This window comes from Zerene cesonia, unplaced genomic scaffold, assembly GCF_012273895.1.
Source record: "Zerene cesonia ecotype Mississippi unplaced genomic scaffold, Zerene_cesonia_1.1 Zces_u001, whole genome shotgun sequence".
Lineage (NCBI taxonomy): Eukaryota > Metazoa > Arthropoda > Insecta > Lepidoptera > Pieridae > Zerene > Zerene cesonia.
The window spans coordinates 3,034,824-3,106,912 of record NW_024045131.1 but is presented as its reverse complement, the minus strand read 5'-3'; the positions used below and the strand labels follow the sequence as shown (position 1 = coordinate 3,106,912).

The 72,089-nt window shown below is 34.4% G+C and overlaps 3 protein-coding genes across 4 annotated transcripts in view; 1 reads left to right on the top strand and 2 right to left on the bottom strand.

Moving 5' to 3' along the window:
- The window catches only part of LOC119838161 (transcription factor SUM-1), a 13,603-nt gene extending 3,601 nt beyond the window's left edge, over positions 1-10,002 (bottom strand). Inside the window, exons 1-2 of the mRNA XM_038364002.1 lie at positions 9,716-10,002; positions 2,419-2,550 (exon numbers count right to left, since the gene is read on the bottom strand). Coding sequence (XP_038219930.1) covers positions 2,419-2,550; positions 9,716-9,958 — 375 coding nt within the window. The 5' untranslated portion in view covers positions 9,959-10,002. The remainder of the gene's footprint in view (positions 1-2,418; positions 2,551-9,715) is intronic.
- Positions 10,003-13,632: 3,630 nt separating this feature from the next.
- Positions 13,633-25,765, top strand: LOC119838089 (43 kDa receptor-associated protein of the synapse homolog). The gene is made up of 13 exons (XM_038363900.1): positions 13,633-13,775; positions 16,335-16,441; positions 17,051-17,133; positions 17,607-17,758; positions 18,522-18,673; positions 19,536-19,658; positions 20,385-20,568; positions 20,928-21,128; positions 21,737-21,846; positions 23,116-23,296; positions 23,863-24,053; positions 24,940-25,078; positions 25,676-25,765. Exons 2-13 carry the CDS (start codon positions 16,404-16,406, stop codon positions 25,763-25,765), a joined length of 1,644 nt encoding a protein of 547 aa, XP_038219828.1. The 5' UTR covers positions 13,633-13,775; positions 16,335-16,403.
- Positions 25,766-35,874: 10,109 nt separating this feature from the next.
- On the bottom strand, positions 35,875-53,918 carry LOC119838215 (MAP kinase-activated protein kinase 2). Of its 2 annotated transcripts, XM_038364064.1 has the most exons (9): positions 53,673-53,918; positions 42,966-43,091; positions 42,401-42,538; positions 40,800-41,006; positions 39,736-39,867; positions 38,987-39,109; positions 38,112-38,264; positions 37,345-37,404; positions 35,875-36,653 (listed from the first exon to the last, which is right to left on the bottom strand). In XM_038364064.1, the coding sequence occupies exons 1-9, from the start codon at positions 53,763-53,765 to the stop codon at positions 36,609-36,611; spliced, it is 1,077 nt and encodes a 358-aa protein (XP_038219992.1). In that variant the 5' UTR covers positions 53,766-53,918; the 3' UTR covers positions 35,875-36,608. The 2 variants fall into 2 exon arrangements, with proteins under 2 accessions (XP_038219992.1, XP_038219993.1); XM_038364065.1 differs by lacking the exon at positions 35,875-36,653 and having other exon boundaries at positions 37,274-37,404.
- Between the last annotated feature and the right edge of the window lie 18,171 nt (positions 53,919-72,089).

The window sequence follows — 72,089 nt, the reverse complement described above, 5'->3', positions numbered from 1 at the left end:
AATATAACGCTCAGTTCGTCCGCCATTTTGACCGCACGTGTAGCCATAAATTCAGAATGGCGTGGATTAATTGCAATTTAACATCGCGACATCGCTTTCCGCAACTGCGCGCGCGTCTATTTCTGAACGTCTGCGATCGTCTATAATTACATATTTTGTTTTTTATATATGTTAAGTTTTTGGACGAAAAATGTGGGGTTATGAAAATTTTCTGTTTTAGGTTTAGTTTATGTTTTAAAATTGATTCAGATCCACGTGTATTTTATATATCCTACTAGTCTTACTAATATTATAAATGCGAAAGTTTGTAAGGATGTGTGTGAGTTTGTTACTCTTTCACGCAAAAACTATGGAACCGATTACAATGAAATTTGGTATGTAGACAGCTGGACAACTGGAATAACATATAGGCAACTTTTTATCCCGATATTCCTACGGGATACGGACTTACGCGGGTGAAACCGCGGGGCGCAGCTAGTCTTTTATAAAGGACATAAGTCTAGCTTACTGTAAAGTTTTGGTTTAATTATTGTTATCTAAGAGTGGCACAGATTATTTCTTACTATAACAATCGCAGTCGTCAGTCGTCTCTGGAAGGGAGGCGGCAAATTTTAGTATGGGGCCAAATGACAATAATTCTGTTTGGAATTTCAATAATGTCGGTTGAAAACCCATATTATTGTGAATATACGTGTGTCTGTCTATTCGAAACAATTTTAATATCCAAGTAGATATTATATTTGTGTAATGGTATGCGACCTTTTTAATAATTTGTCTATATTTAACTATATAAACAGTTTATGTATTTACAAGTTTAAAACCTCTATGGATATACTGCACTGATTTTAAAATTAAGGTTTTTTTAATAGCATGGCTAACAATGAAAAATGAAAGAAGAGGAATAAATGCCTATTTCTTACGAGTTTTCATCGTAAAGTAAGATCTGATATATGTATGTCAGGTTTTTGTTTCCCAGCTTGATCACCTATTTAAACTGAACATATAAATCTATACTAATATTATAAAGCTAAAGAGTTTGTTTGTTTGAACGCACTAATCTAAGGAAAGGCTGGTCCGATTTGAAAAATTCTTTCAGTGTTAGCAAGCCCATTTACTGAGAAGGGTTTAGGCTATATATGTACCACGGGTGAAGCCGGGGCGGACCGCTAGTGAAATATACGTATGATAAAATACAGGATCATTTCAAGGAACTACCAATCTTATGACATTGTATTATCAATTTTCGATTTTTTTTAACATTTAGTCCAAGCATTGGGTAGAAGGTATTAGCCACAGAATATTTTAATAATAACATCTATAATTTGTAATTACATTCTAGCAAATAAATATAATTTAAATTTTAAAGATACAAACAACATTAATACTTCATCATCATCATCATCAGCCCATATATCAGACAGACACAGGCCTCCTATGGCGAATTGCGCCATAATCCACCACACTGGCCAAGTGCGGGTTGGCAGATGTCACATGTCGTCGAACTTTTGATTCTCAGACATGCCGGTTTCCTTACGATATTTTCCTTCACCATTCTAAGCAGTGGTGATGTTATCCACATGTGCAGATAAATTGAAAAATCAATTTATTTCCATTAACATAACACTTAAATAGTAAATATTAAACAATAATAAAAAGTCGCATAAAACGCACGTATGGAATCAGCTTCTCAAACAAAACGACACTAACACACTCGCAAGTATATGTGACAGGTCTCGAGTTGATACCTAGAATCTAAATTCTAGAAATAATAAACCCTATTTTGCTCTATTTGTGCGTATGCATTTGTGGGTATGTTAACATCGCATTCCTTTATCGTTTTAACGGACTTCAAAAGGTTGTTGTTTTATTGTTGTGGAATGGATCTTAAACGAGGCTCGAAAACGGATAAACTGCTTTTGATGTAGTATTTTTGCAAGATATCTTAAAGATTGTTGTAATGATGAGAGAAAGATGTCAATCTGTTTACAGTAATAATTTTACATTTGTTTATTATTGTTAGTGAAAGGATGTAAATATTGATAACTATAGGTTTAGTCTACTCTAAATTTGATAAGGTCCAATGTCCCAATGGGGGTATGGGGCAGATGAATCTCACATGAGTTTCACTGATCGATATTGTTTAAAGACAATAACATAAGTTTTTTTTCCAGTCCTATTTTTTTTGCTCCCGACTTTTTAAACAGTTTTATTATTTATCTTATATAACCCAATTCGATACTTCGTTAAGAAATGATTAAATTATTCGCGATTTACTCACATAAAACCTTAGTCAAAATTAAATATTTAATTAAGAGATCATTTTAATTTAATGTATAAACTTACGTAAAATCAAACACACTAACAATTATTATACATCTACAACGGTAAGAGAAGAAAAGAGACAAAGAGAGAACTCACAGCGGCAGCAGCGCGCAGGGCTGCTTGTAACCTCTCTATGTGCTGTATAGCAGCTCGCAATATTTCTAACTTCGGAAGTCGCCCGCTGCCAGCCCTGGCGCGTATTCTTAATTCTTCAAATGCTGCATTTACCTGAAATAATAAAAAAAACACATTTGTTTTACTTACAACTAAAATAAATAAGTTACAGGTTAATTAAGTGAATAAAAACGCTTTAATGATATTAAAGAATTATAGTGTTTCACAAACAGAGTATAACGTAAGATAGGAAATTATTTAAACATACGGATCCTAATCAGGATAATAAGATAAGCTCATGAAATTATTGTATTGTCATCGATCCTTGATAAATCTGTCATTTTAGAATAGGTCAAATTCGAGTCTGAAGAACTCGATTACATACAAACAGATGCAATAATACGTATACTAAACCATACAAACATACAACCATAAAAAACCCATCCTGAAAAGTTATTTTATTTAATAGTTTTTGAGCTTTCGTGTACAAACATAAAAATACACATATACTGAAGTCAATATATATTTTCACCAAGCCATTAAAATACGGTGAGACTTAAAAATAATATAATTTGATACGCATCAGTGCAGCCTTACTACATGGCCCGTGTCTAATAGACCTGATCTAAATCTAAACCTATAAATAAGTTTCCATTCGTTAGACACATTTATATGAATAAAATTCAGTAGCTCTCAGGCAATGCCTACATCCTACTATCCTATCCTACTAATATTTGTAGTAGCTTTTACGTGAAATAGTAACAAACACACACACACATCCTTACAAACTTTCGCACTTATAATATTAAAATATTAGTAGGATAGGATAGGATAGTAGGATGTTCTTTTTTTTTTTTTTTTTTTTTTATGTCACAGTCGGCAATGGAGCTGGTGGGACGCCTGATGGTAAGCGCTACCACCGCCCATGAACATTTGTAGAGACGTAAAGTCGATTACAGACCTTACGCCTCTACAAATGGATTGCCGACTTTAAATTGGGAAGGAATTAAGAAAGGATTGGCGAGAGGAATAAAGGAAAGGACTGGGAAGGGGAAGGAAAAGGATATGGGCCTCCGGCTCCCCCACTCACCGAACGAAACACAGCAGAATGCTATTTCACGCCGGACTTCTGTGGGGGTGTGGTACTTCCCCGGTGCGAGCTGGCCCAATTCGTGCCGAAGCGTGCTCGACTACCACATACAAATGTTCTATGGTAATTGTAATTTTTCTACGTACGTTTTTCCTTACTCTTTAAATTAATTATCCCAATTTATGCGAAGGAGGTCGTCAGTTCGTCTGTATTTATTCATTACTCGATAGCCCTGTGGAGTTTCAACCGATTGGTGTGTTTGTTTTTGTGTTTAATAGGAAATTGTTGCCATACGCCATTTATGAAATTGTTGGTACCTCTCGGGTACGTCGGTGATATACTGTCTTAAATAATTATTCTACTTTATTTTAAACGTCGGTAAACGTCACGTATTACAAGCCTATTTCGTGATACTTAGCTGGACCGAGAATAGATCTCAAAGTGTCAATAAAGAAGCAAATATACGGCAAACATCTTATTCTCACATAAAAACAAATTTATTGCGCATTTCAAAGAGATTTTTTATTTTTTTATTTTTCTATCCGTGTACCGTTTTGTACATGTCGTAAAATATTATGATAGCTACACATAAATCTGTCAATTATTATATGAGACAAGATATTATAGTGTGAGTTATCTTAGATCTAAATAAAATAGACTGAAGTGTGTTTTGTTGGATGTTAATGATTAAAAAAATAGTAAAATAAACATAACCAGGTAATGGTTTGAAAACTTTGACCATTTGTCTGCTTAATATTCGAAACGGTTGGACCGATTTTGATTCTAGAAGATAGATCATGGTCATGATCAATTATTTTATAATTTAACCTAACCTATACTAACTGCACGTCTCGGCTGTGCTCTGTTAATTATTACCGTAATTAAAATAATATATACTAACTAACCTTTCTTGTGTTTGATTTTACGCGAGTATTATACATTTAGAATATAAAACTTTTTAACGGATTTTAAACGCGATTTATTCATTATATTATTAACCCGACGTTTCGAACACTTTACAGCGAGCGTGGTCACGGGGAGACTCCGACTCAGTCTTTTCCGTTAAAAAGTTATTGAAGTGAAAACTTCTTTAGGCGCGTTGAGCGTTTTGGTAGAGGGTAAAATCCTCGGTTCGCGTCACCGACATGCTAATGATAATAGTATATCTATAGCTATGGAGAGCCAGACAAGCGCACGCGCAGTAGCCTGTGTACACGTATACACTAATACATCGACTATTTCTGACTGTATTATGTGCGCGTACATAAAAAATTTCATATAATTTTTGCATATAGTTTTAATTACTCTCAACTTAATAGTTCCGTTTTCACTTCTATCGGCAGTCCCACGACTGCCACTGTTTTTTTTTAATTTCTAAATATACTAAACTTTCTTTTAAATAGTGACAAACGAGAAACACACTCGAATTGACTTCATCCCTCCTTTTGAGGATCTATTACATTGAAGTCACATGAAAGCTTATGTTCAATTCGTCCCAGTAGTCTCTGAGACTAGCGGATTCAAACAAAACTTCAGCTGTGTATATTACAAGCAGAACGCCCCGGCTCCGTCCGGGTAGTCAAATCAAATCAAATCAAATCAAATTTATTAAATCAAACACTTAACCTAACCTTATAGCTAAGTACATCGCTGTATCAATACAAATAGGTATCAAACAATTAAGGTTCAAGACTGATATCTTTGCTAGATTACAGAGTAACCTGTATTTAAGATATCAGTACCTTCCCCATACCATCAATAAAGCACAATGTAATTTAAATGTCTCAATGTGGTCGTCCCACTTTGTGTAGTCAGATATAAACTATCCTATCTTTAAAGTTGGATTAAACTACACATAGTGTGCAAATTTGATTAAAATCGGTTGAGTAGTTTAGGTGTAGTTAAGATATATAACCGCGGTTTCACCCGCGTAAGTCTGTATCCCGTAGGTATATCGGGGTAAAATGCCTATGTGTTAATCCAGTTGTCCAGCTATCAACGTACCAAATTTCATTGCAATCGGTTAAGCAGTGTTTGCGTGAAAGAGCAACAAACGCACACAAATCCTTACAAACTTTCGCATTTATAATATTAGTAGGATAGCATAGGATTGGATTAGTTTTCAATACAATCGTAACAATGTTAAAAGATTTATTTTTGACACCAACTTTTAACGTATCCCATCTATATGGGATGCCTTGTATGGCTTTTAAAGTGTCCCGGGGGACGGTTCAGGACTAATTGCTAACGTATGGGACTGTGACGTCACTTAGGCGCTTCGCTACTTTCGGGTGACACATTACTTGAATATATTATCTTCTAATGGGTTTCGGATAGATCTGTGATTTTTAATGTTTATTTTATTATATACTAGCTTTTTCCGCGGCTTCGCACGCGTTAAATTCGAAGTTGTTTAATAGATGTTATTATGCATGTGAACCTTTCTGTTGAATCACTCTATCTATTAAAAAAAACCACATCAAATGCGTTGCGCTTTGAAGATATATGCATACAGGACATAGGGACAGAGAAAGTGACTATGTTTTGTGTGTGTGACTAGACGCTTCTCCCGGATATCAAGATTCCTGTTTTATCCCAAGGGAGCATTTAATCGGGATAGTACCTGATATTATATAGTCTAACGCCTTCTTCAATAAATGGGCTATCTAACACTGAAACAATTTTTCAAATCGGTCTAGTAGTTCCTGAGATTAGAGCGTTCAACCAAACAAACTCCTCAGCTTTATAATATTAGTTTAGGTGACAAGCTGTTTTTAGGTGACAGAGTAACAAACATCTACACATTCTTACAAACTTTCACGTTAATAATGTTAGAAGGATTTTATTTGCCTTTTGATCGACTTAAATTTATCCTTTGTATAAAGATTGCTTGGAAGAGATCGCTCCATAGTTATAAGGCCGCCGCATTATACAAGTATTGCCAATATTATTTCCTTATTCTTTTATGTATAATAGAAGTGTGAAATAAATAGGATGTAGGCATTAAGTACAAGCTTTAAGCTTAAATAGCACATTTAGTTTCTAGGTTCACCTAGTCTATAGAACTCGGGAATCACGTAAATGTCCAAGGTTAAAATAATTTTTGACATCGGCCCAGTAGATCCCGAGTTTAGTGCGTTCAAACAAACACACTCTACAGTATATATTAACAATGTGTTTTTAATTTCATTTATTGCTGCATTTATTTATAATATTATAAAGAGGAAGAATTTTTATTTATGTTTGTTTGTTTGTAATAAAGGAAAATGATAAACTCAAAAATTACTGGACCGATTTCCAAATTCAATTTTAAAGCAATATCAATGTCGTTTCACATCTTCACTACACCATGTAAACTGAACCGTCTTCAAAATCTAATAGACTAAATATGCAACAGGTTTAAAAATAAAGAATCTTAAAAATCGGTTTAACCAGTAAAAATTTATAAGGTAGTAAACACAAAAAAATACCAAAATGCTAATCTCTTAAGAAGCTTTTTTCACAAGTTATATAAGACAATTTAACTGTCATACGTGCTGTCTGTAATGATAATAAAACCTAAAATTATTAAATAACGCAATACAAGAAGCGCATTGAAACATATCTACCTCGAGGGAGGACGAAGTAGCGTGTATTAACTAGTTATATATAAAAGTCTAAATTGAAACACGTCACATCAAATGAACTCAGTTTGTCCCATCCCATAATCCCACGTACGTGACTGGGATCTTATTTATATACACCTCCGGGTGGATCAAGTCATTTGTTAAAGATTTATGCTGATTGACACCTGTGTCGCTGTAGTACCTACTATTAAGTATTATGTGGTCGCGGGCAAATTCTCTGATACAAGGGGGGTAAATATTTTGTGGTCGCAGGCAAATACTGTGATACGGGGGGTAGAGGTTTTATGGTCACAGGCAAGTATTGTGATATAGGAAGGGAAATATTTTGTGGTCGCAGGCAAATACTGTGATACAGGAGGGTAAAACAGGCAGTCGTGGCCGAATGGTACCAGTTCCCGTGGCCTTGCAAGCGGCTCGACGGAACACAGTGGGGGTTGGTCGGAAGAAATCCAACATAACCCACGACTTTTTTCCCCGGGGCCCGTGGGTATCTATGCAAGATTTCCCCACAACGAAGGGTAAATCTAGCTGCTGTTTCCTCATGGCCCTCTTGGCCTCTTCACTAAATCGATCCGCCGGAACATAGTGGGTTTTAGTCGTTAATCAACTATTGCACTGGTAGACCATAGTCCAGGGCTCTTTCCCATGGACATTGGGTATGCGTAAAAGCATTTTATATTCAAAAAGGCGAATACTATATTTTCGCCATTTATCAAGTCTTGTTAGATGACTAACCCTCCCATTTACTTTTCCCAAACGTCCGTCTGGAGCAAATTGCGATAGGACGGAGCCTCGCTTTTAAAAACTTTTTCTGTATAGACAAATATAACTAAACTATTTGTTAATATAACTAGCTTTTGCCCGCGGCTTAAAACGCCTTAATGCTAATAGTTTAATAGATATTACTATACATGTAAGCCGTCCTCTCGAGTCCCTGTATTAAAATCAATCTCAATCCGTTGCGTAGTTTTAAAGATTTAAGCAAACATAGGGACCTATGGACAGAGAAAGCGACTTTGTTTTACACTATATAGTGACTAGCGCTCCGCCCTGAATTCCCCTGTATAGCCTATAGCACTCAGGGATTACATATCGGTACTATATCGTACGGTGAAATAATTTTTATAATCGGTTCACTAGTTCTTAAGATCAGTGCGTTTAAACAAAATTATATTTAAGTATACGTTAATTTGAAATAAATCTAAAGTCTTCCACACAGCAATATATCACGTTCCAAGATTTTAGGATTAACAGGAAATAGAAACTCAATAAATGTGTTTATGTTTAAAGCTTCAAGAATTTAATAGAAGTGAAAGCAAAGGGTTGGCACGTCCACATGTCTTATCTACTCTTTTATATACATAAAACCAGTGGTCCGCCCCGGATTCATCCGTGGTATATTTATAGCCTATCTATAGCACTCAGGGTTGGAATTTTTGAATTCTGTCCAGTAGTTCCTGAGATTAACGTGTTCAAACATACATGAGCCTAATATCATTACAATATAGAGCTTGGCGGTAAATATAAGTATGGATTAAGTTGGATTGTTGAAAAATATGCTATCTTTGTTTATAACAGATGTCATATATTTCGGAATGGTACGACCGATTTTTGACATATTTTTTTTTTTTATTAGCTTCACCTGAATGTTTGTATGTAACCAACTCCTTTAGACTCGATTTTCACGCACTTTAAACGGCCAGATTTAATTCGAACTTTGAAGGCTTATCAAGGATCGGTGAAAATACAATAATTTCATGAGTTTATCTTATTATCCTGATTAAGATCATCAGGATTATAAAATCTTGACGTATACTCAGCATAAGAACATGTGAGATATTATCACAGGGTTTTGTAGCTTATTTTCAAATTATATTTTATACTAGCATATACCCGAGAATGAAGTAGCCAATGCAGACTAAACTCTATCTCTGTACCAATTTTCCAGACAATAATATAGCGTAAAACGCGTCGTGGCCAAAGTAAAAGATCGAATATTAGATAACAGAGTTCCATTAATGTTGTATGTACCATAACACGACGGAGAGGTTTTTATTTTAATTAATCACCAAATTTTCAATAAACGAATAAATAAAAAAAAAAACCCTACAAAAAGTCGATGCTGGTGGGCCTAATTGTTAGTCTAACACACCCGTCTCTTCGCTTCCCTGTGAACTTTTAGGATTTCGCATCATAAAAGGAAAGGACCCCCTTTTTTGGGGTTTCGCACCTCGAAAGAAAAAAAAAGATCGAAATCCTTGGAGGATCACTTTGTTGTTCGTCCGTCTGTTTGTCTGTTAAGGAGGAAAGATTTGATTTTGCTTATTTTTTATTGTATTTACTCAAAAAATTCTTGAAAGAGGAATTTATATTTAAATTGGGATGTAGTATTTTTCTTATCTATGCATGAAACAAAAAAAGTTTTATTTAATAACTTTTCAAATGTAACTTCTTAAATATCTTTAATCTGTTCTTCATTTATCGTTTAATTTCTAAGTTAAACAAGTTAATTCATTAACAAATAACACATCTATTTCAATTAAAAAACTTCACACCTACTTACTTTCCGTAACCGGCGCCTTTCTCTCAGCGTAGCTGCCTTCCGCCGGTCCACAGCCGCTGTTTTCCGCTTGCAGGCCTTACAAGCCCACGCCAAACACCTCCTACTAGGACCCAACACATGCTGAACATGGTCACCGTCATTCTGCCGTTCACTCTTCACATCACAACAATTCGAATCCTTGTTTTGAATTTCGAATCTGTCAAAATTGTCGAACATGGCCGCCGCGTAACTCATTTTTGACATTGACAGGTTTCAGCTTTTCGCGCGCATCGCGCCGCGACACGCGCCACACTGAAGCGAGGGATGATACATTCGGGATTTACAAAATATGTCCCTCTATTAATAAACTTCGCCTGTGTGCGTCTAATGTCGTTGAGAGATGCCAATTTATTAGTGTTTGGATCAAAATTGATGCCGACAATATTTTTTCTTTCAATTTGTGGAGCTGAAAGCACCGCGTGTTTTATGCGTTCGCGTTCGAAATTCGAATTGATTTTTAATGGCTGATTGGCTGACATTTCCGATGTTATTTTTTTAAGTGATCAGTTTATTATTTATAATTTGCTGTATTCTTGGATTTCTTTCAAAATTACTATAAAAACTTTTTGTCAATTTAATTCATTAGTTTCGTTTCGAATGATATTTTTTTATAACGAACGTTTTGAATGTATTTGATATTAGTCTTTATTACTTCGTAGAAATGACGCATTTTTGTCAGAGACGGTAGTTGCAAAATAAAAATTTTTACGTATAAATTACACTGGAGACGCGGGAACGGAATGCGAGAGCGTTCTCCTGAATAAGCATTTAAGTTTTCATTATTATAATTTTTTTCCAATCTCCAGTCTGCTTCGTGCAGACATAGGTGTATTAAGTTTTTAAATAAATTAGTTAAATTTGTTTTTATTGGGGCCTCCGTCTGTCTGCAGACGTTCTACAGAGTTCTAACTCGTAATTTGTAATGTTGTGTCACTAAAATTATATAATTTTTGAAATATATGAATTAAGTCTGTCACACTTATAATATGCTTTAAATATTTCCTGACTCGCCTTCATACACTGGACATTGGCGCAGTCTCTCTATTGGGTGAAACCACAAAGAGAAGAGGATGTATTTACACACGTTACAAGTAAAATATTGAAATATAATTTATTATCTACAACACTAATATTATAAAGAGGAAAACTTTGTTTGTTTATTTGTTTGGTTGTAATGAATAGGCTCAAAAACTACTGGACCGATTTTAAAAATTCTTTCACCATTCGAAAGCTACATTATCCACGAGTAACATAAGCTATATTTTATTTTGGAAAAAAAATAGGGTTCCGTAAGATATTTTCGATTAACTGAAAAAAATCAACCAATGAAGTTACTTATTTTGCGTACGCTGCCTAAACTACAAAAGATAGAACCATAAAATGTTAGAATTAATTGTAGATCTTATAAATATCTACAAAAAAGTCCGCGACACACGATACCTATCTATGTCGAGTGAGACACAGCAACCAAATTTTTATTTAAAAATCTTGAATTTTTTTTTGGACTACATTTAAACGCGTTTATTTTACTCACGCTATTTAATATATTTCTTATCAAAATAAATTATTACATCAATAAGTACAGTTTATGTTGATACTATTTGGTCTTTGAATGATTAAAATTGGACGTTTAGTTTTGAAGTTGTGGTGAAATTAAAATATTACGATTTCTGCTGCACGGCCCGTTGCGAAGTGGGCGTCGATAAACTGCTTTCACGTGAAAGAGCACCTTACAAACATCTATATATTCATCCATACCTAAAAACTTTCATGTTTATAATCTTAGCAGGATCTGGCTGTAGATGTACTACGGGCGAAGCCGGGGCGGACCGCTAGTTTAAACTAAATTGACGGCATTTGTTATTTTTTATACGAAATGGCACACAAGGAAAGCCACGGGTACGAGTCTTGTATACACTAAAATCATTAAAAACAAAGTTTTTTTGCATGTTTGTGTAATCCTTAAAATAATATAAAGGGTTAACATTTGTGTTTCTGTATGTATGTTTATCATTTCACACAAGAACTATTGGATTTCGAAAATTCTATCACCATTGAAAAGCCAGTATTTTTATACATTTCAAAACTACTCAACCGGATTTTACAGTTTGTTTTTGTATTAATTAACAAAAATAAATTTAATTATTAAATTATAATAAGTATAAAAAAAGGTGTGTGTGCGATTCACACACGATAGAAGTGAAACTTCAGTAAATCGACAAAAGAATTAATAAAATAGTATGTATATTTCTGTCTCATTCTTTGCCGGCTTCAATCTACACATTTTTGTATTTGTGTCTCTTACCTGTCGTTTTTCCGTTGCATCAGGTTTGAAATCACAACGATTCTAAAGAAGTTTCACTTCAAAAATAATTACACATATCGACTACATAATATTTAAAAGCACAGATACTTACGTAATCGACCTGTGTCTTAGGCAATATACAGAATCTGGCAGTGAGATCCTAGGCTGTACACACTAAGTATTAGACAAACTAAAAACACTAAATTAATAAGCAATAAAGCACTAAAAGGTAAGTCTTAAATATCAGAATGTGCTGCATAGCATGATATGGTACGACGCTGATTTTCAATAGCTCTTTTTTGTAAAGTGAAGTCCCGGGCCCCCTACTGGGGTCTGGGGCAGATGATATACATCTGTTTCACTGATCGATTTTTTTGTATGGACAAGTAGGTGATCAGCCTTTTGTGTCTTGTCAGACCGAGACGTTTTTTTTGTGCGTCCCCACCGGGAATCAAACCCAGGACCCCTAGGTTTTACGCTCACGCGTTAACCACTGTGCCAAGGAAGCGGTCAGCTTTTTTTTAGTGTGGGAAAATCTTTCATTGACTCACGGGCCATGGGAAATGACCGTGGGTTATGTGGAATTTCTAACTAAAACCCCACTGTGTTCCGTCGAGCCGCTTTAGTGGGGCCACGGGAGCTGGTTAGAAGTTGGGAAAAAACCCTCTGATTTTCAGTAATATAAGTAGTAAATATATTTAAACGGCTTGTAAATTAAGTTTCCATCTTTATTTTGACTCTATGGTCGTGATGACGGAGTAACTATAGACAAGAAATACAACGATACATGTGTGCGTAAATGTTATGCGTCTGTGTTGTGTCGATTCAGTTGGCACATGCGCTCCTCTCTCGCTGAAAGAGGATAGAGGGATGCTGGGAGAAACGGGAGGCGTGGAGCCGCGTTTGCCGCTAAATTTTCTGGGATATCCTACTAATATTATAAATGCAAAAGTTTGTAAGGATGTGTGTGCGTTTGTTGCTGTTTCATGCAAAAACTGCTGAACCGATTGCAATGAAATTTGGAACGTAGACAGCTGGACAAGTGGAATAACATATAGGCTACTTTTTATCCCGATATTCATACGGAATACAGACTTGCGCGGGTGAAACTAAAGTGACTAGTAAATTATATATGGAGAATCTTTTTTGTATATTTGTAGTGTATATATATATAATAACAGATGAAGATGAATGATATATGCTGCTTATAATATTAATTTAGGATGTAATGTTTATACTTTAGAACAAAGTGGTTACTGGTAGTTAGTTAATTAGTCGTTTTTTTTACAAAGTACTTTTTCTGTTCGATAAAAAAAGGAAATTCAATGAAAATGACCATCAATGTTATTCTGAAATTTAAATTCGGTTACTTAAAAGGTTAAGGTATGTATTATTAAAAACAATGTCATATTTCAGTATAATTATTGTAATGTAAAGCTAAAAATTACATCATAGTATACAAATAATTAACTTTTACGAAGTAGAGTAAAATATATAACAATTATAGATGTTAAATCAAGCGCTACTCCACACATTTCCCCGTTCCTCTGCACAACAACCCACAGTGCGGGGTGTGCTCTCTAGTCTTAACAAGGACATTCATAAAATTAACACAAAAAACGCGAAAAACAAACGCATTAATGCATATGAAACGATCAATCGATAATTTGTGATACACCTGAGAGGATTGTGATATAGAACCTCATTTAAAAAACTGTGAGTAACGATTCTTTTTTTTACTTACGCGGACGAAACCAGCCAGACCGTTTTAGAATGTAGGCTATAGGTTATCTGTTAGTTTTTTCTAATTTTAAATTTAGAATATAATCGATTTCGAAAATGGTTCACTAGTCATTACTATGTGATCAGCAAAAGGGGTAACACGTAGTTATTAGACAGTGAGTAATGATTTTTATATCTATTTTTAAATTTCACTCATTATATAGTCATGAAAATTAACCTTGACATAGACTTTTAAGTTAATGAATTTTTATGCTACCTTTAATTATATCGCCATCGTATTGAAACGGAAAAATGGACGTAAAAATAAAATAATAATTCCTTTAGCTATATATAGAAAATATTTTTTAAAAGGTTTTATATAATTACGGTTCGTTTTTCTAGATATTAAAATATATGAAACAAAGCCAAATAGCAAATTGTGAGAGATATTTTTTTACGAACAATATAATATTTTTAATGATAAAAATATGATATTTCTCGTAATAAAAATAATTATATCCGCTTTAAAATTACTTCTATTTTTATTTATATAATATACGTATTATACATATCAGTATTAATTGTAGTTATTTTTAATATGCGTGTTAATTAGCTACCTAAAAACCTCACCTAGGATAGACTTGGAAACCACAAAAGGATGTAGGGCGAAGCCTTCCCCCTTTGTTCTAGACTGACCTACAAAGCCTGTGTTAACCGACTGGCCTAGAAGGAGGGTATTGTTTCACGCGTGTACGTGCGTGTTACATTTTTCTAGGTTTGATCTAGATTTCACATTGTAGGTTTTAATTATATATTTGCTGCATAGTAAAATAGAGTAAAACAAAAATGCATTTTTTATAGAAATAGCTAGCTGCACCCGGCAAACGCTGTTCTGCCTTACTCTTATTATTTAGGGGTATGAAAAATAGATGTTGCCCGATTCTCAGACACACCCGATATGCACACAAAATTTCATGAGAATCGGTCCAGCCGTTTCGGAGGAATATGCTAACTAACATTGTGACAAGAGATTATTATATATATAGAAGGAAATGTAATTGTTTTAAGAGAATCATATTCGGTTGTGTAGGTTTAAGCGAAACCAATAAATAGACTAAGCACATCAAAATGAAAAACCTATTGGTTAGTGATTGTGCAAAACATTATCATAAACGGTTGTTCCATTGTGGCGTGATTGATGGGCAAATTAACGCACTGTTTCGAGTTTAACCTGACATACGTTTGGGAAATGTAAAATCGCGGAATCCTATCCTATCCTACTAATATTACAAATGCGAAAGTTTGTAAGGATGAGTGTGTGTTTGTTGCTTTTTCACGCAAAAACTACTGAACCGATTGCAATGAAATTTGGTACGTACACAGCTGTACAACTGGAATAACATATAGGCAACTTTTTATCCCGACATTCCTACGGGATACGGACTTACGCGGGTGAAACCGCGGGGTGCAGCAAGTGTAATCGGTTCAGTAGTTTTTGTGTGAAAGAGCAACATACACATCCTTAGAAACTTTCGCATTTATAATATTAGTAGGAAGTAGGAAGTAGTATAGGATAGGATAACTAGAAATTGCGCAGACTAAAACACCCAATACAATACATAAAACTATAACCGTATTTACGCAGTCGGTTAAGTAAATATCGCAATCTCTGTAATACATATACTCGTTATATAAGGTGCGTTGACCCGTTTAAAAAGTGACATTTACCTAGATATGCCAGCGACCTAAATCAGGCTCCAGCTAATAAGGCTAGAACCTAAGCACTAGAACACTTTATACTATAGTGCAAATTTCTAGACTTTATTAACAGGATGTGTTTATCACCCGGCGTCGTTCGAATTGATTTGATGACATAATACTAATGTTATAAATGCTAAAGTGTGTTTGTCTGTTTGTCTTTCTTTTACGTCGCAACGGAGTCGCTCTTGATATGATTTGTGTCTGGATTAGGTTAGGAGGAGGTTAGAGAGTGATATAGGCTACTATTTACCGGGATGAAACATTTCATTTCCACGGAAATTTCCTTTTACACGGGCGAAGCCGCGGGCGGAAAGCTAGTACATCTGTATACACGAATTCTTCTTTTCAAACAAAATGAAAAAACAAACCATGTGAACCTTTCAACCGACATGGCAAAGGAGGAGTTTAATTTTTAGTTTTATAAATGATAAAATATAAAAATGCTTAATTAATGAGAAATTTGGAAGAACAGAAAAAAAAATAATTCGACCCACGTCCTTTTACTATGTCGTTGCTCAATTGGACTGTATTTTTTTGTATTTATTTCTTGAGAACTTTCGACTCAGTGAACCGATTTTGATGATTGCTTTTCTTAATTGAAAGCTGGCGTTTTTCGCGAGGCCCCAATCGATTTTGTCTAATTCTGACAAATTGAAGTATTTTATTTCATATATAGTAAATAAAATTAAGACTCTCTCTCTCTCTCTTACTCTCTCTCCCTCTCATCCTCTCTTACTCTCTCTCTCTTACTCTCTCTCTCTCTCTCTCTCTCTTAACTATTAACGTCGTCAGGTTATGTGGAGAAAGGAGTGCGCGATGCATCCTGCCAGCAGGTGACCCTGCCGCCGCCATCCGCGGACCATGTCATGGGACTCACTGGAGTCCCGAGACTTTCTTGGGTAAGTCAATATATCTACTATTTTCCCATGTTTTCTTATGTCGGCAATGGAGCTGGTGGTTCCCCTGATGGTAACCCTACCACCATGAACATTTGGAGTGAGGTAAGGTCGATCGCATACCTTAGAAATGAATTGTCGACTTTACGAAAGACTTGTCGAAAGGATTAACTAGAGGAATAAAGGAAAGAAAAAGGAAGGGTTAAGAAAGGGAAAAGGCTCCCACACTCACCGGACGAATCACGGCAGTATTTTACGCCGCTATTTATTCCTTTGCGAGTGTGGTACTTCCCCGCAGCAAGCTGGCCCAATTCGTGCCGAAGTGTGCTCGACTCACACATAAAAATTTCTCATATTCTCTGCTGTTCGCACATTTTTAATGTCATGGTGTCAAGATTCCTATTTATCCCAAGGGAACATTTAATCGGGATAAAAAGTATCCTATCACCCAAATCAGCTCACAACCTTTATGTATATAAAATTTCATCAAAACCCGTTAAGTAGTTTCAGCGTGATTTACCGACAAACATCCAAACAAACAAACAAACTTTCACATTTATAATATTGATGTGATAGCGTGATTAAGGAGTTAAAAGTCATATAATTTTCCAGCGGAGCGCCAGCTCATCAATTATCAGCATCAAGACTGATCAGCTCACCAGATCCTCAACGACACCGTCTCGATGACCCACCAGGTGATAATATTACTATGTATTTGATTTGTTTTTACACAGTTTAACTACCGTGTAATATAAGGCCAGACTCGAATGTGAAAAGGGTCGTTCAAAATAATTTTTTCGCCTAATACAAGTACTAATTTATTAAATAGCTAGCTTTTGCCCGCGGCTTCGGAAGCGTTAAATTCGGAGTAGTTTAATGAATGTACATAGTTTAATACATCTAAACCTGTCTCACGAAACTATCTATTAAAAAGCTCTATCAAAATCCGTTGTGCAGTTTTAATGATCTAATCATACATACATACATAGGGACAGCCGCGGGAATCGACTTTGCTATGTAGTTATAAAAACATTCGATCGCATTTTTAATATTTTTTTAAATTTAATATTTTTTTATTTATAAATCATAGAATTGACGCAAAAAAGTCGAGCGTTATTCCTGTCTCTGTCCCAATAAAGACTATCTTACAAAAATACTCAAATTTCAGAGCTATATTCTTTCTCCGAAGAATACCCCACGGAGGTCCGCAACGGGCGATGGGGCGCGCGCTTCGGGCCCGCGCACCGCCCCTCCGCGGGGTGGCTGGAGTGCTTCCGGATTGTGAGGTCCAGGATAGACCAGTATCTGGCGAGGCGAAAGGTGAAGGAACATAGATACATTAAAGATGTATTGTTTTAATTAACAACGTATAGGAAAATATAATTGCTATTATACAATAATAAAGTTCTAAAAAGTTTATTTGAAAAGAACCTCATAAAGCTTCACTAAAACTCTCAATATTAATAAGTTTACATGAAACCCATAACATAACTGTGATATGTTATATTTAATGATAAAACTATTTCGCTAGTGCGACTTAAACACGAGCAGCGCCATCTATTGTTAATTAATGAAACGAATACAATAAACAAGTTAAAATAAAATTAGACAAGCTCTTTTGAAAAGATCTGACAGTTAACTCTAAAGTTACTCTTTCTAGTCAAAAAAAAGAGAATTAAAATTATCCTTGCATGAGATCTCTTAGGAAGCCAAGCATTTGCTCTTTTTTTTTGCAGATCATAACTTTAGATCTAATTTATCATCTATCATTAATCTCTATAGTCGATCTTTTGAGATCATAACTTTATATCTTACCCTTTGGAAAGACCTAGCAGAAAATTCTGTAAATGTAGAGCATTTCATAATATGTTATAATTAGTTCACTTTTTACTATAACTATTACAAACGCGACAAGTCTTTATTTATTACTTTTTACGAATGATTTTTGTGCCTGGAGTTAGAAGACTGGAGAGTGATATAAGTCACTTTTTACCGCTTCAAACATCTCATTTCCATGGGAATTTTCTTCAACTTCATGGACGAAACCACGGGCTAAGGATAGTTATTTAATTAATCCTTTCAGATCGAGCGTGGTGTAAGACTATATAGTCAGAATGAGCAACGCCAAGCGGTTAAGATATGGCTGTCCGCGCTGCGCGGCGTCAGACATAGGAGCGATAAGTTCGCACTACTTGGCCATTTATATCAGGCTTTTATGGACTTCGGCAAGTATAGGTAAGAGACAATCTGTACTGTACGTATGTCATCATCATCAGCCCATATATGTTCCCATTGCTGGGACACAGGCCTCCCATGAGGGTTCAGGCCATAATCCACCACGCTGGCCAAGTGCGGGTTGGCCTTTACGTATGTCAATCACGCCGAATTTGTGGGTTTTGAGTAGACGGCAATGTTGGAATCAATGTTAGAATAACACTAAAAAGTGCTTAGTTTTGGCCTTTATTTAAGTGCAAAATCAAATTTAGTAAATAATGAATTTATATCTACAGAACTTGTAATCGTTGAAGCAAAGAGAAATTGATAATAATCAATTGTAGTAGTTACAGAAGCATTGCTTGAAGTCTGTTAAATATATCTTAACTGCGACAAAACTTACAAGAACCTACATATTGCAGAAAATGAGCTAATTGATTTTTTACTTGATAATCAGAAATGATATTCAATATTGACAACTTAGGAACTTCTAACTCTATCTCCTAATTAAAAAGGACAGATTTGTTAGCCTGCTAAATATTTCAATTCAGTGGTGTTTTATTGAAGTATAATTGAATCGCTTCTAACTTTTCATTGGAATCCAATGTGATGGCATATTTTCTATTAGAATTGTCCTATCGAGACATTATTGCAATTGGTCGATACAATTATGACTGCGATTTAATTTTAGCAGAATACGAATTTTGTTACAATGATAATTGATTGTAATGGACTCTCAATTGAACAGTAATGGTTCAATCGGTAGCCAGATCAGTTCAGTTAGTTCAAATAATAGAATTGGCGCCCTGATTGAGATCTAAATAATGTGGTTTGCATTAAAAACTGCATGTTTTTTTTTATGTAATAGAGTAATTTTTTCCAGAGAATCGTTGGAATTCGCGAATCGTCAACTAGGCATATCAGAAGAATTGGATTCAGCTCCAATGAGGGCTGAGTCCTATCTAAATTTAGCAAGAGCACATCAAACTTTAGGAGGATTGGACAGGTGAAGTGTTTTATAAGTAGAGGCATACATTATGATATCAATATTAATCAATTAATGGCAGAAAAAATCTTCATCTAAGGTCCAAATATGACTACAATGTTGTATCTTGTAGATTATGCTTGTTATTTACTGTATCCTCCTAACATACTGTCATGAGCAGTTTTAGACTAATAGGGAAAAAAGAATAGTCACAAATCCTTGGTTCCTTCCTTCCTTCTTTCCATCTTCATTCTCCATTGGATTTCCTTTCCTTTTTCCCTGTCTTCGCCTAGGTTGACCCGACACAAAAGAATAGTCGGTAAAAATGCTACTATCTGCTAGAACAAGAATTTTTCAAATTGGTTTAGTAATTTTGGAGCTTATTTATTTCAAATACTCTTAACAAAAACCTTTAATCTTCATCATATCAATAATATTGTCTTTTAATCAGATCAAAGGCTTCTTCTTTTTCTAATACATACATAGCGAAAAATAAACCATTATAAAACAAACAAAATTTTAACCAAAATTCATGTCGTTTTTTGTATCTCTATTTTCTGAAGACCTGTTTCCTAATCCCCAACGTTTGGTTCAGATACATAGAAGAGGCCTTTTCCCTTATCTTTCTTGAGCTATTTTTTCCACATTATTAACGCTATTTGTCTCATTTTCTCTGCTGTCTCCGTAGATCTCTCTGGTTTTCCTTAGTTTATTAGTGTATATAAATAAATGATAATATTCTTCTAGAGCACTATCCTACGCTCGTCATGCGCTATACAATGACTGTGGCGGAGGCTCCACGGCTGGCTGTGTGCACCTCACGGTGGCCAGCGTTAGTTTGGAACTTGGCGCGTTTTCGAAGGCAATGGATAGTTTTCAGAAGGCTCTGGCGGTTGCTCAGGCGCAGAATGACAATACGCTGTTGCTGCAGGTGAGGTGGTTTGTTAGGTAGATGTAGTTTTTGAATAAGTCATTTTATACTATCTTTTTTCTTTCAAGTAGACACACTGTCCATAATTTATTTAAATATGCTATATGTTTATTTTTCCAGTAAACCCAAATATATATAACTCATTTTCTGCCTAAATACAATTCCAGTGGATTGGCAAAATTATTATATAAAATGGTATTCCTTTATCACAGACCACTAAACCTTTCCCTTATCCCATAGCTAGTAAAGTTAGTAATTCATTTTGCCAGTTTATAAGCGGTGTTTGGTCACTAGGTGACCCACGAGCTCCTTTGCCAATTATCAGATAAACAATAATAAAACATTAACAACGATTGCAGGTATACGTAGGTCTCTCAGAGCTGTGGCGGCGGCTCCGCGACACGGAGCGCGCGGTGGCGTGCGCGGCGCGCGCGTGCGACCTCGGCCGCGGGCCGCGCTCGACTGACCTCAACACGCGGCACCACCGCGTGGCGCTGCTGCAGATGGCGGCCGCGCTGCGCGCCCGCGGCGAACTGGGAGACGCATACGATTATTGTAATGTAAGGATGGGTAGTTTGTTATGTATTCGCTATATCCGTGCTTCTGATTATTTGCTTTTTTTAAGTCATAGCGAACAACTGAGCTGGTGGTTCGCCTGATGGGAAGCGATCCCCAGCGCCCGTGAATATTCGCAGGGGTAGTGCCTCTGCGGATGCACTTTTTTTTTTTTTTTTTGCTTTTAAGGGGTATGGAAAAAGGGAAGAATTGTATACTGGAAAGAAGTAATGGTCTGGGACAGGGTGAGGGAAAGGAAACGAGCGGTTAATTGAATGTAGTACCTATGTACTACATAACTATGTGATACCTAGAGGCTATATCTTCCGTGCTTCTGTTTTATGTTGTGATCAGAGGGGTAAATCGTTTCTTGATCCGCCAATTTAAACAAATTTATAAAGCTACATGCAACAGTAGCGATAGCTGAGTGAGTGAGTAAAAAAGACTTGCGGATTATCTGGGTATACAGTAAGAGCGTAATATCGGATATGGTTAATTTAATTGTTCTAGCTATATATTTTAAGCAATCAAAAATTTTGATATTGAGCGAAAATAAAATCTCTAATTTTATTTAATCTGATTATACAGATGTTTCCACGATTTTATATTTCAGGAAGCCTTGCGTTTATCGACCGTGGCTGGCGATCAAGGAAGCTTTGCCCGCGCAGTTAGAATAGCCGGCGACGTTTATCGACGGAAATGTGACTTTAATAAAGCTTTAAGGTGAGTGCCATTCATTCGTGTTCACACATTTAGTACGTTATATAGAGAATATAAGCATATTGTACATTGAACGTTGAACGTTATAGAATTACATGATATCAAGCATTTAAATGAATTGGTGTTTCCCAAGGATCATATCTTGTACCTTTTTTCTTTATTATATATAGAAATCTGTATAACTCATGTTTTGTTATACCATCATCATCATAAGTAAGCAAGTATAGGTAACACAGGCCTTCTATGAGGGTTCAAGCCTTAATCCACCACTTGTCCAGACAAGTGCGGGTTGGCAGATGTCGTCGAATTTTTTATTCTTGGACATGCCGGTTCCCTCACGATGTTTTCCTTCACCGTTTTTAAGCAGTAGTGATGTTATCTAATGCGCAGATACATTGAAAAATCAATTTATTTCTTGCACGCTCGCCCCGGTCTCGAACCCTGACTTATCGATTTTGAAGACCGAGGTTCTCACCTCTGAGCCACCACTGCTCTTTTCGTTATACATCCTTACTTTATTTAACTTAAATGACTCATTAAATGAGAGCTGAGATTCAAAGTCTAATCTGGGCTACTGTAATATACTTTGAATTTGTTCAACAATTACTGTGTCACAAAACACATAGCAAATACATATAATAGCAAGCATACGTATTAAGAAGTGAAGTCCCGTGTCCCCTAGTGGGGTATGGGGCAGATGATGTACATCCGTTTCACTGATCGATTTTCTTTAGGGACAAGTAGGTGATCAGCCTTCTGTGTCCTGCCAGACCGAGACATTTTTCTTGTGCGTCCCCACCGGGAATAGAACCCAGGTCCCCTCGGTTCTACGCTCACGCGTTAACCACTGTACCAAGGAGGCGGTCAACGTATTGAGAAAATAAAAACAAAATAAGCGAATGAGATGAAGCTATAGCATTAGTTAGTACCACCGAACCCCACAGCACCACCGGAAAGTATCAGCTCGTGTATAACACTCGCTTGGCGCTGGTTTATCAATTCCGGTCACCACAATAATGCAAAATAACGTTCAAATTTACAACTATATTATATATGACTGGCTGCGCCCCGCAGTTTCACCCGCTTAAGTCCGTATCCCGTAGGAATGTCGGGATAAAAAGTTGCCTATATGTTATTCCAGTTGTCCAGCTGTCTAAGTAGCAAATTTCATTGCAATCGGTTTAGTAGTTTTTGCATGAAAGAGCAACAAACACACACACATCGTTACAAACTTTCGCATTTATAATATTAAGTAAGTATGATTGGCTCCAGACATTACGAAGTAGCAATGGGCGCGGGCCAGTCGCTGGGGGACCGCTTGGCGCAAATGGAGGCGATGGACGGCGCCGCGCGCTGCCTGGAGGCGCTGCGCGTGCAGGGCCGCATCTGCAACTGCCGGCCGCTGGAGTTCAACACGAGGCTGCTGGAGGTCGCCACCTCCGTGGGCTCCAAGGTTTCTTGTTCTTACAGCTCGTCGCTACATTGTATAAATAAAAGTCGCTTTTCTTGTCCCTATGTCCCTATGTAGGCTTATATCTTACACTTAAATTTCTTATTGCTAAAACCAATACTAGCTGCGCCCAGCGGTTTCACCCACGCAATTCCGTATCCCGTAGATATAGCGGTATAAAAAGTTGCCTATATGTTATTCCAGTTGTCCAGCTGCCAAATTTCTACGCGCCAAATTTCATTGCAATCGCTTCAGTAGTTTTTGCGTGAAAGAGCAACAAACACACACACATCCTTACAAACTTTCGCATTTATAATATTAAAAATTATGTATGTGTATTTGATTTTCTTGTTTTACTTTGTCGAATTAGTTGGGCCGAGCAGGATAGCCTTTGGCTCTTTTATAAAAGAAAAATCTAAGCATTTTTCCTCGCCTTGCAAAATATTCAATTCTCTATTTAAAACTATATTTTTCTTATGCTAATCGCGGATCTTAATTGAACTGTATTTTATGGTTTTGCTTATCGCGACGAAGAGTTAGTCACAAATAAATGGCCACAACCCACTCAGATGCTAGTCCGGCGCGTGCGGCTGCGCCTCGCGGACATATACACGGCGCTCGGCGACAACAACGCGGCGGCGCGCCAGCGCAAGGCGGCCGCCGCGTGGGCCGCGCCCGCCTGCGCCAAGTGCCGCGAGCCGCTCGCCGACCGCGCCGAGCCGCTCGCCTCGCTGCCCTGCGCGCACATCGTGCACCACGCGTGAGTGTACACACGCACACACACCACACACACACACACACATACACCGCACACGTATATACAGTATACACGCACACACTAATGGACACACCACGCACGTACACACATATGTGTGTGACTAACTGATGCAAATAAGGTTGAATTTATTGTAAAAAAATGATTGCTTCTGAGTTTCGTGAATGGACCTTTAAGCATTATTAATAAAGTTGATTTTTTATTTCCCATAATTGTTAGCGACAAAGAATAATATTTTTTCAGTAAAACACACACAAAAATATTACAGTTACTCGTTCGAGCAGGATACCTATGTAGTGATAAAACGCAAAGGTGACTGAGTGTTTGACTGTTCTATCAATGCACAGCCAAACTACTGGACCGATCGGGATGAAATTTTGTCAAGCAGATAGCCACTATGATGTAACATCCGTTGAAAAACTATTTTGATAAATTCCATCCTAAAGGGGCTAAAATAGCGGATGATTTCTACTCGTACCTATAGTTGTTAGGGGTATATTTTTTTTAATGTGGGAGTCAAGCAAGCTTCGGCACGAATTGGGCCAGCTCGCACCGGGGAAGTACCACACCCCCACAGAAAACCGGCGTGAAATAGTAGCATGCTACTGAGTTTCGTACGGTAAGTGGGGGAGCCAGAGAGACTCCTTTTCCTCACCCTTCCCAGTCCATTCCTTCTTTCTAGTCGTCAATTTCCTTATCCCTTACTCTTCAAAAGCAGGTAGCGCATTCGCAGAGTCACTATCTCTACTCTGCTAACGTGCAATGGTGATCGCTTACCATCAGGCGAACCACCAGCTCCTTTGCCCGATATGACATAAAAAAAAAAAAGATAGATGGTCGAAGGGCTGACGCTATGGCGCCATTTCCCCAGCTGCATGCCGGAGTCGTGGTCGCGTCGCTCGACGCTGCGCGCGGGCGGCGAGTGCGCGGAGTGCGCGTCGCCGCGCGCGCCCCGCGACCCGCCCCCCGCGCCTCCCGCGCCCCCCGCGCCGCGCCACCTGCCCGCGCAGGTACCGCACCTATATGCTCCCACTGCTGGGACACACCCCTCCTATGAGGGTTTAAGCCATAATCCACCATATTGGCCAATTGCGTAGCAGATGTCACTAACTCTGAACTTTTAATTCTCGGACATGCCGGTTTCCACACGACACCTATACAGACATTTATTTATTTTACTAATGGAACACAACAAATACATATTGTATTTAAACTGCAGACAATATAATCAATAAGAAATGAGATATCATGTGTTTATCAATATAATAGCACATAATACCAAATAATACCACTTAATAAAAATTATATAATACATATAAATGAAATTGGAGGATAAGCGAAGCTACTGATATAAACATAGATTGTTAGCTTTAAACTTTTCAATATATTTCGGATGATTTTTTTTATATTCAAAAACTGTTACTTGTCAAATGGTCTTATTTAAATTTGATTTAAGTCTGACAATTTAATGGCATCAGACAAGGCAAAACAATTGTCTCCTTAAAACATCATTTCATCACCGTATAATTTATCCCCCTGTTCGCTGTATATAAACATATTTATAAATGAATTAAATATAATTGCCTCACACAGTTTTTCTGTTACAGGATTTCCCCTTCGGCTCCCCCCCTCCCCTCCGTGATCCAGACTTAAATTCCGTGAGATCAGATCAAAGCAGTCAAGAAGAAAGCGTCTAGAACGTTCTAGACATTCCAACATATTATTTTTGTCAGCATATATGTGAGGTTGGTATCAAAACGAAGAAACAAGCTTTTTATGTCAAAAAACCAAATATTTAAAATACATTTATGAAGGTAAATTAATAATAACCAATGTATTTAATAATCATAATATATATTATAACACAATGACGGAATTTTACAACAAATTCTTTCTGGAATGTCTATTTATATTTTTGTCGTTTATTCGACATTGTGTATGAAAAAGTAAATCTATCGAAATTTCTTTATATTTTGTGGTCTATGGCAATAGACTCTCAGAATAGTTAGGTAACAGCCCACATTTTACAGATAAAAAATATCAGGATATTTAAATATCTAAAAGATATCGTCACCAAATAAGTAAACGATAATTTAACTAACACATAAATATTGTAGTAACATAGAAATAGACAGAAAATTTGATTTAAAAAACCAACAAAAAATATATACATAAAATAAATTTATGAAGCCACATAAATTAATCGCTATGACGCAAGTCTGTCTTTGCTATAAAGAAGTATTTTTCATGAAACACATAGATAAATAATATTTACTAGCAATGAAATATGCTTCGAAATGTCAAAAGAATACAAATCCTATACAAATATTATATATTATTTAATAGATTTAAATAATAAGATTCGAAACGATATTTTAATTAGTTATATAATATTGGGCCAATTGTGTTCATATTTATTTGCAAATATTTATGAAGTATACTTTTATAAAAAAGTCTATGTAATATCAATAATTTAAAAAACCAAAATCCCAGTCGCTTTTATAGTATCGTTAATAATATATAACACGCGTGTACAAAAACAAAATTTCTTCGACTCTTCTAAAAGAGATCATTTTAACGAAAAAAATAATGAAAAAATCACACATTATGGCGCGAAATCTATAGAATTTTTTTTTGTGTTGTCTCTCTTACATAGTATTGTTTGCTCTTTCACGCAAATATGTATTTAGGTACTTTTTAATAGTAATTGAATGCTTAAAAAGAACGGGTTATCCCTTCCAGGATTTTATTTTTTGTCTCTTACACGTTGTATTAATGAGTTATATCGAATTATGCGTGTCTAAACACGTAAATAAACAAATTAATGAATACGGATATTTAAAAATAAATTTCAATATTTTGCATATACCATAAACTACAAAGCAATACTATTTATTATATTAGTATTGGAATACGCTTTATAATTTTTAATTTAATCTATTGTTAAAATATTATTGTCTGTTGATATTGTATGAATGTATTATAAATATATTATGTATACACATAACATTTTTGTATAATTATATTATACGCTTGTATCGTGATATATACGTTGCAAATTAAACCGTTATTCTGTAAAAATAAATATATTAATAAATTTTAATCGTAAATCGTAAATAATTTTAAATTGAATCGGTGTTGTCACAACATTAATATAAGCACTATAAATAATAATAAAAAATTAATCATGACATATTAAAGAAAATTTAAACTCTATGGTCCATGTAAATTATCTATATTATACTATCTGTAACTGCCAAAAATATAGTTGTCAATTAGGTGTTAACAGCATTTAAAATCTGCACTGGTTTGAGATCAAGGCACAAAAATACATGGCAGCTATTATAATGTTAAGAAAAAATACATGAAATAATTAAATATCTATTTTAAATTTTAGTTTTTTAGATAAGACATTCTTAATTATAACTAGAGTCCTACATTATTTAAAAAACTTAATTGAAAGATTTGCTTCTATTCTAGAAATCGTTTCTTCAGCTGTGATTGTGTTCCTCTAATTTTACATAATTTATAAGTTTTGTATCATACTAGAAATATCATTTAATTACCAGAATTCTGTTAATGTAATGCATTTCAATTATTATATTCGGAAAGGACCGACCGATTTTATGTAGGTAATAATTAATATGTATTGACATAATATGTCCAACCCAACTCTGCCCTTTGTATCTTAAAATATCTAAATAATAAACCCATTCCAACATCATTAGTTAAGTTAACCCCAAAAAAAAATTCTTCCGTAATATCTCTATGCTCCCTAAATCGAGAGCCTTTTGCTCTATATTCAGCGAAAAATGTACTATTTCTTTCATTAACTTCAGGATACAAAGGGGTATGTTACTATTTAATGTAGGTAAATAAATAGTATTCGGAAATTTGGTTTATATTACTTTAACTAAAAAGAATACATATAATTTATTATAATTTCAGTTAACACAGTTAAACGATGTTCCTTTAAGTCCAATTATTCCATTTATAATAATTTCTTACATAAATAATTCTAATACACCAATAATATATTTTACTAATAAGTAGACTACATTCTTCATATATTTTCGTTTATTATTCTTAAAATATAAACATATTATAGGTAAAATTAAGAATATAGATAGCAAAAAATAATAAAGGTACTTTTATTCTTATATAAATATATAAAATTTATCTTTCAAAGCGTCTATCCATTGTTGTGTCGTAGTAGAAATTTATTTTACCTCACCAGATAATATTTACACATTGTTTACTTGTAAAATGTTTAAATGTATGTGTCTCTATTGGAGCTCTTAGATATTATGTAAGTACTTCACAGACCATAGACAATAGACTCTTGACAATGCATCATACATGCACGATTACAATAGAAAATATAGAATAAAGTGTTTCGGTCGCGTGTGTGTTTCACTATTGCTGGTTTTTATCTGGTGTAGCGACTTTTTAAACTATTTACGTCTCACTGACTTCATAATCATACCTTATATTGGGTTAACGTTAGCTTCTTTAGTTACACTTGTCTATTACATGGTCTGTAAAGTGCTTTTAGAATTTATTGAAACATTGTATTTAAAAACCAATTTAATAGGCTATTTGATATCTTCACATTATTTTAAATATATACATGTGAGATAATTTATCACGGATATAATTTTTTGTTGTGAATGTTGATGCTGATTTGTAATTAAACACGACGGTAAATTGAAATTGTAATGATTTAGAATGTTGGTAACTTTGGGAGTTTTTATAACCATCTGTATAAAATCGGTAAAAGTATTGTATTTTCCATAATACAGAGCTAAATATCGAGATATTTTGTAATTTACTGTACACGTGAATTATTTAAATTTTGAAAACTTTAATTGTGTCAAAAAGCCTATTAAAATATGTAAATGCAATGAAATAAGTTATATCTTCTTGTGTTGTAAAACTCAATCTCAAGTATGCTATAAGACATCCACTTAATTAATAAAAGTAAAACTAGACAGAGGATTGGAATATGATAGTTTAACAATAATGTATAGAATTGGGCATGCACATACAATCAAATTAACAAACATAGTGTGGTTTTAATTTCTTTATGTGCACATTTACAATATCTCAATATGGCAACACAATAGATAACGCGGCACATTCTCAGGTGACATTTATGCTCAGCTAAAAAAATAATAGTTTCAAAAATTGCGCGCGAAATACATAAGTTATTTTGCCATTACGATTTTTTCTGTACCAAGTGCCAAAATCGAAACAAATGGCTTTCAAATTCTATGATTTATTAATTCAATACAATTCCAAATCCCTTTAAATAAATAAGGTAGCTATAGCTCGTGATTTCATTTATTTTACTTTATCCATTCCTAGTTTTAGTACTAAATTAAAAGCACAATGTTTAGGTGTAGTATGCACAGTCTGTTAGATATTTTATTTTGTCGTAACCTAGAGTTAAATTGGTGAATTAGTATGCATACATCAGAAACCTCAATTTTCTTAAATATGCCTTGAATAATTTAAATATACACACATTATTTTATTTATGCTTATAATCATAAATAAATTGTCGATGCACGTTGATTTGAGTTCATTTGATTTAATCTTATTATCAATATTATATACGATGGTATAACGGTAGAACAATTGAATTAGAAGATTTTTTCAAATTGTTTTATTTAATGTAAATTAAAACCATTAATAGGAAGATTATAGTGCGAGTTTATAAATGACCAATACAGATTATGTACTCTCTAAATTGCCTCACTTGCTTTTATACAGAGAACACGTAAGTAAATAATTTAATCATAGCCCTAATAAGGATAATAAGGATCGTATTGTCACCGATTCTTGATAAGTGTATAAAGTTTAAATTTGTCCTTTTAAAGTGTGTCAAAATTTAAAGGAGTCGGTTACATATAAACATATTTTATTTAATTAGACGTATTATAGAAGCACTTTTGAATCGTCATATTACACAGTTATAATATTTACCACCGGTTGGGAAAGCAGTTTCTACAGCGAAGAGCCGACTAGAAACGCTGTAGGTTACTTGATATTCAGTGTTTATATCATTAAAATACTTATATATCATTAATAAAAATGCGTACTAATTCACCAATCAATTTATAAATAATTACGAAGTGGTCCTGTCTCAACTTGTTCCTATCCTTTCGGCCATTCTTTAGCTAACTTCTACTTTAAAATATCTATATTTTCGATGATATTCTAAAACGTCTTCTTCCGAATTATGTTTCGCTACGTGTTTTTGAATAATTGTTGAAGTTATTTTGCTATTGTTCAATATTATATGAGGTTAGTAAATATAATTATGATCACTTTCGTGCTATGTATTGTTTGATCGGAATTTCTATTGACCGTCTAGTTCTAAGTGATTCGAGAGGTTTTTATGATTTATTTGACAACAGACTTCGTCAATTCGATTGGAAACACTGAAGGTTTCGTAGATATGTGCTAAAGAGCTACTGTAAAATAATTGGTCACCCATCCAAATTAGCACCGTGCGAACCGTTGCTTAATCTCGATTTTTTATTAATATCATAGCGGTAGCGGAAATATACCATCTGTGAAAATTTCAATTGTCCAAACTCCTAAATATCTCGGTTCGCGGGATACAGCATGGTGACAGACGGACGAACGAACGAACAGACAGTGAAATTTTAGTAATAGGGTCTCTGTTTTACCCTTTTATTATACCATTGTATTATTCTGTTTTGATTTCCATCTACGTTCCTATAAGAAAATGAATTATTAACTCTGCAATTATAAATCAATACCTACAACTTAGGTATACAGTTAACGGAAATCTATTAATATAGGAGGAAATCAATTATATGTAATTTTTTTTAATTCTGTCAAATAATACATAAACCGTTGCTACGGTTAGGCAAGATACGCAGGTTCGAATCCTGCCTCGTGATCAAATTTTATCTATTCTTTCAAAATTTCTCATTTATAAAGCATTTCAATGCTATAAAACTAAAAATCAAATAATACATAGTTGATCTCTTTGTTATTTCGCTACGGTTATATATAAGAAGGGCGTAGATATAAGGTACCTACAATTCGAGCTAAGATCTTGAAAAATAAATGAGGAAAGAAATGACATCACATTAAATGAGAGGAGTTAGCGAGCTGTTTATATAGGAAAGAGACAAATAAATCTTTACTTCACATTAAAAATGATTGTAAATCTGAGAAATCGTTTGTTTGTACGTGCTAATCTTAGAAAATTACTCAAACGATTTCGAAAATTCTTTCGCTGTTGCATATGTAAGAGATCAGGTAAGACGGGCGAATCGGGGCGGTCCGCTAGTGTTTCTTAAATGACAGAAATGATAGACGCAGCAACCAAAGTTTTTAATTTACACCACAGTGAAACTGGACCTGACATATTAGAAAGAAAGAAATTCGTTACTTGAGGTCTAGCTCTACCTCTAGGTATTCAATAAATATGTTAATTTTTTTTAACAAATTATAAAAATAAGATTTTTAACTCTTTCTTATACAAATTTATTCATGGTTGCGAAAACTATGAATAAATTTGTATTTCTTTTATAACCAAACTATCTGTTCGCTCCGGTTTCGCCCGTGGTACATATATAGCCTATGTTACTCAGTGAAGTTGCAGTTTTCTAATGATGGAAGAATTTTGAAAATCGGTACAGTAGTTTTTGAGTTTATCCATGACAAACGAATAAACAAAAATACAAATTCTTCCTCTTTATAATATTAGTCTAGATAGTGCGGATAATAGCTGTATCAGAGACAATTGAAAACTCCGAAACACCTATATAACCAGACCTGACTTCGACTGTTCTTTTTTAACTAATTTTAACTTTAATTTTTAGTTTTATTGCATGGAAATATGCTTTATAAATGATAAATTTTTGTATGGTGTCCCTTAGGCACATAAATCCGAAAGAGTAGAAGAAATTCGATTACTGTGGCGGGATTACGGGTGGCCGAGACGCTAGGCGTTGCTACGATTCGAATCCCGCCTCGTGATCGAATTTTTCCATTCTTTCAAAATTTCTCATAATTACTTGTTTATTTTGTGGGTGCACGCTAGATCTACGCCATCTCTTGTATAATCGTAGCTGTTTCATATAATTTATTTATTGCTAATATATTAAGTTGATTGTTATAGTAATCGTAGTTGTGAGAAAGGTGTTGTGTTTCCATAAGTAAGAATATGAAATATTATTGTTCGTTATATTTTAAAATTTTAATTGAAATATATCAATATGAGAATAGTGTGTGTTTTATTTCGTCTTTTATGCAGCGATAATCCTGTTGTTTAAGACAAAAGCGAAGGACTATAAATGACATGAAAATATCGAGTTTAATCCTTGATACTTAGTGTCTCCTCTGTATGACCAAGTTTCATCAGAACCCGTTCAGTAGTTTTGACGTAACGTAATTGCGTGGCAAATTTCTCGTTCTATTCATAAGTTGTAATTACTTCCGCATCCATGTTAGTATAGAGAAGGGCCAATAGCGAGCAATGCAATTTTTTTGCCCCACGACCAAAAAAAAAATCATTATACATAATAAATGTGAAACAGGTGTTGAGATTGTTGGAATAGAAAGATTCCATACTACAAATTAGACGACCCCATTATTATTTACATACTAGCTTTTGCCCGCGTTAAATTCTGAGTAAAACTCCTTTCCCTATACCGTGTAGAATTCCTGCTATCTTTGAAACATGACATCACATTAGAATCCCCAAAAATAATATCGTTCACCATTTAATAACGACTAACGAAGTCACGGGTTCAAGTTTACAAATATAAACCTTCCTCTTGAATCACTCTATCTGTTATAAGAAGCCCCATCAAAATCTGTTGGGTAATTTTAAAAATTTAAGCACGCAGAGACAGACGGTGAAAAGTGACTTTATTTTACACTACTAGCCGACCCGTTAAACGCTGTTTCACCCTATTATTTAAGGGTATGATAATAGATTGGCCGATTCTCAGACCTCCCTGATATGAATACAAATTTGAGATGAAAATGAGACACAAAATGAGACAAAAATAGAGAAATGAGACACAAACACTATATATATATATATATATATATATATATATATATATATATATATATATATATATATATATATATATATATACCTGACGGCACTAAAATCTCCTGAAAAATTTAGAAAAATTCTCTCTGGTCTAGAGTATAGACCAAGTTTAAAAATTCGTTTATTAATACATCTATAATGAAAATTACAAGGAAATAAAACAAAAAATACTGATTAATATTTAATTCTTAATTAATACAACTTTGAACATCATTTGGCAACAGTGATGTAAGTAGGCTACGTAAGTACGCATGTACAGTCAGAAAAAAAAACTATTCTAAAAAAAATATATGTAATCTACGAAATTCCTTGTACTATTGTGATGTAACTTTACACCATCACACCACACTGTGAAGGGGGATATAGTATACTTATAAGACCTATTTGCTGGTTTTTCACTTAATCCAGATAAAAGCTCAACATTTCGGCATTTTTCTAGAATATTCTAAAGAAATAACCTAAAAACAATGATATAAAAACAAAATTAACGCTCAACAGGTCCCAGAATACCCTTCAATTATAGTTATGCCTCGAGGGTATAGTATTCAAAATTCGACCTTATGCGAATCACTTAAAGTTGTTTTTATAAAGTGTGCGTACATTTAAGGAGTTTTTTTGTGTCATCGACAATGGAGCTGGTGGGTCACCTGATGGTAAACGCTTTCACCGCCCATGAACATTGTGACAGGCGTAAGGTCGATTACAGACCTTACGCCTCTACAAATGGATTGCCGACTTAAAACTGGAAAGGGGTTAAGAAAGGATTGACGAGAGGAATAAAGGAAAGGACTGGGAGGGGTAACGAAAAGGACGTGGGCCTCTGAATTAAGCGAATGTTGAACTCATATCGTATGGACTTTTTTTTGTTGCTTCTATATCAATGCCTGGGAATCGAGCTCTGGATATAACCATAATCATTCACCGACAAAGCAATTATATAAACATACAACGTATTTCCTAAATTATTTAAAAATAATACACCATACAACTACCACTACAATACGAAATAAATGCCTAGTACATCATTCTCAAACATTACTTAAAATTAAGTGTTACTTAACTCCGATACGACTATGCACTGCGACTGTCTTTGCGCGTAAAATTTTTGTATACATAACTTATTAGCAGTTTCGTTTATTCAATCATGCTGTCTCTTTCGATCTTATAAATAACTTGCGATCGAAAGAGACAGAGCTATGTTTAGACGTATTTTTTTTTATTCTATTTGTGACCTTATATCAACTAGATTTTCAATGTAAAAATATTTGCTTTTTTTTGCTAGCCGTACATTCAAACGGATAACTACAACAAGAACTAGCTGTCGGTTATTTTAAATTTAGTAGCTTTTTATTTTCCAGTTTAAACTCTTTATAATAAATGTCAAGAGATCGACCATTTTTTTAATGTATTTATAATTTTAAGCCATGTATGTATGTATAACTATAATTTTCTTTGAAATACAATTATTTATATGAAAATTTCAATATAATTAATTTAAATTACATTTATTACATTATTAACGTAGCAAAATACAATTAATGTTCCAAATATACAAGCTTTTTTCTTGGCCTAGATATAAATTAGTCGCACCAAAGTTTTCATTAAACAGAAATAATTGACGCCACTGAATGATCATATATCCATCTTATTCTTTTACTTAAATGAGCGTTGTGAAATATACATGTGTCTCTTTCTTTCCTTCTAAAATGGCGTTATCTTAACAGTCTTTTAATCACTAGATGGTATAAAACAAAGTCGCTTTCTGATGTCTGTATGTCTGTATGATTAGATATTTAAAATAACGCCACATATTTTGATGGGGTATTTTTTTAATAGATATAGTGATTTGAGAGGAAGGTTTATATGTATAACTAGCAAACCCCGCGAACTCCGTTTCGCCACCAGATGGTTTCGTTTTTCCCGCTTTTCTGTTGAAATTTTTCCTGAATTTTCTTTGCTATAAACCTCACGACGCCCAAGACCTTTCCAACGAATGCAAAACCGTGGAAATCGGTTCGTGCGTTCTGGAGTTATAGCGTCAGGAAGGAAAACCCGACTTATTTTTATATAGTAGATATACAATGGAAAAAGTCGGGGGCCGGGAGTGGAGGGGAGGAGGGAGGTTCAAGGAAGGAGTATTTCAAGTATGATTTTTTAAAGACAAATAACAAAATTTTAGTGCGACTAATTTAAATTTTTATAAAACTATACGCTCATATTTATTTAAAATACATACTAATGTTTTCAATGGACGGTGATTATATAAATATTCTATAGGCTATGCGAAAATATCATTCATATTACAGAAAGTTTCATTAATTATTGTGTAATAAAAATAGTTCTTTCATGCGATAGAGACACAAATTTAAGTGAAATTGTGATTTGTTATAGTGTTTTTTTTTTATCCGTGTCAGTCAAAATAAATTAAATTTCGGGTGCAAAAGTTCCGTTCATAATTAAATTAATATAATGCAATGACTAATCTTATATATAAAATTCTCGTGTCACAGTTTTCGTTGCCAAACTCCTCCGAAACGGCTTGACCGATTCCTCTGAAATTTGGTAAGCATATTGGGTAGGTCTGAGAATCGGCCAACATCTATTTTTTATCCCCCTAAATGATAATAATAGTAAGGCAGAACAGCGTTTGCCGGGTCAGCTAGTGTTATATAAATTGACTTTTCATTTGAAAATATCTCAAATATTTATGATTTTTTTTTGAGCGTAAGGCGTTGTCATCACAACCTCGATTATATAAATATAATTAATGCATAATATATATTGACGTATAAATTAAAGTTCTTTTATGAAAAATGCCAGTGATAAAAATTTTACAAGTATTTTTTGTATATTACATACATAATGTAAACATTCAGACATTGAAAGATTTATTTTTCAGTAGCAGCATACAATGAGGATTACCATCGAATGAGGTTATCCATATATTTAAATCGAACACATACATCTCTGTTTAAAAAAAAAAATAGAAAATCTTTATGAAAGAAAATTCTTTAAAAAAATCCGAAAAAAAAGATCACAAGTTCGAATCACCCATTGCAATATGAAAATATTTTCTTTTGATTTATAATCTTATATATTCATTATAACCAACACTGATATTGCAAACAAAAAAATAAATTATATTATATAATAAAGATAAGTCATACTAAATAACAAAGCATACGACAATAATATTATATAATCTGTGTGAACAAAAAAAAATCACAAAAAACTACACATCTACGTACTGTAAAAATCTGTACGCAATACACGAGCGTACATCATACCGTCTCTTTCACTCTAACCTAACCGTGTGACGTTTGTGTGATGCTATCCCTTTCGCGCGCTGGGCTTAAAACTAAAATAAGGTCTTATATATATCATTAGTTTCTCCCTAGTTGCGAATTCGACCGCCAGTTGGCGCTCATTAGTTATAGGAAATATATTATTTTAGTCATTGTTTCTACTTGCGAATTCTGAAAAAAAAAGAGAAAACGAAAAATAATTATAAATAATTATTATTGTATGACATCTTCATTTTTTTTTTCTATAATTGTTTTATATGGTAAGATTTGATGATATAATATGCTTTTGTATCTTGCCAATGGACAAAATATAATGAAACGAAATATATTAATATAAGATGTTTTTGTCAAAATCCACAAGTATTAAAAAATTAGTATTCACCAAAAACAAAACTGAGAAAAAGCACCAGAATAATTAACTTATTATCAACTGTGCATTATTAATATGTATATAATTATAATTAAATATACTAGGTATAACCATTCCGCAGAAAAAAAAAATGCCCTTTAGACATTTCGGATGAAATTTCAAAGATAATTGGACTGATTTAATATAATTGAATCAATCCTCGAATGCGTTATTCTTAATATTATTTAGATCAATATTTAAATAATTAGCCAAAAATGCAAAAAAAAACTAATAAATTTAATACTGTTAATTTATTATATGCATATATTTTTTTTTTCTAAAAGGAACGCTTTTATTTTAATTTTCTTTAGATCAGTTCAAAAATATACATTTTTGGCTATTTATAAAGAATATAGACTCATTTTTACATAAGCGGTATATATTTTTTTGTATATCATATTCATTACACCATTCGCTAAGTCCAAGTTACACCTAAGTAAATTAAGCACCTACTTTATTCCTTCTCTTGTTCAAAAGTGAATTGTTACTCTGCTCCAACGCTTTGATTTGGACCTGGAAGTGAAAAATGTGATAAATAATAGTTTACGTAGACAAATAATATCATAAACATTAAATATTATCTAAAAATAGTTCAGTATACCACAAAAACAAGTCATTAAAAATGTACGGTGGCCAACGTCAAAAAGTCACACTCCACCCAATCCACATAGAAAATAAATAACAGGCGATTAAAAAAAGGCCACTGGTGACTCCAAAAAAGTCACTGGCACCCACAACCAGTCACTGGCGCTACAAACTAGTCCCTAGTGATCCAAAAAAAAAAAAAAAAGGTGTGTGTGCGATTCACGCGATACACGATAGAAGTGAAACTTCACGATAGAAGTGAAACTTCAGTAAATCTACAAAAGAACGAGATGAATAAAATATAAAATAGTATGTATGTATATTTCTGTCTCATTCTTTCCCAGCTTCATTTATACATTTGTGTATTGGTGTCCCTTACCTGTCGTTTTTCCGTTGCATCATGTTTGAAATCACAACGATTCTAAAGAAGTTTCACTTCAAAAAAATCACTGGCATCCACAACCAGTCACTAGCAATAAAAAAAAAGTCACTGGCAGCAAAAAGAAACACTATCACGACAAAGAAAAAAGCAAAACTAAAAACTGCACTCAATCACTGGCCGATTACAACAAAAAAAAAAAAAAACACACACGCGATTACATCACAAGCTATAAAACCGGAAGCCCGGCACGCACCTGGTCGTAGTCGACGCGCATGGTGGCGAGCGAGCGCGTCATCTCGTCCTGCACGTCCGCCCACGCGTCGCCCGCGTCGCGCAGCACCGCGTGCGTGTACAGCGGCGTCTGCGGCACGCGCGCGTGCTGCCGCACCCACGGGCTGGACATCACCTGCGCGACGACAGTCAGTGCCTTAATGTCACTAATTCATACATTTTTTATAACTTACATAGAAATGCGTAGGAGATAACTTCCTTATCTGAATAATTCATTTAATTCTATAACTAAAAACAGATCACATGTGTTTGAGATACATTCGATATGTGACTAATTCATTCATTTTTTAAAAACAAAAAAGAAATCATTTCTAAAACACAAAAAAAAAAAATTACCTATATAGGAGATACATTTGTAATATGGAATATAAAAATCCACGGAATGTTGTCGCTTAAGGACCACAGGACAGTTCTTTGGCATCATTGTTATGTACATATTATTTTAAAAGAGCAACTACAGAGTTTCTTGTCGGCTCTTCTCTTTAGAAACTGCCTTCCAAACCGGTGGTAAATGTTATAACTGTGTAATATGACGATTCAAAAGTACTTCTATAAGAAGTCTCAATTTAACTAATATTTTATTTAAGTTTTTTTTTATTAGAGATAGGCAGACGTTTGACCGCAGTCCCACCTGATGGGAAGCGGAGACGCGATCTATGTTGGTAAGTGACGTCTACCTAGAAGGTGCCTATTTACTCGTCTCTTAAATGTACCCATATTGTAATTCTCTGGGAAGACAAGAAATAAATAAACATTTGAGTTTCAGTTTGAATATATTAAACTGCCGCGTATATAACGCACGATAACGAGTCGGACTGTCAGAAAAGTCACCCCCACCTGGTGTATGGTGAGCCGCTTCGCCGGATCGACGGACAGCATGCCGCGTATCAGGTTCTTGGCGTCGGCCGACACGTTCGACCACTCCGGCTCGGGGAAGTCGTACTGGCCGAGTCTTATGCGCTGGGAGCGGGGAGAAAAAACTTATTAACAAAAACAAAAAAATAAATAAATGGAAAAAAGCGAAAGCGAAAGCAAAAAAAAATTTTTTTTATTAAATAAAATTCTGATCACGAGGCAGCATTCGATCACGCTTCAGGGAAAAAAGTGAATGAATTATCGAGAAAAATTTTGTTCAAAAATTGAGAAATGTGAACTGTCGAAATAATTTGCCCCTTTTATCTGGGTTCCCCACTTCTCAATGTTTGTGATAGTATTTTTTATGAGCTTTTTTTTAACGAAGTAAGCTACGAGAAAAATATAAAATACTGCCTCACGCCCCGGCTCCACCCGGGTAGCCATTTATCGTAATTGAAATAATATAAACTATCCTAGTTGATTAGTTTTGGAGTCCATCGCGGACAAGTAATTCATACATTATATTAAGATAAAAAAACCTACCACATTAATCAATCGTGCTAATTGTTCATTCTCCAACATATGTAGCTATACTATGGTGAAATAAGTTTCAAAAATCGGCCAAATACTTTACAGTACAATTCGAGCTCAATCCTAACGACAAAAAAGCTCCTATCTTACCAAATGCTTATCCTTTCTCTTATCCTAAATGAGTACAGATATACAAACACCTTTTTCATCCCCGGCGATATGGCCAGCCCGTGGTTCGAATAAAAGGGCGGGAAACCGCACAGCAGTATGTACATAACGACGCCCAGGGACCATATGTCGCAGGACTTGTCGTACTTCTCCGGCCCTAGCACCTGGAAGCGTGAATAATTAATTTATTTGTTGACAGCGAAAGTATGATGACTTTAATTCCAATCGAAATTCCAAAATGGGACCAAATGACAACAACTTCCTATTAAACATGATGATGATGATGATGATGATGATGATGATGATGATGATGATGGTGGTGGTGGTGGATGAAAGAACATACACGATGGTAAATATAACAAGGTCACTTATTATACTTAAAATATATATGTGCCTTAATTAGGCCTGCCACTCAGCGTACTAACACTGATTTTCAGTGGATGCCTTATGTTTTTTAATGACAGCGGATGTGTTAATGCTCAAACTATTTAATTTGGATGGATGAGATGTTTAAAGTAACATTTTAATGGATACCGTGGGGTACCCACCATGCACCAAACACCAAAAAGTAGAAGATATGCCATTGCTGTGAGATCATGGGCGAACTAGCGGACTAAAGGAAAAGCGAAGAATTCCACAAGTTATATTTCACAGAAGGTCCGACACTGCGTATGCGAGTGTTAACCATCAGTGGTGCTAGTCGCATTTAACGACACTAATGACATTAGTGATGCTACTGACGTCGATGACGTTAGTGACATTGCGGGTGTTTGTGACGTCTCTGATGTTTATAACGGTTAACTTACTGATGCTTATTAGAAAGGATTACCAATTTAATAATAATATCATAACTGACGGCGATAGATAATGTTCCTGACGTTAGTGATGTTTTTGACATAACCGATGGTCCTGACATTAAAAATATTTAAGACGTTACCGACGTTAGTGATGTTTTTGGCATAAGAATGTTTCGGACGTTGCTGACGCTGATGACATTGGTGACAGTAATGACATTGCTAACGTTTCAGATGTTAGAGATATTTTTGACATTACCAACGGATCAGACATTACCGACGCGGATGACATCATATCTCACCTCGGGCGCCACATAGTAGGGCGTGTAGCAGGGCGTCTGCAGCGTGTCCGCGTGACTCAGCGTCTCCTTCGCGAAGCCGAAGTCGGTCAGTTTCAGTATACCGTTCGGCGCCGCACTCGTGTAGAGCAAGTTCTCGGGCTTTATGTCGCGGTGGGCGATGTTTGAGTCGTGCAGGTGACGCACGGCGACGCATATTGAGTGCATTATCTGCGGTCGAGGGTAGTATGATATAAACAATGGATATTTAATTCCCACACATTAGAATCGTCCTACATACTGACTGTATGTGGCTGTATGTCTATGTATCTTTCTTACTCTTTCACGCAAAAACTACTGAACCGATTGCAATGAAATTTGGTACATAGACAGCTGGACAACTGGAATAACATATAAGCAACTTTCTAACTCGAAATTCTTATGGGATACGAACTTACGCGGGTGAAACCGCGGGGCGCAGCAAGTAAAATTATAAATGCGAAAGTTTGTAAGGATGTGTGTGTGTTTGCAGCTCTTTCACGCAAAAACTACAGAACCGATTGCAATGAAATTTGGTACGTAGACAGCTGGACAACTGGAATAACATATAGGCAACTTTTTATCCCGACATTCCTACGGGATACGGACTTACGCGGGTGAAACCGCGGGGCGCAGCTGGTAAAAGATATTATAGATACATCTACTTTTCCAGTTATTTTCTGTTCATTTTTTTTATTTATGTATATATCTTCAATATAATAATGAAATAATGAATTTAGATATTTTTAACAAATAAACTTGAACTCATTATAAGAAAAATAATAAAAATGATGAGATTTTGAAAATGTCGCAACGCAATTGCAGACTATCGGTGGCGATATGATTAATTAGATAAGGTTTAACTGGATTATTACATCGTACAATCCGTGAAGGAGAACACAGCAATGCTTTATTATTATTACTTTTAAATTCCATTTTGAATCCTTTTTTTATCAAGGAAAATAAAAGGAAAATCAGTAAGCATCAAGTATATAATACATACATTCATCACTATTCACTTAAACGTTTGCATTCATATTAATTCATCACTTTAACGTATAAATATGAAACACTAGACGCTCGTCCCGGCTCCGCTCGGATATCATGATTCCTGTTTTATCCCAAAGGAGCTTTTATTAAAAAGTATCCTATCACCCAAGTCAGCTCATACACTATCCGTATACCAAATTAAATCAAAATCCGTTCAGCAGTTACAGCTTGCTTGACGGACAGACAAATAAACAAAATTTCACATTCATAATATTAGCGTAAAGTGTGATTAGTACCTATTCGAAGTGATCACAATTATCACATTTAAGTTTGTCTACACTAATATTATAAAGAGGAAAACTTTGTTTGTTTGGTTGTAATGAATAGGCTCAAAAACTACTGGACCGATTTTAAAAATTCTTTCACCATTCGAAAGCTACATTATCCACGAGTAACATAGACTATATATGTACCACGGGCGAAGCCGGGGCGAACAGCTAGTGATGTATAATAATATGGATTTTGCATTCCAAACTTCTTAAATTCATCCGATCACTCGACCATCTCAACATTTTTTTTCATCACATCCCACGTACCTCAGCCGCCTGCCGCTCGGTGAACGCGCCTTCCCTATTGTCCTGTATCCTCTGGAACAGTTCACCACCGTCCATGCACTCCATCACCACGAGGAGGCACCGCTTGCCGCCATATGTGTTGTCATACACGTCTGTGATCTGGAAGGAATACAATGCGGTTTGGGAGTCAAATTAAGTGTTAGCGTGGTGGATGTTGGTCTGAGCATATATGGAATGTTGATGATGATGATTATGATGAAATAACGAACATAACAACGAACGATAGCTATAAATTAATGAAGAAAAGGCTTCCATAATTAGATACGCTTCATTATTCGAAAATAACTATCTTCATAAAGTAAAACCTCTCTAATTTCTGTGAAACCTATCACAGAAATTTCAGACTAAAATTAAACGTAATCTAAAAATAATTCGATGAGAAGGCGAAATTTTCCGCTGAAAAAACCACTTTATTAAACGTGACGATGACGACGATGACGTCATGTAGACGATAACTCAATTTGCTCATAAACACCAGGTAAAAAACTCTTAACCCCTTTCGAAGTGGGTCCCAATGTAATCTCACCTCAACGATATGCATACATCCGCTCGCTCTCCAATGCAGCTCGACTTCGCGCCTCGCCTTCGGACTGTCGTGCAGAACCTTCAATGCACGCCGCATGCCTGTTCTCTTCTCTTTGCATTCCACCACCTGAAATTGCAGGGTACAGGGCTGTAGATTGCGCATATATAATATGTCAAGACAGCTAGTCTTGCGCCCCGCGGTTTCACCCGCGTAAGTCCGTATCCCGTAGGAATATCGGGATAAAATGTTGCCAATATGTTATTCCAGTTGTCCAGCTGTCTACGTACCAAATTTCATTGCAATCGGTTCAGTAGTTTATGCGTGAAAGAGCAGCAAACACACACACATCCTTACAAACTTTCGCATTTATAATATTAGTAGGAAGGATAACTCGATAACCAGGTAATTATAGATATTGAATGTGGGGCCAGCTCGCACCGAGGAAGGTACATCACACAACCCAGAGAAAAGCGTCGTGTAATGGTAGCATGCTACAGTGTTTCATAGGGTCAGTGGAGGTTACCCTTCCCAATCCTTGCCTTTTCCATACACATGTACCACGGGCGAAGCGGGGTCGGACCACTAGTACCTACTATATAATACATTTTAGCTTAAGTGCAATTTTTGTTATTTTTCTTATTTGTATCATTACCTTTCCTACTGGTAGTGATCTGTACTACAGGTCTTTTACGACCTACTTCAGACACTAGTCCTTCACAACGTTAATACTACTCGGTAATTTAATGATTGTAAAGGTAAATAAAGAATTTTTTATTACATTTTATCTATTTATTATACAAATTAAAAGAAAAGGTATGGGGTTGCAATCGTTTGAAGATTATATATTTATTTCATAATCATACAATTTTACGCTTAAGGACTCGCAAGTTTCTGAACGAAAAGGAAATACGGATGAAAAAATATTGTTTAAGTACTTAGTTATTTTAACAGTTAACTACACAATTTGTAATCACACAACATCTCTGTGCAACCGGTTGTCTGGATGAAATCGCTATTTAACGACAGGGCCATTTATGACAATGTTAGTAGGTACCTAGGTTAATTACACTTTGTAATTTTTCCAGAACAATAAAGCGTAGGTACATAGAAAATAAATAAATTTGTTAGACGTATAAAAGAATTTCCAAGAAGCGTTTGTAACGCAAATTCACTATCGTTTCCGAGAATGTAAACAGTATGTTTGTTTATTGCTCGATTCACATACACAACACTGGATATAGATATTTGTATCGTCTCTACGAGTATTATATAGATGAGAAATTACCTCCGTCCGCACATGTCGTCTTAACGTCTAATCCACTGCACCTTGATTTGATTGAAATTTGTTATAGATATAGTTTAAGCCCCGAGAAAGGACATATAGATGAGGACGTTGGACGGGAACAGTGATGGGAGAACCCCGGGAGTTTCCGTGTTATGCATTGATACGGCGAGTGACGACGCGGGCGGAAAGCTAGTGTGAAATAAATAACTAACTACCAAAATATTCTGCTGCCCATTGCCTACAGTAATATTAAAAAGAGGAAACTTTTGTATTTTTATATGTTTGTAACGTTTTCACAACAAAACAGCTGGGTCGATTTATAAAATTCTTAAACCATTAGCAAGCTACATCATCACTGAGTGACATAGGCTGTATTCGTACCACGGGCGAAGCCGGAGCGAACAGCTAGTATTTAAGAAGTCCATCGCGGACAAATAACCTGACACGTAATTGACATATATCTAATATATAAAATTATCGTGTCACAGTTTTCGTTGCCATACACCTCCGAAACGGCTTGACCGATTTTGATGAAATTTTTTGTGCTTATCCGGTATCGGCCAACATCTATTTTTCATACTAAGATAAGAGTAAGGCAGAACAGCGTTTGCCGGGTGCAGCTAGTTAAGATATTATAATATCACGTAAAATATCTCCCTCCTACCTTAACAACGCTCTAGGCATACATATAGTTACAATGAACCGGACGAACCCGGGGCGCGACGCTGTCTGTTCGCTAACGCAAACACACCGTACTGCGTCTCTCGCCTATCTTATCAGATGTCAGTACACAAGCACGTGGGGGCGTCATGTGTGTACACGACTATCTCTAACGCTTGCTTAATTAGCATAATATGACATCGAGAAACAACCAGCAATCCGGCTGGATAATAATAATAAAAATAAATAAATAAAAATAAGTTTATTTGGACCAAAAAAGAAATACACTGCAGACATTAAGTTTCATGAATTATGTAGGTACATTAGAGTTTCATAACATCTTTAATATTTTGTTTGAACGCACTAACCTCGAGACCACAGGTCCGATCTAAAAAATTCAGTGTTTGATAGCCCATTTATCGAGTTTCACGCGCGGCTCCGTCTGCGTAGCCGAGGGGTACGACGGTCACAGTCCCGGGGTTGTTTTCCCCCGTACAGTCCGTAGTACTGTTCTCGTGAGATTTCCGGGATGACAATTATCATGTCTAATCAATTGGTGGTAAATGATAAAAACTACGTTGTGACGATTCGAAAGCGCTTCGAGTTGAATAGAAATGTTTTAATTTGAGTTTGTGTACCAAATTTAATTCAAAATACCTACTTTATACATGTGATTATCAGCATAAAAATAATTATACTATAACTCCCCCACGCGATAAAACTGAATCTCTTGCTTATTATTACATAGTCTTATATATACGTACTTACGAGAATATAGTATACGGTGCGGTACGGCCCCAATACCTACCTACGACTATATTTGTGACTAGCTGTTCGCCCCGGCTTCGCACGTGTTACTAATGGAGGAAATTTTTTCAAAAACGGTCCAGTGGTTTTCGCGTGATAACGTTACAAAAATAATATAAAAGTTAAGCGTTTAAAGTTAATACGTAGGTATTGATTATAATGTATACCTTCTAAGATGAATCATTATCCTTACGAATAAATGGTTCTTGACGCAAGCATCATGTGATAAGCGTCACAATCCGCTAACAGACGCAGCTCAAACGTCATATATTAATCTATACTAATATTATAAAGCTGAAGAGTTTGTTTGTTTGTTTGAACGCACTAATCTAAGGAACCACTGGTCCGATTTGAAAAATTCTTTCTGTGTTTGATAGCCCATTTATTAAGGAAGGCTATAGGCTATATATGTACCACGGGCGAAGCCGAGGCGGACCGCTAGTAAAATGAATGTTAGGCCATTCTCGTCACATCCCGTACATCAATTATTCCAATTTTAAATATCTGAAGCAGGCGTAACTCCAGCGTAAGAAAGTGATGGCGCTAGACGAACTATATTGCTGTCTTTTTCTCAAACTGAATCACTCCTGCTTTCAAAAACACCTCGCCGCACTAACCTCCTGGTACTTCATTACAGCCTAGTCATAGTCCGCCTAACATCTTCACTAATATTATAAATGCGAATGCATGTTTGTTTGTATGTATGTTGTTGCAATACGCATGTTTTACGGTACGATTTGAAATACAGGCCTAGTCGTATTTTCTAGTTAAAGTCTACAGAGTTCTATGAATATGATAAAACCCGCATTGATATGTTAAAATAAATCGAGTTATAATGGCTGCGGCGAGCAATTTAAAATAGAATAATCGAACAAGTTAGTAACATGTATGGCGATACGAAAGTCCGGTAATTGCCTGACTCGTGCGAGGCGTGCGAGCGAGATGCAATATATTTTATGCGTGAGGGTGAAAGAGCACGGCTTATAAGCAACGGTTACCGTTTTAAAAACAATATTGTTGGCGTACAACTTTTCCATTCTTATGATACATTATTTCCTACTAACTTAACCGTAGTCGTTTTTAACTTAAATAAAACTTCTTGAATAAAACAACTACTTTGTTAATTATGTAGGTACTAGTTGGAACCTGCTGATTCACTCGCGTGGTACCTGGCTGGAATGTGGCCATGTGAATATGAATATGTGTTAATCCAGACTATAATCCATCTCTGTACTAAACTTCATACAGATTTATGCGTACGCATGTATAATTTTAGTAGGATATACTTATTAACCTAAATAATTTCTCAAGTATGTATCGTCTACGCAGGTGAAGCCGCGAGCGGAAAACTAGTTAAGTAAGGGTGTCATGTGAGAGCAGTTTTATCGTGTTGGTCAAGTACACCGTACAGTGTTATATAACATTATCACATTAATATTATAAATGTGAAAGTAAGTAATTTTAGATGTTTGTCCGTCAATCACGCTGAAACTACTGAACGGCTTTTGATGAAATTTGTTATTGGGTGCTAGAATACTATTTAATCCCGATTAAATGCTCTTGTGGGATAAAACGGGAACCTTGACGTCCGGGCGGAGGCGGGACGAGCTTCTAGTACATATGTATTTAATTTGATCAAAAATCACAAACATTCATTGAACGAAGCCAAACGAAAAGCACACGAGCACGTGAAGCGTTGCTCACGTCTCTCTGATATACACATTAATTTCACTAGAATGAGTTTATAATAAAAACATCGTGGGATCCGGGGATGTCCGACATCAAAGTCGTAACGCATGAGTTGATATTATAAATAGAAACACAAACGGACGAAATCGTGGCGTTCATAAATAGATTAACACGTTATAAAACATTGATGCTATATATGAATAATTTAGCATATCCTACAATGTAGGATACATTGTAGGATCTTATATCCTACAACGTATCATACATTGTAGGATATAGCATGTAGGACAAAAAATATCACTACTAATATTATGAAAGCGAAAGTAGTTCTGTCTGTCTGTTACGCATTCACGCCTAATACATTGAACCGATTTTGATGAAATTTTGTATGAAGATAAAAGGGAACTTTGAGAAAGGACATAGGATACTATCATTGCGAAAAAAGTGGTAAAAAAAGTTGAAATGGATAAGGGGATGAAAGTTTCTATGGAATTTCCTTATTGTTGAACATAAATCATGCAGGATTCTTTCACACCTAAACCACTTCACCAATTTTGACAAATAGTCCAGACCTTGGGAAAACCTACTCCTTACCATGGCGGAAAGCTAGTATGCTAATAAATAATATACATGTTAATAAAACTATATTAGTCTTAAATTTGTTAATAAGTTTAATTGTCAAGTATGTCCATAAAAAATTAAATTTAGTTTAACAAAAATTAAACTACCTTAAAATTGTCTGAACCAAACCAAATTTAAATGCAATCACACGGGAGGCACTAGCTTTCAAATAAGAAAAGAATCATCAAAATCGGATCACCCAATCAAAAGTAATTCGGTGACACACCCAAAAATAAAAAAATATTAATCACCAACATTAGTCGTATCCATACATAATGTAGACTCGAAGATAACAATTCCCCTGTATTTCATACTATCAGTGGCGGATTTACTAGCAGGCTGAGTAGGCTCGAGCCTAGGGCGGCAGATTTTGGGGGCGGCAAATTTGGGGAACGATTTTTTTTTTTTCACCTCATAGAAATCAAAAAGATTTTTCTATGACGGTTTTCAGCTGATGCCTGCAACAAACTTTGTCGATGACTTTTCTCTCTCGCTTGTCATTGCACATTTCGGGAGTAGCGAACTTCCACTTGCATTGTAAAAATAATGTATGAAATGACAATTGTTGAGGCAAGGACGGCAAAAACTATTCAGCCTATACCCTGAAAATTTGTAAATCCGCCACTGCATACTATGCCAACTAATTTCTGAATCACAAGGAGATACCCGAATATTCATTAAATTGGCGATAAAGCATTAACTCACACTCAGTCGCTGCTTATCGTAACTCGTCCATTGATAACGATAAAACAGCGGCAGCGTCATGGCGCCATTGTGTCCCACTATCGATACGCATCATTGTTGATTGTATATCCGCTTGCGCCGGCACCGTCCGGGTTGCCAATCGTAAAAATATAACTCATGTTACGTTACGTTATTTTACGTTACGTAACGTTACTAGCAGATGGTGTAAGGGCTAAAGTATTTTCAAAATAATTCTCTAACCGTGACCATATACACTTATATACTATTTATTACATAGTATAAAGCAAAGTCGCTTCCCGCGTCTATCCATACATATATATCTATATGTACGCTTAGATCTTTAAAACTGCACAACGAATTTTGATGGGGTTGATTTTAATTGATAGAGTGATTCAAGAGGAAGGTTTACATGTATAAGATATCTATTAAACTACGCGTGCGAAGCCGCGGTAAAAAATTGGCAAATAATGATTTAATCGCAAAAATCCATTATAAAGTAGTTACTTTCTTAACGTTTTACTTACGTTACGTTTCGTATTAGGTTAGCAAATTGCCACTTGGCTTTTTTAGATTTTTTTTTATTTTATTTTATTTTAGACGCTCGTCGCGACTGATTGGAAATTATCAAGATTGACTACGACATTATAAAAAAAAAATGCTACCATATGTCTATGACTGCGCTTATCCTTCAACGACGATCGATTCACTTGGCGTACAATTTGCTTGTATTTGTGACAACGCCAGTGTTACAAATGCTTGGGGGGTTGTGACCATTATCATCAGCTGGCTCACAAGCCCATCTGCTTGCACTGTCATAAAAAAAAAAAACAGTAGCAGTCGTGGGACTGCCGATAGAAGTGAAAACGGAACTATTAAGTTGAGAGTAATTAAAACTATATGCAAAAATTATATGAAATTTTTTATGTTTTATTTATTAGTTACATCGCGCACATAATACAGTCAGAAATAGTCGATGTATTAGTGTATAAGTGTACACAGGCAACTGCGCGTGCGCTAGTCTGGCTCTCCATAGCTATAGATATACTATTATCATTAGCATGTCGGTGACGCGAACCGAGGATTTTACCCTCTACCAAAATGCTCAACGCGCCTAAAGAAGTTTTCACTTCAAAAAAAACAATTGAAAACATCAAGCGCGCAAATCATGCTGTCGCCGGATTTTTGTTGAATGGCCCAAAATCAGTAAATACAATAAACAATTTCCTTAAACGGTCTGCATCAACCAACATCCTCCATCGTACAAACATTTAGCGTCGATTACGTCGTTATGACGCGTTTTAAAAGCAATGATTCCTAATATGACAATTGTTTTGTAATTTTTCTTGACGAAACCATTAATTATACTTAAATAATACAGCGGTATACATTATGAAACATAACATGTCTCATATATAAAAAAAAAACTTAAAATATAAAATCTGTGCCCATATTACAAATAGGTAAAGCCAAATCCGAACAGTTTTGTTTGTGGGGGGTAATCTATAAATCTATATATATATATATATATATATTACCGATACATATAATAAATCTATATATCATTTTAAAAATCACAGAGAAACTCGTTTTTCCATTTTCAAATATAGTATAGTTAGTTCTTCAGACAATTTGAGGTGGTTCAGTTTTTTGTTACACTAAAAATTTCTTATTAATATCATACAAAGTCAATGGAGTTCATTAAACTGTCAATATCCTAATATGCGTTTATTGAATAAATCACTTCCTAATGGGTTTCCACATTACAATAAGTATGTAACTAGTTAGTTTTCACCGTCCACAACCTTTTGTAACATCAGTTAGCATATGTATGTTAAACATAGTATGTAAAACGAAGCATGCTACTGTGTTTCGTTTGGTGAGTGGGGGAGCTAGTGCCCATATCCTATTCCTCATCCCTGCCAGTCGATTACTTTATTCTCGACATCAATCCCTTCCTTATACCTTAAGGCTTAAAGCAAGTAACACATTTATAATGGTTCTACCGCTGCATATGTCTATAGCCCTGGTGATCGCTTACCATCAGGCGAACCATCAACTCAGTTGCCCGATAGTAAATAAAAAACCCCCTTAGTCTAACGTACGGGCTCAAGAGTAACAATAGTAACAGTGTATTAATTTTGTTTATAAAATTTTGTACAACCCTCATGCCTGTGACCTGGCTATGAGAATAACAATATCAAAATAATTATTTTAAAGATTTTGTGTTGTCGGCCATCCGAAATTTGAATTGAAGATAGTTTATATTTGTTTTTTACTAGACGAGCCGTTTTATTTCATACCCATAGTCTGGTAGATGTTATGAATATTTAACATACCAAAGGAAGTCATCGAACCACAGCGAGGATACAGGCATTCAGGCATTTGATAAAAAAACAACTAATTATAGCTCCCTTCTTTGTGCATTGGGATAAATAAAGGGTTAAAATAGGCTGATCCGAGACTAATCTACACTAATATTATAAAGAGGAAAACTGTGTTTGTTTATTTGTTTGGTTGTAATGATTAGGCTCAAAAACTACTGGACCGATTTTAAAAATTCTTTCACCATTCGAAAGCTACATTGTCCACGAGTAACATAGACTATATTTTATTTTGGAAAAAATAGGGTTCCGTAAGATATTTTCGATTTTTCGGACACAAACGGAAAAAATCAACCAAAGAAGTTACTTATTTTGCGTACGCTGCCTAAACTACAAAAGATATAACCATAAAATGTTCAAAATAAATTATTTCATCAATAAGTACAGTTTATGTTGATAATATTTGGTCTTTGAATGATTAAAATTGGACGTTTGGTTTTGAAGTTGTGGTGAAATTATAATATTACGATTTCATTTAGCAAGACTTAGTTAGCGCTTTGCGGGCGGTCCTTTAGTTAGTTCTAATAGAGATATATTTAGTATCGGCTGTGCACCCGTGCGAAGCCGGGGCGGGTCGCTAGTCTAACATAAAAATGTTGAAGAACAATGTCAAAGCAAGTCAAATATTTAAAAGTTTGCTCTTGTAACCACTCTTATTCAAACATTCACTTCCTTCCTCTACAAACCAACGAAAATAATGATAAAACAACAATTAGTCTTACATCACAGCGTCACAAGCGTCATAAATGTCCAAGACATGATTCACACTGCAGCTGCTAAGTCGTTCAACTTATGTAATAACTTATCATGTACTGTAAATCATATAGAGAATTTTTACAGTAAATAACATTTCAACACCTCGAGACAATAGACAATAAATGCTTATTAATATAATAACAATATTATCAATATATGAAACAAAGTAAGGCTTAGATTATTTATAGCTAGAAAGTGTATCTAAGATTGGTTTTTAATTTGTTTCATTTGAAGAATTTGTTTCTAAAATCAATAAATTTAACAGTGAAACATCATATTAAGGTAACATAATAGTAGGAGTTTCCTGCAGCTTCTCTAAGCGCACCCACCAATGTTAACTGCTTATACTTTTTGGAGGTACTTAGGATTGGGTAAGTTACCTTCCCTTATGACACGCTCCAACAAATCTCAAAATCCCCTCTTGGGCTCCCCTACTATAGTGGGAGCAATAGCATAAATAAAAATTAATTATTCTAATGGATATGTAACAAATAGTAATGTTTAAGAAATTTTATGATACTAAGGAAGTACAATCAATTAATATTTTGATTAAAATATGTGTATAATTTAATAAGTCATTTATAATAAGTAAGTATATATTATATTGCTTTGAAAGAATGACTTGCTAAAATAAAAACAAATTACAAAGATTATACTAAGCTCAGGCACTAAGGAATGACTCAAATATTAATAATATTGCATTAATTTGTATTTTCAATGCTAAAATGTATTATATTATGTCTGTATGTGGTAAGAGCTGTTGAAACAAATAAATCTCTATATGGACATGTTCAATACTTTATCACAATTTCACAAAACAGCATTATGTATTTAAATAAATATTTATCATCTTATGCATTTAGTTAAGCAATATTCCCAAAAATAATGTAGGTTCTCACTTGGTTTCTCTTTTTGTTTTGTTAGTGAAGAACTTTGTGGGTTTTATACCAATTTACAATGTTCTTTATGTGTTTTATAGAGTGTTGTTGACATTAAATGTGTTTAAACATAAAATGGTAACATTTTAGAATCTGTTTTAGTACTTGCTTCACATCTCTTTGATATACATTTATCAACACAATGTACCCTTCTCTTTGCATTGTTGCATACAATCTATCTGTTTTTAATTCTCAACTGAGCCGTTATATCAGTGAGGTTTGCCTGGTAGCGATTGTTACCTAGCGATAAGGCCTAAGGATATATAGCAGTAAGTAATTAGGCAAAATTATATAGAAAGTAGTTTACAAGTCATCGAAACTATTGTTAACTTAAAGCTGTGTAGCGTTGGATGCTTATACATCACATTCAAATAAAAAAACCTAAATTAAACTAAATTAAAAAACATTCTTCTTTCCAATGGTAAAATAATTTTAAATTTTTTAGTTGAGGTGTGAAACCTGAACATGTTTTCTGTTTATAACAGTATATAAGATAATGTATAATGCTTTATAGTCATAAAAAGAGATGTTGATAATGGTGTGTGGAAATAATTTGATTTAACGCCATTGCATACATATCGTATCGTATTATCTATACTAAACGAACTTTTACGTAATTCTTTAAAACAAGTATTAAATCGTTGAGCGATTAAAACATATTGCTCATTTTCTATAAATAAAACTTTTTTGCAATTACAAACGGCATTGAGATTTTAAGAATTTCAGATTAAATTTGTCGCGCGACCACAAAGTCATCAGCGTAAGTGTATTTTTGAACTTTACGTCATGCATGTAAACAACAAATCTGTTGCAGTGTATTCCCAAAAATTTCGAAAATCCCCATTTTATTTAGTGACGGACCTACCTTTCCATTGATTCCAAGGCCAAGGACTGTGTTGGAAATATCATAATCATCTGTTATCGGTGTAGTTTTCGGTGTTTTCGTAAAATTATTCATCTTGGTACACAATTTTTTGGGCGCACTTCACATAAACACAATGTCGCGTTGTTAGAATTTATGTATCAATTTCAAACTAGGTTCCGGAGAACCCTTTTTACACACAATACACACACACTATGCACATGAACGACTATTTTAATTATTATCTAAATTCTCAAAGTGTGTCATAGATCTTTCACGGAGTTGAGCAATCTGACAGTGATGCCAACATTAAAAACAACATTAAATGTGTGTTGACATTTCCCAATTATTGGTAATATAATAAAAAAAATTCAAACCATTTAAATTTTTAAATATAATAAAAAAAAAACGTAAATAATGTATAAAAAAAGTATTCATTGAAAAACAATTGTATTACAAATATGCAAAGTTCAAGTGATGAAGATGGCGCTTTTAGAAATTGAGTATTATTGTCAGTAGAGTATAGATGGCGTTAGCGTTACAAAAATGCATGTGTAGAACCTGAAACTACAGTCCAGTATATAAGCGTAAAATCTATGGATACAATACTACAGTGTCTACATATTATTGCAAGAAAGACAAATTGTCTAACTGGTGGACGGCTAACTAGCTGGTACTTATTAAAATATAGCTATTCACCATGCGATATTCAATTCGATTTTGAATTTTGTAGCCGAGTTATGTATTTATCTTATTATTGTCAATATTTTTTACACGTTTTATGGCTCCGTACCCAAATGGTAACTGACCATACTAAGAAGACTGTCTGTCTGTCTGTATTATTTATTTATCTTGCTTCATAGCAAGAAAAAATGCGTGCGCTCGGCCCTATCGAATATACAGGATACCAAGTAAAAATAGAACTTCAGAGGTAGTAGCGCAGTCCCTAGTCCCATAGCAGAGAATGGGACAGATGATATCATCCATTTCACTAATCTGTATATTGCCAGACCGAGATTTTTATTCTGAGTCCACTGGGAACCGAAACCGGGGCACCTCGGTTCGACGCTCACTCGTTAACCACTACAGCAATGAATCGGTCAGACCCTTAGTCTTGCGCATGTCTAATTAACCTCCTTTCGTGTAGCTAGTGACTTGCTGTTTATATAAAACTAGTTGCCCGCAGCTTCGCCCGCGCAGTCCTAATCAATTTTCATGGTACAAACCTTCCTCCCCTATTTTATCCCTTTTAGGGTAGTATTAATCTTCATAATATTTATAAATCTTTTCTTAACTGATGCCTACGTCATTACACATATCTACATGCCAAATTTCAGGCGGATCCGTCTAGTGGTTTGTTGATATATCACTGTGTCAGTCAGTCAGTCAGTCACCTTTGAGTTTTATATGTATATATGGCAACACTGGATACCACAGAGTTGCGCTTGTCTATGGTAATGTCATTTAATAATACAAGCACAGGTACATCATACAAGTGTCATTAAATTTTCACGCTTAAGAATCGTGTTACACCTTGACTCTGATAATCAACAGCTATGACTACGATAATTAAAAAAAATGTATATTTCATCACTTCGTAGGAAGTTTATTTTAGGTTTTTAATGAGGTTAAGAATTAACCTCTTTCGTTGTATATAGCGAGATTCTAATAGAAAATGGCAACACTAGATACTCATAACTTCCTGCAATTCTAGTAATATTATTTAAAACATAACCGGTTGTTTGCATCTGATCTGTATGAAACTAGAGCTAGAATGAAGCAAACACCCGAGCGCATGCAATGTACTCAGAAATAAAGAGCATGATTTTTACTTTGAACGTCTGCACCACTACAAATGAATTGGCGACTTTAAATTAGAAATGGATTACGAAAGGATTGAAGAGAGGAATGAAGGAAAGGATTGGAAAGGGTGAGGAAAATGATATGGGCCGCTGGTTCCCCCACTCCCAGAACGAAACACAACAGTTATGATACTATTTCACGCCGGTCGGCTGCGGGTGTGGTACTTCCCCGGGGCGAGCTAACCCAATTCGTGCCGAAGCGTGCTCGACTACCACATAAATACATTTTATTACTCTTCCTTTTATATAAACAGTCCCGTTCAGATTCAGGATAATGAGTTTTAATGACTTTATCTTAGGTAACAATTTAAAACGTAATAGTTATTGTGCATGATCAATATAATTGTCCAATTTGCATGAAGCATTATGTTGCGTGGGTTGTACATTTTGCGAATACATTATACGTATAATATAACGCTTAAAGGCAGTCACTGATCAACAAAATAAATATATATCTATACTAATATTATAAAGCTGAAGAGTTTGTTTGTTTGTTTGAACGCACTAATCTCAAGAACTGCTGGTCCGATTTGTAAAATTATATTAGTGTTAGATAGCCCATTTATTGAGAAAGGCTATAGGCTATAAATGTACCACGAGCGAAGTCGGGGTGGACCGCTAGTTTATCATATTTAGAAAACTTGGAAAGAGCGTAATCTAAAGATTTTTTTTTTCTCAAATTGATATTTATCTATCATCTGGTAAATTTAAAATACGTAAGTTTATTTATCGAGTTGTTTCGGCTATAAGATAAATCAAACACACAGTGTTACAAACATCCAACATTTAACAGTACATCAAAATTCACGAGTCCATTACAAACAGACGCGATATTTAGATTTTATTGAATATACGTAGCTAAATGACGTTCTTGCACAGGCAACACTCGACTCATTATGTAAAACATGGTAATTAATCTACATAGTCATAAACTCATATAAGTTAGCACATATTGTGTAATATAGAAAGCTAACATTAAAAGGTAGCGTTCGTATCTTGTTATCGTATAAATACACGTAATTATTTACTTTAATAACGGTCCCTGATATCCCTGGGGGTAGAATTTCACATTTTAAGTTGAGACCAAATATTTCCTAGCAAACAAAAAGTAGAGAAATAAAAAAATAGTCGAGTCCATCACAGTCGAGTTCAAAACCTCCTTCGTTTTTGTGAGTAGCGATGACACTTTATTCATAAAATCGGTTGATGAAATCTTTAGGAATAAAATTTTTAAATACAGCATTATATTAAGATGTTTAAGATTTTATTAACTTTATAATTCAGAACTGCTACAAAATATATTCTCACGGACCTTATCAAAAAGGATTAAGAAACTACGTTTATTTCTTTAAAGAATATCAAATACAATACTGAAAGAAATTAAACAAAATTTAGAAAGTCAACTACAATTATAACAAGAAAATACACATACCGACAAACATCTTAAAGGAGCAATAATTAAAAACGAAATTAGACATATCGAAGCAACAATTACATGGACAGTTTCAAAGAAAACTATTAGATCAGAGTAATATACATACAGAACTATCATTTAAATGAATGAAATAACAAGTAATATCCTCTACAATCGAAGCAGAGATATTTGCCATACAGGATCAAGCTTATTATTTATTTAATCAAGATTATTGCAAAATCTATGAGTAAATTTTATTACAATCTTAATTTATATTAAACCTCTTTGCTTAGTGAAATAAAAAAAAAAACTGGTATTGATGACGTCATCGCGTTATTGTTTACATAATTATTGTGACGTCACGGTACAAGCAAGGACAATTCCTGATGCGTAGGAGTCGATATACAGAGACATATCGTATACATCGAATTGTATTGGATGTCGTCAGTACGCTTTCACTGTGACTCATTGCGTGGCCAGGAAACGAGCGGATTGTTAATACAGATAATAAATATAGATAAATGTATGCTGATTTTCGTGTCGAAAGTAGACTAGCTTTCTGCCCGCGGGTTCGTAGGCGCGGTCAAAGGAAAAGTAAAAATATATATCCTATGCTTTTATCAGATTAGCACTCGTGTGCGCGCGATTGCCGGAATAAAAACGATCCTATGTCGGGTCTCAAGCTATAATTGTACTAAATTTCACTTCAATCGGTTCAGCCCTTCAGTCATTAAGAAGAGACAGAGCTACTTTCACATTTATAATATTAAATTTAGATGATTGACAATGATTATTAATATTGGTTAATACAATTACACAGATAAAATTTAGACTATGTTTTCCGACCTACCTACAAAAAGTATAATACGTATCCGATCAGCAGTCTTCACATGACAAGTTCTTATGAATAAATGCATTTTTTCTGAAGATTTTTTTCTCAAATCTTATCGCATAAACCATTTCGCTCCGCAAACTCAAAAGAAAAGTCATGATATAAGGAAAGTGCTAGAAAACTTCTGTCCTTTCCAGCACTGGAATCAGTACTACTTTAAGACCTCACAATAACTCTTCTTAACTCTTCATCTTCTACTACCTCTTATGACATAATCGCTTTTTTATTAGAACAACTTTTTATAGCCCAAAAGTCTTGCAGTTAAGTAATAATTATAAATCTTTTTTTGCAATATTTAAAATTTACATCCATGCCTTTAGCATATTTGTTTTAATTTATAAGTTACCTAAGTGATCAAAAATATCGCTAAGTAACAATTTTTAACACGCTCTTATAGGCTTTACTGGTGTTTGTAAGTAACTGACTGCTTTAGACTCGATTTTGACCAAATTAATAATTAAATTTTAATAAAGAGTCAATTATAGTGCTTACACATTCATCTAGTATTTATAATGATGCACGTCTAACAATGAAATGCAAGGAAATCCCAGAGGCATGGTGATTACGTCTGACTCATTATCTAATAGGAAATCTATTATTTGCTGTCTATAAATGTCTAGACTATGTTGCCTTGTTAGTATACCTAGTACTTTAAACGCCTAGATGAATTTAAAAGACTGTAAATCAGCTTCAATTCAAATATATACAAGTGAAGTCCCATGACCCATCGTGGGGTATGGGGCACATTCCCTGATCGTTATTCTTTATCTTACTTTTTTAAGCGTGGCTTTTATTTGTTTTTTTGAACCGACTTCAGAAAAGAAATTTGTTAATTCGACCGTATCTTTTATGTTTTTAATTTAATGTAAGAACCGATTTTTATCATTATTTTTTTAAAGCTGGTCCTATTTAGATTTGGTCTAGATCTGACCATTTCCAATCGGTATAGATTTTTGTTGAAAATAATTCAAATATTATGTCTTTTTTGTTTAATAGCATTGAAATGCTTTATAAATGAGAAATTTTGAAAGAAAAAAATGATCATGGGTGTCCCTCAGGCACATAAGACCGAAAGAGTAGAAGAAATTCGATTACTGTGGCGGGATCACGGGTGGCCGAGAGGTTAGGCGTTGCTACGGATTGGCAAAAAGACGCGGGATCGAATCGCCTCGTGATGAAATTCTTCAATAATTCAAATAATTATATTCATCATGCTACAAAATACAATATCCAACGATATAACATGATCTATGAAACACAGCCTTTATGCATATGAATTGAAAACTTCATTGGTTTTTGGGAGCGTCGTTAAAAATTTAACAGTGAAAAAGATATGAAATGCCCCATACCCCACATAGGGAAATGGGACTTTTTTTCTAGTCTACAATCATCATCATCATCAGCCCTTATATGTTCCCACTGCTGGGACACAGGCCTGCTATGAGGGTCAGGCCATAATCCACCACGCTGGCCAAGTGCGGGTTGGCAGATGTCACATGTCGTCGAACTTTTGATTCTCGGACATGCCGGTTTCCTCACGATGTTTTCCTTCACCATTTTAATTTAGTCTACATCCTACTAGTATTCTTCTTTTTCTCTTTGTTAATAGCTTCATCCAACAGAGGAGCTGTGTAAATGTCCAGTATACATACTAATATACATAGGGTACATAAATATTAAACGCGAAAGTTTTTTAATATGGATTTGATACTCTTTCACGTGAAAACAGCTTATCGTATCTATATGAAGTTTGGTACAGAGATAGATTATATTCTGGATTAGCAGATAGACTACTTACCCGGGTACCACACGAGCTACAGCTAGTAATAAATCATAGTAATTTAAAAGTGCTAGGATGTATCTGAAAGATTCGTATAACCCTATATGGGCATAAGCGCAAAACGGGGAAACATTAATCGATCGTAATGTATAATTATCTTCATAAATATTAATTAAGCGAGGGCGATGGGGCTGCACGCGATTTCATGTCATTATATACAGGGTGCTGTTAAAATTTTATTGCTTGCTTTATATATGTATATAGAGCAAAAAGTTTTCAAGATTTCACATTTGGAGTGAACGAATTGTTAATATGAGCAAAGCTTCATCAAAATAACTTCATCACTACATAGTATAAAACAAAGTCGATTTCTGTGTTTCTGTATGCTTATGCTTATCTTAAAAATCGTATTAGATTTCAATGGGGTTTTATTAATAGAAAGAGCGATTTAAGAGTTTTATCTTATATATATTTATGACACCCGGGGCGGGTCGCTAATATAAATCTAGATCATTTATATTTCTTGCTCCTAGAATGTAAATGAAATATAATTGCATTTAAAATGAAATAAATAATAAAAAAGCACCCTATATAATTATTAGGCACAAAATAGATACCTAGGGCGTTAATTCATCATTTAAATTTGTGCTATCAGACCTTTTAGATACTTAATGAATGACGCAATTGCATCATAATTGATACACCGGATTTGTAGATTACACAAATTGTTTTTAAATTGAAGGAAGATTTTGAATTCATTATTATTATTATTAAAGAGATCGTTGTTCTAATGGTCGAAATATTTAAGATTAATTGTTATATAAATAGAAGTTTATCTACTCTAATATTATAACGAGGAGTTTCTTGTATTTGTGTATGTTTGTAAGGTTTTCACGCAAAAACTGCTGGACCGATTTCAAAAAGGCTTTCACAATCGGAAAGCTACTTTACTGAGTGACATAGGCTATATTTGTAAAATATAAATAATACGAAAAAAAATATAAAAATAAACATACATCCCTATTCACAGGAACATAGAACCTCCTTGGAGCCGAGATTTCTTTGAACTCCATTATAACCACAGATAAATATAACTAATTATAACGGTATAAAATTGTTTATCAAAGGTGAATCAAAGCAATGACTTGTGAAATCTTGTGAAATCTTGTGTATCATATGCACGGAGCGTATGCGAGCGGCATATGGTTAGCGTTAACTTTATTTCATCTGACTGAACTCAGATAACATGATGTTAGCCTTCCATTAAACCATTCAATAGAGAAAGAAGGAAAATACGATTATTATGACACATTTACGAAGGTACATAACATAGAGCTGTGTCCTAGCAGTGGGAACATATATGAGCTGATGATGGTGATGATGATGATGATGATGATGATGATGATGATGATGATGACTAGCATTTCGCCTGCGGCTTCGTCCGTGTAGTCAAAGCAAAATATAGAATTGTGATTAATGATTTTCTTTGTATTTTGATTTTTCGTGTCCAAGTTGTTCCCGTAAAATATAAACTATAAAAACTGTCCTATGTTCTCTCTCAGCCTTCTCGGATCTGAAACTACATGTGTACGAAATATATCCTAAATCGGTTCAGAAGTTCTTGAGATTAGCGCGTTTTTCTCATTATCTTTTCTCTACTAACGTAAAACGTTCAATTCGGAGAATTTTAATGGATGCCTTTATACATATAGACCTTCTTCTTGAATCACTCTATGTATGAATAAACTCCATCACAATTTGTCGCGTAATTTTAAAGATGTAAGCATACACACCCACAGATGGCGGAAAGCAACTGTTTAACTTGTTTTATACTATGGCATGATATCAAAAACAATGTAATATTTTACTCAACTATGAATACATTTAATTAAAACTCCAGTTTCGCAAACAATAGAATCATATCTCGTAATCCTACTAATATTATAAATGCGAAAGTTTGTAAGGATATGTGTATGTTTGTTGCTCTTTCATACAAAAACTACTGAACCGATTGCAATGAAATTTTGATACGTACATAGCTGGACAACTGGAATAACACATAGGCAACTTTTTATCCCGGTATCCCTACGGGATACATACTTACGCGGGTAAAACCGCGGGGCGCAGCTACTTGTTTATTAATATGCTTATTATGATAAAATTTATATTATTCAGGAAATGTGTAACAATGCGTTGTATCTTCGCGCAATTATATTTTTTAATTAATCATTTATACTTCTGCTAATTTATTGCCCATGGCAATATCCTTGAAGGTTTTACATTTATTTTTAGACTGTTTCCGTAATGTTTTATTTTTAGCAGACGTCAAAAAAGGAGGTTCTTAATTCTACTGTTTTTTGGATGTGTTTATGTGTTAGTCAGAACTTTCGACTCGTACTCAGTTTGATGGATGTTTTTTATGTGAAAGCTGAAGCCTCCCTTGTGATACTATTTAAAATTGGTAAAGTTTTGTGTTAAAGTTATCTTTAATTTCGTTCTAAATAAGTTGATATAGAAATAATAAGGATTTTATACAACTATAAGGATTTTACATTTTTCCGGATTTTTTGAGATTTGGAAAGATTTTACTTGACCCCCTCCCCCTAAACACCTCACGTAACTTATGGACGCCCCCTAAACTACTAAGACAATGATAATATTGGATCTATTATTGTAGAATATTATTGTAAGCGAATCTGTTCCATCAAAATGTGTATAAAATTTAATGTTTTATTAATGTATGTAACCGCTATATCTAACAAAAGGTAATTATTGTATACTGTTACAATCTCAGTGACCATTGTGGGGTAATTACAATGGAGTTCCACAAGGCAATGTACTGGGGCCTTTGTTCTATATTTTGTATGACACTGAAGTATATATGGTTTCGTGTAAATATAAAGATTGTGCTGAATCGTAGTTATTGAAATATTGACGTATGATTATTAGATAAGATACCACTTCCGTTGTGCGTTATGAGTTCGTATTGCTATAATCGAAACAAATAACTCTAAAACATCTTAATCTTATCAGAATATTAAAATGTACTATTAATTATAATGGAAGATTAAAAAAAAAATCAAATATTGGATCTATTTTTGCATTTAATCGCGATAAAAAGCCTATCACACAAGTCAGTTCACACCCTGTCTGTATACAATATTTCATCAAAATCCGTTCAGTAGTTTCAAAGTGATTGACGGACAAACATCCAAACAAACAAACTTTCACATTTATAATATTAGTGTGATAGTATGATTATTTTGTCCGTTGTTATTAACTTTATTATCAACTGCCCCGGATTTGCCCGTGATACATATATAGTCTATGTCATTCAGTGAATGCATTTCCAATGGTGAAAGAATTAATGAAATCGATTCAGCAGTTTTTGTGAAAAACCATTACAAGCATGATACATATAAACAAATGTATTATCTTTATAATATTGGTCTACAATAAATATCAATCTCAGAAACACAATTTATATCACATCTGTGGGCATTTTATAAAAATACTGCCTTTCATTAGATGTATATATCCTAAATCCTAAAACACGATATATGTATAATCGAAAGAAAGAGAGAAAAAACATTTATTTGATGGTGACATGACATGATAACAAACATTGAAGACATACACCTTAACAATAATAAAACGTGTCATAACGCTACCAGATAGGATCTAATTAAGTGTTTGTTAGTATTGCTCCTAACGCTGGTTTCCATATAGACGCAAAAATATACATAAATAAATAAGAAACACTTAGTAATATTTATAAATAATACACATACAATAATAATGATATAATTATATTAAATTAATATAATTCCCATTCGTATTCTGTGGAGGAAACACTGAAAACTGGGTACAGTTTTAATTTATTTTAAGATGAATTCACTTTTCTAAATACAGCTATTAAGTTAATATAATCCATGGCTATATTGCAGCCAATGATTAGATCAGACGTTTAACTGATAGCCTAGGCTCTTGATTCAACGGTTTATTTAACCTCCTGAATGACATCCAACTGAATTGGACCAACTCATTAGAATTGGATGTCATTGGGATGGATAAACGATACGCCGTTTTTGGGAAATCAATAAAGAGCCTAGGCTATTAATAAAACGGCTGATTCAACGCTGTGGCTGCGGCAGTAACATTGAATGCGGTTAAGAAGATATATGATATTACATAATAAAGATATCGTGTTGGTCTGTTAACCAAGATGTTTGATTTTATCATTTAGTTGTGTTTGTTTTGACTTCACTCTGATTCATTTAAATTTCTAATTGCGTTATGTACCAGTTTCTCTGAATATGGTCTGGATATATTCATGGAGTAATGTCGTACTTCTGGCAACATTTAAGGGTTCAATATATTAACTGTTAGTTGTTTTCTACCGCGTTCAAAAAGGAGGTACACACAAAAATAAAATTCCAGGTAAATCTATTGATTTATCTGGAATTTTGATGTCGTTTTTTATCATTATCATATCTTTTTACTGGTGAAGAGATTTTTATGATTCTTTTTAATTTGAATTCCACGAGTATTTCTATGTCCCATTTAAGTTTGGACTATTTCTGAGACTTTGAAAGCGGTCAAGGTTTCTATTATAAATAATCTAAGTTTAATAAATAATTATAAGTGTAAGTAGTTGGAATTAGATCTGTCCATGTGTATTAAAAGTGGGTACAAATCTAGTCTAAGGATGTCGCTTACATACAAGCATACAGATGTAAAGATAAGCGTAAAAACCAGCAGATATTTCATTTTATGAAACAAACGACGTCGCAGGCGGAAGCTAGTATACATGCGCGCCATTAGAATAACAAAGAAAATTCAGTGAACTTAAAACAATTGTTTTCGGAATTTATCTGTACCCACATTTAATTTCCCATGACCTTATAGCCTTTTATAACCTGCGCTGACGTAACGACATCTATTTAAATTAATTACGTTATTCATTTATTATTTACAATAGACATATGAAATACATGTTAAATTGTGAATCGAAAACTTATATTATTAAAGCCCTTTCTTATAAATTGTCAATTACTTAAGTTATTTCTCTACATTATTCTTAAAGACCACAACGGCACAATTGGGCCAGCTCGCACCGGGGTAGTACCACACCCCCACAGTAAACCGGCGTGAAATAATAGCATGCTATTGTGTTTCGTACGGTGAGTGAGAGAGCCGGAGGGCCTCCTTTCCTCACCTTTCCCAGTCCACTCCTTCTTTCCAGTCACCAAGTACACTGCCGCAGCTAGGCTGGATTTATTACGTTTATCAAATTTTAAAATTCGATATCCACACTGTTATCAGAACACAGTACAGTGAGTACACAGAAGCTTTTAATCTGTATTAAATAAGAAAAATAGTTTTCTAATTGGCTATTTATAAAGCTTTCTGGCGTAAATTAAGCCCCTCGTTTTAAATGTTATAGGAATATGCTATCTGTGGGTTTAGTAAAAACTCGTTACTACTAAACACTACTACAAAATTCTGTCAAAACAGATTTTGCCGTCAACGGGTGTTGACTGTTACATATATATGGATATGCTCGTACTGGTTTTAGGTCTATTGAATACAAATCAATGAATAAGCGTGGTTGGTTCACCAGTTTAACTTTCATGGTTGATTAGGTTGCGAGCGTTAGATTTTTTTTACTGTTTCTAGGTCAACTCCGAAGGATTTAACATTAGCGTATTAATTGTATGACAAAGAGGTTTTATAGCGTGCTCCAGTTTCAATGTTTTCTTATGTTGGTAATTGTTTTCGTGATAAGGTAGTTTTTTTTTGTTCTTTTTTTACTCTATGGTCTCTGGCTTGTGGCCAATTTATTTTTTACCTTTTGAACGTTATATTATAAAAATTGTTTGTGAAAAATCTTACTTTAAACCAATATGTTAAAATTAGTTGTGCTGTGCAGAGTCAACAACGGACAAGCCAGCGGGCAAAGCAGTTTATATAACATATGAGTTACTATGGCAACTGTGAAGTATCTACTTGTATTCGATTTTACGCGAGTATAACACATTTAGAAATTTTAAACTTTTTAACGGATTTTAAACGGAAGTATCGTTTAAATAAGTTATTAAGTTATTTTCACTTGAAAGTTGAAAGAGTAAGAGATCGCTTAGGCGAACCACCAGCCTATTTAACCGCTCTGACTATGCTATGTCTAGGGTCCTATGTGTTATCCTGCTATCCTTAAAAAAATCTATGTTCTTCTTTCTCTCCTAAATGCAGTCGATTTGAAAACCTCCTCCTTTTTATGAAGTCGGTTCAAAAGAACATAAGGCATACAATTTTTAGTCTTTCGATAAAGCCCGCAAAATACTGCAAAATAATTTTAAATCTGTATTAAACAATTAGCATTGAACACATGCTTTATTAACGTTGTTAGAATAACGACTTTTTAAGGAAACAGAACTTTAATTACATCGCGGTCGAAGTGAATTGATTTATTTCTTAACTGTTTAATTTTAGTTACAATTAGTCGTTAGTTAGTTAGTCTCAAGGTCGTTCTTCGCATACTGTTAAATTTTAGACATTAATGACTGCAAAATTTTTTACGCGATTTGAACGATAAATAATTAGATAAAATTGTACGGTAAATTTTTAAAAAAGGAAGCGTTGGTTTCATATTTTAATTTTTAACATCGGAAAATTGTATATTCAAATTCTTTGCTAACACATAAAAATAATCACTAACAATTTCATGAAACAAATATATTTATTACTGAATTATGTTTAATTTGTTTTTTTTTTTGTTTTTAGTTGTTACCCAAAGAAATACAGAAACCCATATTAATAAAATGGTTATATATGTACATTTTAACGATGATACTATTGCAGTAAAATAATTGGAATATCCCGTCGAATTTTTTTTATCGCTGTTAAGAAAAACTGAAGAATGGGTAATTTTTTATTAAGTACGCATCGTAAAGAATAATTTAAATAGAACTCATCAGATCTGGAGTAAAATTTATTTGAAATCACTTGAGAATTGCCAGCTTTTAAAATAAATTATAAAAATTCATCAAAAGAAAATGTATTCGAATTTAGATCTATATTTTCTTACATTTAAAAGAGAATACTGTTCAGCCAGTTTGAAAATAACATTTATGGAGATTTTGGATAGACCCAATTATTGTATTCCAGAAGACATTGAATGATGGTCGTTGAATTAATGTTACTCAGTGAAACAAAGTCCTTTACAACTACTTAGTCATACAATAAACTTAATAATATTTTCATTGGCTATTATATTTTGCCGCCTCGTATATGCTAAAGGGGAAGGCATTAAAATATTTCTCTTAACTCCGATTTTTATTGTATTATTTTTTGTACACTTTAATGATTATAATCAAATACACATATAGAATATTATGTCTAGAAGCATAAATAATAAAAATATTATATTTATTGCAGTTTTCTTTCACAATAAATAAATATGATTGCATCCACAACTTGAACTGTATAATGCATATAAACTTACATATATAATACAGATATAATATGAATATTAATTCATTGTATATAACGCATTCATTAAGTAATAACATATTGAACATGTCTCGTAATACACAAAAATATTTATGTACATGATACTATGTGATTCAACTAAGAATAGGATAGATTCTGCGCCATTTTGTGACGTCATATATAGTAATTCAATTTATGAAATAATGAAAAAAAAATCGTTATTGAAATGCGAAAAAGATTTCTAAATATTTTTCAAATTTGACACGCAATTGACACGTAACGTGGCTCACCACGTCACAACGAGGTCCTCAGACCTTCTCAGACCTTCTCCTCAGACTTCAAAATCGATAAGTCGGTGGTTCGAGACTGGGCGGGCGCGTAAGTAATAAATAGATTTAGAAATTAAAAACTTTTTAACGGATTTTTAACGCGATTTGTTCATTATATTATTAACCCGACGTTTCGAACACTTTACGGCGAGCGTGGTCACGGGGAGACTCTATATCTATATATTATACTCGCGTAAAATCAAACACAAGAAAATACTATAAATAAACAGATTTTTCAATTTATCTGCACATGTGGATAACATCACCACTGCTCGAAACGGTGAAGAAAAACATCATGAGGAAACCGGCATGTCCAAGAATCAAAAGTTCGACGACATGTGACATCTACCAACACATTTGGCCAGCGTGGTGGATTATGACCTGAACCCTCATAGAAAGCCTGTGCCCCAGCAGTGGGAACATATATGGGCTGATCATGATGACACCTAACGGTCATTGACTTTCCTATGCTTAGTTGAATCGCATTACTTACGTAAATACAGATAATATTACGGTCGTTTACTCATGTATTTTGGAGTGCACAGCGCACTCAGCTCTCCTTTCTCTTTATATACGTAGCTATGTGCAGACTGCAGTGGCCTTTGATATAGTTTGGCTCACGAAACAACCTCCAATGTATGATATAGTCACATATATATGTATAATACTAGCTGCGCCCCGCGGTATCACCCACGTAAGTCCTTATCTCGTAGGAATATCGGGATAGAAAGTTGCCTATATGTTATTCCAGTTGTTCAGCTGTCTACGTGCCAAATTTCATTGCAATCGGTTCAGTAGTCTTTGCGTGAAAGAGTAACAAACACACACACATCCTTACAAACTTTCGCATTTATAATATTAGTAAGACTAGTAGGATAACGTGTACATTGATATGAAATTTGTTCTTTTTATCTCTAGACTTAATCGAACCTACTAATATAAAGGCAAAATTTTGTAAGTATGGATGGATGTTTGATACTCTTTCACGCGAAAACAGCTTATCGTATCTGTATTAAATTTGGTATAGAGAGAGATTATAGTCTGGATTAGTGTATAGGCTACTTTTGACGCCGCGGTACCACTCAAAGATGACACAGATAAACAACGGTAAAACAATTTTTGAAATTATACACACAGTTCCTGAGATTAGCGCGTCCAAACACACAAACTCTTCATCTTTATATTATTACTATAGATCCCAGAACACTTTCAAAGTGGCAATGTACACTTTTAAATTTGGCAAGTGTTTGCCATATCAGACAATCAGAGACGATAAATGGAGAGAAAGGATTATAACATGTACCGTTCGCATATAAATTGATGAATTATATTTTTTTTAATATAATTTTTTTCTATGCGTTTCTTCACGTAATTCTGGAAAGAATGTCTATACTATGATAAAAAGATAACTTTGGTGTATTTGTATGTTTGTAACGTTTTCAGAAATTGCTGGTCTGATTTCAAAAACTCATGTATACCACGGGCTAGTCTCGCACCGCAGTTCGACCACCGTTAACATTTGTAAGATCCATGTGTTGAGTCGTTTAATAATTTATTTAGTCCTTATTTTAGGGACCTTTTGTGACTTGGGAGGTCTTGATAGATACCCACGGCCTCGGAGAAGGAACCGTGGGTTATGTCGGATTCCTACCGACTAAAACCCCACTGTTTCTCCGTTTAGTTTAGCCGCTTCGGTGAAGGGGACACGGGAGCTGGTTGATGAAGTCAATATACGTCCGCGACCATCTAATTAATTAACCTAACATCTAGAGATTACATCAATGTCTTTAAAAAATTCTTTATGTTATAAATAAATAAATTAACTCGGCCATCGCATGACGACACAATGTAAATATGATATGAGATTGTTTAGGGCGATTTCCTAATCAATTTATTTGACAGATGTAACTTCACGATGCTATATAATACTCTGAGATACATATAATAATAATAATAAAACACTTTATTGCACACACAAAAACAAAATAAAAACAAAAAATATTCAAAATAAAGAAAACGCGGTACAAAACGGCGGTCTTATCGCTAAGAAGCGATGTCTTCCAGGCAACCTGGGGGTTTAGGAAAAGTTTGAAGAAAAAAGGGAAAAAAGAAAGAGAAAGATTTGGAATGTAGAATGCAATGGAGCATAGCAATAGCATTATAAAAGGTGCAAACGAAAGTGAAAAATGCAAATATAAATATATATATAACAAGTATACAAACAATACACACACATAATTATATACATAACAATATATATAAAGGAAAAAGATGAAGAAAAAAATATATATAATAAATAAAAGTAAGTAAGGTAAGAGAAAATGAAATAGATACAAATTAATTGTTGTGAAGAAAATGTTTTTTGACAAGATACTTGAAGGAGTTGATGGATGGAGCTTTCCTTATGTTGATAGGGAGTGAGTTCCACAACCTTACAGCTAAACATACATATACATATACAGCTACATATGTAAAGAGGTTAAGGAAAACATCGAAAAAAACCGGCATTTCTGATAATCAAATTTCGATTACATGTGACATCTGCCAACCAGCACTTGGCCAGCGTGGTGGATTATGACCTAAACCCTCATAGGAGGCCTGTGTCCCAGCAGTGGGAAAATATATGGGCAGATGATGATGATGATGATTTGCATTCAATATTATCTAGCTTTTGCCTGTGTCTTCGGACGCGAAATTGGGAGAAGTTGAATAGTTTTTATACGTATATACCTTCCTCTTAAATTACTCTATCTATTTAAAAACCATCAAAATTCGTTGTCTAGTTTGAAAGATCTCAGCATACATACACACATTCATACATAGTGACAGACGCGAATAGTGAATTTGCTTTATACTATGACCACAGATAACAGAAAACTATGACATAGTTATTGGGCTATATTAATAATTTACACAGAATACTTTGACATGGGTTGACCTATTGTATTTAACTACAGTACAAGACATTTAAATAAACAATAAATTACTCCATTTATAAATAAAATACTAACAAGATTTGGTAAGCGTTCACTTATCAGCCAATCAATGACGTTGAAGAAGAGAAAGGACCTGTAGCGTCAGCAGACAAACTTTTTTCATTAAACTAAAAGAACAAAAAAATAATGTCTCTGCATTATGTTCAATTGATCAGTTGCTTATTTATTAAAGACAATATTATAAACATTTATTACACGGGTGAAACCGCGGGGCGCAGATAGTCCATCCATCCATCCATCCGTGTGTCTAAACTTTTATTCTTTTTAAGTTTTGAATGTGTGCATTCGTTTTTCGATGAAACAATACGACAAGTGAAAGGATCTGATATTTTATTGAAAGGTGGCATTACCTTGTAAGTACTATTTGGTTAAAATATTTATGATTTAAAATGTGAATAAATTATTGTTGAAACGAATTTATTTCCTATTACAAATAATGAATTGAATTGTATTGAATTTATTTTCTAGAACTGGCAGTACATTTTGGGATGTAAAGTTTATGTATTTATCTCCCTCTTTCTTCATTTACTTCTAGAACTCAAACATTTATTTATTCAATAATAATTCATAAAGAAGCACTTTTGAATCGTCATAACACTTTTATATTAACCACTGGTTCGGAAAGCAGTTTCTACAGACAGTCTCATAATATTGTCTAAGTATTAAGGTTCACGAGATATCATGGACGTATTGTTTATATGTTATGTTCATGCGATGTATACCGTACTGACCGACAAAAGGACAGACGGAAAGAATAAAAAAAAAGATTTGTGTGCGATTTACACACGATACAAGTGAAACTTCAGTAAATCGTAGTTCGCATATTTCTCACTCATTTGTGTCTCTTACCTGTCGTTTTTTCCGTTGCATCAGGTTCGAAATCACAACGATTCTCAAGAAGTTTCACTTCAAAAATATTTCAATTTGAAATTAATATAAATTTAAAAAAAAAATTCGTCTTTTTTGCTGACGCATCTGTGAAAGTTTTGAAGCAATTTGTCACAAGCAGTGCAATAATTATGATCCCAAGAATAAACACGCCACGGAGTTAAGATTGATGCCAAATCCTACTAATCCTACTAATATTATAAATGCGAAAGTTTGTAAAGATGTGTGTGTGTTTGTTACTCTTTTACGCAAAAACTCCTCAGTATCCTTTTCATTACCCTTCTTGAGCCTTACATTAATGGTGACCGACTATCTCCTTTGCCCAATACAATATAAATAATGATTCCAAACTCTGAAATGGAAACAAATGTCAACTATTTCTTATCAAACACAAAAATCACGTCGATCGAAACACAGAGAGCTCGGACAATAAAGCTAAGAAAAAGACAGTCCTGTGAAGTGTGTACCACCTTTTTTGGCACGTCGGTTGAAAATACAATCTCTATATACACAAAACTAGCTGTGCCCCGCGGTTTCACCCGCGTAAGCCCGTATCCCGTATCCCGTAGGAATATCGGGATAAAAAGTTGCCTATATGTTATTCCAGTTGTCCAGCTGTCAACGTACCAAATTTCATTGCAATCGGTTCAGTAGATTTTGCGTGAAAGAGCAACAAACGCACACACCACCTTACAAACTTTCGCATTTATAATATTAGTAGGATTTTTCTGTCACAATGTTAATTAAAATCTTCGATTCGGCTGGACC

Coding starts and splice junctions, on each gene's coding strand:
- LOC119838089 (XM_038363900.1), top strand. CDS start 16,404: ATGTCATGGGACTCACTGGAGTCCCGAGACTTTCTTGG. Junction 18,674..19,535: donor ATGGACTTCGGCAAGTATAG/GTAAGAGACAAT, acceptor AATTTTTTCCAG/AGAATCGTTGGAATTCGCGA. Junction 21,847..23,115: donor GACTTTAATAAAGCTTTAAG/GTGAGTGCCATT, acceptor GATTGGCTCCAG/ACATTACGAAGTAGCAATGG.
- LOC119838215 (XM_038364064.1), bottom strand. CDS start 53,765: ATGAATAATTTTACGAAAACACCGAAAACTACACCGATAACAGATGAT. Junction 43,092..53,672: donor GCCTTGGAATCAATGGAAAG/GTAGGTCCGTCA, acceptor CTGCAATTTCAG/GTGGTGGAATGCAAAGAGAA. Junction 36,654..37,344: donor TGAACAAGAGAAGGAATAAA/GTAGGTGCTTAA, acceptor TTTTTTTTTCAG/AATTCGCAAGTAGAAACAAT.